At 39.8% G+C, this 72,089-nt stretch overlaps 1 protein-coding gene and 2 pseudogenes across 4 annotated transcripts; all 3 read right to left on the bottom strand.

The window, feature by feature from the left end:
* Nucleotides 1–6,205: 6,205 nt before the first annotated feature.
* Nucleotides 6,206–30,961, bottom strand: LOC114118302 (olfactory receptor 5G9). Of its 4 annotated transcripts, none has more exons than XM_060399590.1 (4): nucleotides 30,926–30,961; nucleotides 30,647–30,828; nucleotides 16,343–16,523; nucleotides 6,206–14,958 (listed from the first exon to the last, which is right to left on the bottom strand). In XM_060399590.1, exon 4 carries the CDS (start codon nucleotides 9,990–9,992, stop codon nucleotides 9,072–9,074), a length of 921 nt encoding a protein of 306 aa, XP_060255573.1. In that variant the 5' UTR covers nucleotides 9,993–14,958; nucleotides 16,343–16,523; nucleotides 30,647–30,828; nucleotides 30,926–30,961; the 3' UTR covers nucleotides 6,206–9,071. The 4 variants fall into 4 exon arrangements, with proteins under 4 accessions (XP_060255573.1, XP_060255572.1, XP_060255571.1 ...); XM_060399589.1 differs by adding an exon at nucleotides 21,892–22,051 and having other exon boundaries at nucleotides 8,337–18,898; XM_060399588.1 differs by lacking the exon at nucleotides 16,343–16,523 and having other exon boundaries at nucleotides 8,337–14,958.
* On the bottom strand, nucleotides 10,972–14,766 carry LOC132657842 (olfactory receptor-like protein HbA1; annotated as a pseudogene).
* A 4,756-nt stretch (nucleotides 30,962–35,717) lies between the features above and the next one.
* On the bottom strand, nucleotides 35,718–36,741 carry LOC114118528 (olfactory receptor 5G25-like; annotated as a pseudogene).
* Between the last annotated feature and the right edge of the window lie 35,348 nt (nucleotides 36,742–72,089).

Genomic DNA, 72,089 nt, shown 5'->3' on the forward strand with positions numbered 1-72,089 from the left:
TGAAAACATCTGTATAACATTTTATTTTTACTACATATTTAGCCAGAGAATGATATCTTTGCAATTTATAAACACTTGTTTAAGACTGGCAATAGCTGAAATATATTTTTATATATAAGACAATGCTACAGTTCTTTGGGTTTAAGTATTCAACAGAGAAAAATTATTATTTTAGTAGTTGATCATTCCATCTGTAGCCAGGTGCATCTGAGCCCAAAGCTTGTACTTTTAAGAATGAAATTCATAAAAGCCATTTTAAAATAATTTTGAGGTTCTCATTTTTAGTTTTTGTTTTTTTTAGAGAAAAGGTAGAGACCTGGCTACTTCTTTAAGGCAGAACATACACCCTTATTCTGTACAAATCCTGTCAATCAACTTTTTAAAAAAATCATAGTAAAAGAACATAAACATATATAAAATTATCATTTTAACGATTCAGTGTATAATTGACATTATACATAATTGACAGTGTAAGTGTTCTTCCCTGGAGAATCCCAGGGATGGGGGAACCTGGTGGGCTGCTGTCTATGGGGTCGCACAGAGTCGGACATGACTGAAGCAACTTAGCAGCAGCAGCAGCAGCAGCAAGTGACATTAAGTAAATAACACCGTCATACAACCATTGCTGCCATCCAACTCCAGAATTAGTTTTTCATCATTTGAAACTAAAACCTGTACCTATCAAACCATAACTCCATACTGTCCCCTCCCCTACCTGCTGCTGACCACTATTCTATTTTCCATCTCTGTGAATTTGACTACTGAGCTTCCCTGCTGCTGCTAAGTCGCTTCAGTCGTGTCCAACTCTGTGCGACCCCATAGACGGCAGCCCACCAGGCTCCCCTGTCCCTGGAATTCTCCAGGCAAGAACACGGAAGTGGGTTGCCATTTCCTTCTCCAATGCATGAAAGTGAAAAGTGAAAGGGAAGTCGCTCAGTCTTAGCTTCCCAGGTGGCGCTAATGGTGAAGAACTCTCCTGCCAATGCAGGAGATGTAAGAGACACAGGTTTGATTCCTGGGTTGGGAAGATCCCCTGGAGAAGGAAACGGCAACCCGCTCCAGTATTCTTGCCTGGAGGGTCCCATGTACAGAGGAGCCTGGCAGGCGACAGTCCATAGCGTCACACAGTCAGACAGAACTGAAGCGACTTAGCACAAGTACCTCACATAAGTCAAATTATACAATATTTGTCCATTTGTGTCTGGCTTATTTCACTAAACTGAATGTTTTAAATTTCATTCATGTGATAGCATGTATCAAAATCCCATTCCTTTATAAGGCTGAATAATATTCCACAATATGGATATCCACCTGCAACGCAGGAGACCCAAATTCTATTCCTGGGTTGGGAAGATCCGCTGGAGAAGGAATAGGCTACCCACTCCAGTATTCTTGGGCTTCCCTTGTTTCTCAGCTGGTAAAGAATCCACCTGCAATGTGGGAGACCTGGGTTCAATCCCTGGGTTGGGAAGATACACTGGAGAAGGGAAAATCTACCCACTTCAATATTCTGGCCTGGAGAATTCCATGGACTGTACCGTCCATTGGGTCGCAAAGAGTTGGACACAACTGAGCAAATTTCACTTTCATTTTTCACTATACAGAGCTATCACTTTGATTACCCATTTATTTGTCAATGGATATTTGGGGGGGGGTTCCACATTTTTGACTATGAGGAATACTCCAGCTATTGTCAGTAACCTTCTTAGCCATGCAAGGACAAAGCAAAGATTTTCTGCAGAAATTAGGATGAATATGATAATATAAAATATTGGCTAGTTTATGAATATTCATTTCACAAATACTACTAAGCACCAACTCTGTAGCAGGCATTCAACTAGGGGGACAGTGCTGAATGAAAACAGCTTTTTGATTAAAGTACAAAGTACAAGCATGCTTAGAAATATCGGGACAAAGACGGGGAGCTGGCCACACACACCTGGAAACCTCCTCAGGTACAATAAGGAAGGCAGTTTGCAAAGAGTGCTCTGATGGCCTTCCCCCCACAGGACCCCAAGGAGACTAACTCCGACATCCTCTGCTTCATTCTCTGCTTTGCCATCGTATGCTAATCTGGTTAATCCAGGCACCTGAAGAACTGTCTCCATGGCCCCATTGTGGATAAGGGCCATGGTACAGCAGGATAGGTCTGTGGAGAGGCAGTCAGGCAGGAAGGGGTAAATATTGTGTCTGGTGAAATTTCCTGGCAAATACAGGTCCACCTGGGCTCCCAAATCTGTCTTCACATTCATCAGAAACATGTGCACCTTTAGCTGACTTGTCATTTTACTGACATCTAAGTGAACTCCGGGAGTTGTTGATGGACCGGGAGGCCTGGAATGCTGCTATTCATGGGGTCACAAAGAGTCGGACACGACTGAGCGACTGAACTCACTCACTAACTAACTAAACTGACTAACTAAAGCTGCAACGTGACTATCTACCACCACGTGAACATTCCAGTTTAGACAGTCATCAGCTTTTGGAATGTGCTCTATGCGAACATAAGGCTGGGTTTGAAATTCATTTGCATTGTAACAGGAAGTCTCAACACTGTGTTGAGAAAATGAAGGGAGAAAATGAAGAAGAGCTTTAACATCATCTCGTTAAATTTAATATCAGGCCCTCTAAGTATTTGAATCAGGCAAAAGCTAAATTTCAAATTATTATTATGGATAAAATTGATAGGGCTTCTCTGGTGGCTCAGATGGTAAAGAATTTGCCTGCAGTGCAAGAGACCTGGGTTCGATACTTGGGTGGGAAGATCCCCTGGAGAAGGAAATGGCAACCCACTCCAGTATTCTTGCCTAGGAAGTCCCATGAACAGAGGACCCTGGGGGGCTACAGTCCATGGGATCACAAAGAGTCTGACATGACTTAGTGACTAAACAACACCCACAAATAAAACAGATAACTGATGAGAACTGGCTACATAGCCCAGGAAACTCGGCTCCATGCTCTGTGGTGAAATAACTGGGAAGAAAATCCAAAAAAGAGGAGATAATATGCATATGTAGAGCTGATTCATTTTGCTGCATAGCAGAAACTAGCAAAACAGTGAAAAGCAACTATACTCCAATAAAAAAATTAAATAATTTTTTTAATTTAAAACATTATTCTTCAGAAATTTTTCATTGTCATTTCAACTGAAAAAGCTGAGGTAAACTGTTGGAAGCAAACTCAAGTTTTCCATTCAATAATTTGGAAAAAAAATTATGATTTTTATACAAATTCAAATCACCTTTCTTATCATTTTGAATTGTATTTGTTTCATTAAAATATGATATTTGAAAATAATTTGAAAATAATATAATATCCCACTTGGATACCCCAGTCATTTCCCAGTGTCTTCAGGGTGCTGAACAGTTAACATGTTTCTTTATGTTACCATGACATGAAATCTATTCAGCTCTATGATGACTACTTATATGTGTCAATTTGGCTGGGTCACAATGCCCATCTGTGGCCAAACATTCTTCTAGATGATTCTGTGAGGTGTTTTGGGATAAGAATAACATTCAAATCAGTGAACTTTGAATCAGATTGCCCTCCAGCATGTGGATGGGCACCATCTAGTCAGTTGAAGGCTTGAATAAAATAAAATACTGATCTTTCCTGAACAAGAGAGAATCCTGTGGCAGACTCCTTTCAGATTTGAAATTTCAGCATTGGATTTTCCTGTGTCTTCAGCTTGATGGTTGGACTTGAATTACAACAACAACTCTTTCCTGAATCTCCACCCTATAGAATTTGTACTTGCCAGCCTCCATAATATCATGAGTTCATTACTTAAAATAAATGTCATTCTACTTATACACACACATGCTATTGGGTCTGTTTCTCTGGAGGACCCTGACTAATACAAACACAAATGACCACATCACACAGCTAGAGTTCCTTAGGTAACAAGACACTATTCTGGTTACCTCACAAAAATTAACTATGTAACTACTATTATTATCATTTTCACTCTATATATGTGTTTACAGAAGCTCAGAGATATTAAGTAACTTGCCCAGGTTTACACAGCTATTAAGTAGAAAAGTAAGAATATAAACCCAAGTTCTGTTTTAATGTATATGATCTTAATATGTATTAATAATATACTTCTTCTCTAGATCTGAATAAGAATAGTGTTTTTCAAACTTCAAGTTATATTAGTGGGAGTAAAATCACTGTGCATGGAGATTGCAGGCATCAAATTAAAAGAGACTTGCTTCTTGGAAGAAAAGCTATAACAAACCTAGATAGCATATTAAAAGGCAGAAACATCACTTTACCTACAAATGTTCATATAGTCAAGGCTATGGTTTTTCCAGTAGTCATGTACAGATGTGAGAATTGGACCATAAACATGGCTGAGCACTGAAGAATTGATCCTTTTGAACTGTGATGCTGGAGAAGACTCTTGAGAGTCCCTTAGACTGCAAGGAGATCAAACCAGTCAGTCCTAAAGGAAATCAACCCCAAATATTCGTTGGAAGGATTAATACTGAAGCTAAAGCTCCAATACTTTGGCCACCTGATGTGAAGAACTGACTTATTAGAAAAGACCCTGATGCCGGGAAAAATTGAGGGCAGGTGGATAAGGAGGCAACCGAGGATGAGATGGTTGGATGGCATCACCAACTCAATGGACATGAGTTTGAGTAAACTCCAGGAGTTGGTGATGGACAGGGAGGCGTGGCGTACTGCAGTCCCTGGAGTTCCAAAGAGCTGGACACGACTGAGTGACTGAACTGAACTGAACTATTCAATTTTATTTCTTTATTCTATTCTATTCCTTTAAACAATTCTATTCTATTCTGTCCTACAAAACTGATTTTACTAACATTCCCATTGTTGTTGTTCAGTCACTAAGTCGTGTCCAGCTCTTTGGAACCCCGTGGACTGCAGCCTGTCAAGCTTCCTGTCCTTCACTGTCTCCTGGAATTGGCTCAAACTCACGTCAATATATGGTCAAATCTATCAGGTTTTTTCTACAGTTATTTTAAGCTTAAAAATGCACCACTACCCCTATGCATCTTTACTGGTATTATGTTACACTTATGTTTACCCATCATGATTTTCAAACCGAGCCCCAGAAAATATCCATTAAATATACGTACCACATCTTTTTTACTCATTTATCCATTTATGAACAGTTAGGTTGCTTCCATATCTAGGCTATGCAGATAACGCTTCTATGAACATTAGGGTGCATAAGTCTTTTCAAATAAGTGTTTTTGTTTTCTTAGGATAGATGCCCAGGGATGGAATTGTCAGATTGTATGGTAGTCCTATTTTTAATCTTTTGAGGAAATTCTGCATTGTTTTTCATAGTGGTTGCTTTAATTTACAGCCCTATCCACATGCACAAAGCGTTCCCTTTCTTCACATTTCACCAACACTTGTTATTTCTTGTCTTTTTTAGTTTGCCATTCTAACAGGCGTGGGGTGATACCTCACTGTGGTTTTACGCAACCATAAAAAAAATGAAAATTTGCCATTTGTTACAACATGGATGGACCTGGAAGGTTTAATGTTTAGTGAGATAAATTAGATAGAAAAAGACAAATGCTGTACATTTTCTCACACACACACACATATAATTTTACTCCATTCCATCAGAAAGTCTTTCAAGCTTGAAATGCCTTAGAGATAAGCCCAAGGGTCTGTGTTACTCTAAACTGGCTCTGTGGACCATTCCATTTGTCACAGTTGAACACAAATAGATCTTTACTTCATGAGATACATATAACTCCTTGTATTAAGGCCATTCCCAAAACTGGTGTGTATAGCCAAGGCTTTCATTCCATTTATGAGGTTGAACATAAAACCCCACATCATTTATTTGACCGACTCCAATTGATCAGAGCTAAAGGTGCAAACAATGGCATTTTAAAAGTCCAATTCCAAGGAGTCAGCAGAGAAAGAAAATAGATATACAGAGTTTTTATGAAAAATAGTAGCTGATACTAAATAATAAACTTTTTCTGAAAATAATTGGATTATGAGGTGGCTGAGAGAAATCAAATTAAATGAGCTGTGGATTTGAACTATAACTTTGGCTTATTATACAGAAAAGATCACATACAAGGCTTAATGAATCCACACTGCTTGACAAGATGAATGAATAATTGGATGGATGAGTGGATAAAGGGGTACCACTGCATCCTGAAATGCTTGCTAGAGGCCTGGAACCTTAGGAATTCACAGTGTGTCATTTTATTTTATTTTATTATTTTTATTTTTTTATTTTTACTTTATTTTACTTTACAATACTGTATTGGTTTTGCCATACATTGACATGAATCCACCATGGGTGTATACAAGCTCCCAATCCTGAATCCCCCTCCCACCTCCCACCCCATATTATCACTCTGGATCATCCCCATGCCCCAGCCCTAAGCATCCTGTATCCTGTATCCAACATAGACTGGCACTTCGTTTCTTACATGATACTATACACGTTTCAATGCCATTCTCCCAAATCATCCCACCCTCTCCCTCTCCCACAGAGTCTGAAAGTCCGTTCTATATATCTGTGTCTCTTTCACTGTCTCCCATACAGGGTCATCATTACCATCTTTCTAAATTCCGTATATATGTGTCAGTATACTGTATTGGTGTTTTTCTTTCTGGCTTATTTCACTCTGTATAATCGGCTCCAGTTTCATCCATCCATCTCATTAGAACTAACTCAAATGTATTCTTTTTAATGGCTGAGTAATACTCCATTGTGTATATGTACCACAGCTTTCTTATCCATTCATCTGCTGATGGACATCTAGGTTGTCTCCATGTCCTGGCTATTATAAACAGTGCTGCAATGAACATTGGGGTACATGTGTCTCTTTCAATTCTGGTTTCCTTGGTGTGTATGCCCAGAAGTGGGATTGCTGGGTCATAAGACAGCTCTATTTGCAATTTTTTTAAGGAATCTCCACACTGTTTTCCATAGTGGCTGTAATAGTTTGCATTCCCACCAACAGTGTTAGAGGGTTCCCTTTGTCCACACCCTCTCCAGCATTGCTTGTAGACTTTTGGATCGTAGCCATTCTGACTGGTGTGAAATGGTACCTCATTGTGGTCTTGATTTGCATTTCTCTGATAATGAGTGATGTTGAGCATCTTTTCTTGTGTTTGTTAGCCATCCATATGTCTTCTTTGGAGAAATACCTATTCAGTTCTTTGGCCCATTTTTTGATTGGGTCGTTTATTTTTCTGGAGTTGAGCTGCATAAGTTGCTTGTATATTTTTGAGATTATTTGTTTGTCAGTTCCTTCATTTGCTATTGTTTTCTCCCATTCAGAAGGCTGTCTTTTCACCTTGCTTATAGTTTCCTTTGTTGTGCAGAAGCTTTTAATTTTAATTAGATCCCATTTGTTTATTTTTGCTTTTATTTCCAGTATTCTGGGAGGTGGATCATAGAGGATCCTGCTGTGATTTATGTCTGAGAGTGTTTTGCCTATGTTCTCTCTAGGAGTTTTATAGTTTCTGGTCTTGCATTCAGATCTTTAATCCATTTTGAGTTTATTTTTGTGTGTGGTGTTAGAAAGTGATCTAGTTTCACTCTTTTACAAGTGGTTGACCAGTTTTCCCAGCACCACTTGTTATAGAGATTGTTTTTACTCCATTGTATATTCTTGCCTCCTTTGTCGAAGATAAGGTGTCCATAGGTGTGTGGATTTATCTCTGGGCTTTCTATTTTGTTCCATTGATCTATATGTCTGTCTTTGCGCCAGTACCATACTGTCTTGATGACTGTGGCTTTGTAGTAGAGCCTGAAGTCAGGCAAGTTGATTCCTCCAGTTCCATTCTTCTTTCTCAAGATTGCTTTGGCTATTCGAGGTTGTTTTGTATTTCCATACAAATCTTGAAATTATTTGTTCTAGTTCTGTGAAAAAGATGGCTGGTAGCTTGATAGGGATTGCATTGAATCTGTAGATTGCTTTGGGTAGTATGTTCATTTTCACTATATTGATTCTTCCAATCCATGACCATGGTATATTTCTCCATCTATTAGTGTCCTCTTTGATTTCTTTCATCAGTGTTTTATAGTTTTTGATATATAGGTCTTTTGTTTCTTTAGGTAGGTATATTCCTAAGTATTTTATTCTTTTCATTGCAATGGTGAATGGAATTGTTTCCTTAATTTCTTTTTCTACTTTCTCATTATTAGTGTATAGGAATGCAAGGGATTTCTGTGTGTTGATTTTATATCCTGCAACTTTACTATATTCATTGATGAGCTCTAGTAATTTTCTGGTGGAGTCTTTAGCATTTTCTATGTAGAGGATCATGTCATCTGCAAACAGTGAGAGTTTTACTTCTTCTTTTCCAATTTGGATTCCTTTTATTTCTTTTTCTGCTCTGATTGCTGTGGCCAAAACTTCCAGAACTATGTTGAATAGTAGCGGTGAAAGTGGGCACCCTTGTCTTGTTCCTGACTTTAGGGAAATGCTTTCAATTTTTCACCATTGAGGATCATGTTTGCTGTGGGTTTGTCATAGATAGCTTTTATTATGTTGAGGTATGTTCCTTCTATTCCTGCTTTCTGGAGAGTTTTTATCATAAATGGATGTTGAATTTTGTCAAAGGCCTTCTCTGCATCTGAGATAATCATGCGGCTTATATTTTTCAATGTGTTAATGTGGTGAATTACATTGATTGATTTGCGGATATTGAAGAATCCTTGCATCCCTGGGATAAAGCCCACTTGGTCATGGTGTAAGATCTTTTTAATGTGTCGTTGGATTTTAATTGCTAGAATTTTTTTTGAGGATTGTTGCATCTATGTTCATCAGTGATATTGGCCTATAGTTTTCTTTCTTTGTGGCGTCTTTGTCAGGTTTTGGTATTAGGGTGATGGTGGCCTCATAGAATGAGTTTGGAAGTTGACCTTCCTCTGCAATTTTCTGGAAGAGTTTCAGTAGGATAGGTGTTAGCTCTTCTCGAAATTTTTGGTAGAATTCAGCTGTGAAGCCTTCTGGACCTGGGCTTTTGTTTGCTGGAAAATTTCTGATTACAGTTTCAATTTCCATGCTTGTGATGGGTCTGTTAAGATTTTCTATTTCTTCCTGGTTCGGTTATGGAAAGTTGTACCTTTCTAAGAATTTGTCCATTTCTTCCGCATTGTCCATTTTATTGGCGTATAATTGCTGATAGTAGTCTGTTATGATCCTTTGTATTTCTGTTGTCTGTTGTAATCTCTCCATTTTCATTTCTAATTTTATTGATTTGATTTTTCTCTGTTTCTTGATGAGTCTAGCTAATGGTTTGTCAATTTTATTTATCCTTTCAAAGAACCAGCTTTTGGATTTGTTGATTTTTGCTGTGGTCTCTTTTGTTTCCTTTGCATTTATTTCTGCCCTAATTTTTAAGATTTCTTTCCTTCTACTAAATCTGGGGTTCTCCATTTCTTCCTTTTCTAGTTGCTTTAGGTGTAGAGTTAGGTTATTTATTTGACTTGTTTCTTGTTTTTTGAGGTATGCCTGTATTGCTATGAACTTTCCTCTAAGCACTGCATTTATAGTGTCCCACAGGTTTGGGGTTGTTGTGTTTTCATTTTCATTCATTTCTATGCATAATTTGATTTCTTCTGTGATTTGTTGGTTATTCAGAAGCGTGTTGTTCAGCCTCCTTATGTTGGGATTTTTAGTAGTTTTTCTCCTGTAATTGAGATCTAATCTTAATGCATTATGGTCAGAAAAGATGCTTGGAATGATTTTTATTTTCTTGAATTTATCAAGGTTAGATTTATGGCCCAGGATGTGATCTATCCTGGAAAAGGTTCCGTGAGCACTTGAGAAAAAGTTGAAATTCATTGTTTTGGGGTGAAATGTCCTATAGATGTCAATTAGATCTAACTGGTCTAATGTATCATTTAAAGTTTGTGTTTCTTTGTTAATTTTCTGTTTAGTTGACCTGTCCATAGGTGTGAGTGGAGTATTAAAGTCTTCCACTATTATTGTGTTATTGTTAATTTCCCCTTTCATGCTTGTTAGCATTTGTCTTACATATTGTGGTGTCCTATGTTGGGTGCATATATATTTATAATTGTTATATCTTCTTCTTGGATTGATCCTTTTATCATTATGTAGTGGCCTTCTTTGTCTCTCTTCACAGCCTTTGTTTTAAAGTCTATTTTATTGGAGATGAGTATTGCTACTCCTGCTTTCTTTTGGTCTCTATTTGTGTGGAATATCTTTTCCAGCCCTTCACTTTCAGTCTGTTTGTGTCCCTTGTTTTGCGGTGGGTCTCTTGTAGGCAGCATATATAGGGATCTTGGTTTTGTATCCATTCAGCCAGTCTTTGCCTTTTGGTTGAGGCATTAAACCCATTTATGTTTAAGGTAATTATTGATAAGTGTGATCTCGTTGCCATTTACTTTATTGTTTTGGGTTCGGGTTTATATGCCCTTTTTGTGTTTCCTGTCTAGAGAATATCCTTTAGTATTTGTTGGAGAGCTGGTTTGGTGGTGCTGAATTCTCTCAGCTTTTGCTTGTCTGTAAAGCTTTTGATTTCTCCTTCATATTTGAATGAGATCCTTGCTGGGTACAGTAATCTGGGCTGTAGGTTATTGTCTTTCATCACTTTAAGTATGTCTTGCCATTCCCTCCTGGCCTGGAGAGTTTCTATTGAAAGTTCAGCTGTTATCCTTATGGGAATCCCCTTGTGTGTTATTTGTTGTTTTTCCCTTGCTGCTTTTAATATTTGTTCTTTGTGTTTGGTCTTTGTTAATTTGATTAATATATGTCTTGGGGTGTTCCGCCTTGGGTTTATCCTGTTTGGAACTCTCTGTGTTTCTTGGACTTGGGTGATCCTTTCCTTCCCCATTTTAGGGAAGTTTTCAACTATTATCTCCTCAAGAATTTTCTCATGGTCTTTCTTTTTGTCTTCTTTGTCTGGGATTCCTATAATTCGAACGTTGGAGTGTTTCAGATTGTCCTGGAGGTCTCTGAGGTTGTCCTCATTTCTTTTAATTCGTTTTTCTTGTTTCCTCTCTGATTCATTTATTTCTACCATTCTATCTTCTATTTCACTAATCCTATCTTATGCTTCTGTTACTCTATTATTTGTTGCCTCCAGGGTGTCTTTGATCTCATTTATTGCATTATTTATTATATATTGACTCTTTTTTATTTCTTCTAGGTTCTTGTCAAACCCTTCTTTCATCCTCTCAATCCTTGTCTCCAGGCTATTTTTCTGTGATTCCATTTTGATTTCAAGATTTTGGATCATTTTCACAATCAATATTCAGAATTCTTTCTCAGGTAGATTCCCTATCTCCTCCTCTTTGGTTTGGTTTGGTAGGCATTTCTCCTGTTCCTTTACCTGCTGGGTATTCCTCTGTCTCTTCATCTTGGTTATACTGCTGCATTTGAGGTGGCCTTTCTATATTCTGTGGAGTTCTCTTTATTATGGAGTTTCCTCACTGTGGGTGGGGTTGTATCAGTGGCTTGTCAAGGTTTCTTGGTTAGGGAGGCTTGTGTTGGAGTTCTGGTGGGTGGAGCTGGATTTCTTCTCTCTGGAGTGCTATGAATTGTCCAGTAATCAGTTGTGAGACGTCAATGGTTTTGGAGTAGTTTTGAGCTGCCTGTATATTGAAGCTCAGGGGTGTGTTCCTGTGTTGCTGGAGGATTTGCATGGTATGTCTTGCTCTGAAACTTGTTGGCCCTTGGGTGGTGCTTGGTTTCAGTGTAGGTATGGAGGCGTTTGATGAGCTCCTGTTGATTAATGTTCTCTGGATTCAGGATTTCTCTGATGTTCTTAGGATTTGGACTCAAGCCTCCTGTTTCTGGTTTTCAGTTTTATTTTTACCCTAGCCTCAGGACTTCTCCATCTATAGAGCACTGATGATAAAGCATCTAGGTTAAAGATGAAAGGTTTCTCCACATTGAGGGTCACCCATAGAAGTTCACTGAGTTACATGGAGAAGAGAAGAGGGAGAGGGTAGTTAGAGGTGACTGGAATGAGATAAGGTGGGATCAAAAGAGGAGAGAGCAAGCTAGCCAGTAATCACGTCCTTATGTACGCTCCACAATCCGGACCACTCAGAGGTGTTCACGGAGTTATACAGGGAAGAGGAGAGGGAGGAAGTAGACAGAGGTGGCCAGGAGGATAAAAGAGGGAAATGAAAGGGAGAGAGAGAGATCTGGCCAGTAACCAGTTCCCTGAGTGTTCTCCATCGTCTGGAACACACAGAGATTCACATGGTTGGGTAGAGAAGAGAAGGGGGAGGGAGGAGACAGAGAACATCTGGTGGAGAAAAAGGAGAGTCCAAAGGAGGGGAGAGTGGTCAAGCCAGTAATCTCACTCTCAGGTAAAATTGGGTACTGAAGATTGGGTTTTTACATGTACAAAATTGACAACAAATACCAAAAGCAAAGATTAAAAGTCTGGAGTAGAGATTGGATTTTCAAAAATACAATATTAAAGAAAAGAAGAAGAAGAGGAAAAAAAGAAAGAAAAAAAACAAACAAAAAACAAAGCCACAAGAATTATTTAAAATAATAATTAGAGAAATAGAGTACTTAAAATTTTAAGAAAGTTAAAAAAAAAAAAAGAAAAAACAATCACGCAACCCCATCAACTCAAAAAAAAAAAAAGATTGTAAAAGTAGTAAAGGTATACTGGCCCTTTCTCTGGTGTTGTGGGCTGTGTGGGGTCACTTCCAAGGCGGTTCCCTCTGTTTAACTTCCTCTGTTTCCTGGTCTCTTCAGTGTCTGATTTCCATCTTGACACAGGGAGGGCGGTGGTGGACAACTAGGTTCACTATTCAGTCACGCTGTGGGGAGGGAGGGATGCTGCAAACAAATATTACTGGCGTGTGCTTGCAGTGTCTCATTCACTCTGGGCTTGCCCCTGCTCGCGGTGCACACTGCTCAGGCTCTATGTAGCTCCGCGGGGGAACCATCTGAGGCCAGCCCTAGGCTTCATGCACCTCCCCAGTCTAAGCCGCTCAGGCTCAGCGCTCAGGAAGCCCGCAGAGGCACAGATTTGGTTGGGCCTGCATTTTGTGCCCTTCCCAGGTCCGGGTATCTCAGGAGTTCGGTGAGCGCAATCGCTGTGACTATGGCCTTTCCCTGTTGCTCAGTTTTCTGGATGTACCGCTGGCATTCCTTCTCAGGTGGGTGATGACTGTCCAGAACCCCCAGAAGTCTTAGTTAACAAAGAAGCCTGCTTGCATTTTGGTAAGTAATGTCTCTCTTGGGCTACGATTGCCCCCTTCCAGCCCTTAGGGCTCTGGCTGCCTGTCACCAGAGGGGGATGGTCTTCAGCCGGCTATTTCTGATCCATCCTTTGTTCTGTGCGAGGTCCTGGTGGTGTCTTATGTTCGAGCGTTTCGCCTGGTAGCTATCCCACAGTCGGGTTTGCTAGCCCAAGTGAGTTTGCTCTGTCCACGCACAGGGCGTTCCGGCAGATTCTCAAAAAAGCACTGCAGCCCGCACCTTCCGCAGCCCAATTCTTAAAAAGCACTGCCGGCTGTGCCTCCCGCTCCTCCCTGCCCAGCCCCCACTTGCTACTGGCGGATGCAGGCATCTGCGCTGCTTTTCCGCTGGGGGAGTTACTGTTGGGCTCATAATCGGTTGGTTTTAATTATTTATTTATTTTTCCTTCCTGTTACATTGCCCTCTGTGCTTCCAAAGCTTGCCACAGACTCGACTGCAAGACTGTTTCCTGGTGTTTGGAAACTTCTCTTTTTAAGAGTCTCTTCCCGGGACGGGATTCCCTTCCCGGGACGGCGCTCCCTCCCTACCTCCTTTGTCTCTTTTTTCATCTTATTATATTTTTTCCTACCTGTTTTTGAAGCCAATGATCTGCTTTGCTGGGTGCCTGATGTCCTCTGCCAGCATTCAGAAGTTGTTTTGTGGAATTTACTCAGCATTGAAATGTTCTTTTGATGAATTTTTGAGGGAGAAAGTGGTCTCCCTGTCCTATTCCTCCGCCATCTTAGGACTGCCCCTGCACAGTCTGTCATTTTAGCTTTCTCCTCCAATTTCCTCTCTAGATAAGAATTTATGCCCTACAAAACGTCCTTTTCAACACGGCCCTATGGATGGCATCTTTGACCTTATTCCTCAAGCAATAGGTAAGTGGGTTCAACATGGGGATGCCTGCAGTGTAAACCACGGACACCACTCTGTCGAGACCCAGGGAGACCCAGGCACTAGGCCGGACATAAATAAAGAGAAGAGGGCCATACAGGATAGACACGGCTGTCCCGCATGCAGAGCAGGTAGAGGAGGCTTCGCCTCTCCCATCAGCAGAGCGGATCTTCAGGATGGGGATGAGGATGTCAGTGGAGGAGCCCAGGACAGTCAGGTCACTGTAGACGCCCTCAGCTCCAGCCACGACAAAAACCACCCACTTATTGAGACTGGTGTCAGCACACACAAGGGAAAGCAGAGGGGGCAAGTCACAGAAGAAGTGGTGAATGACATCGGGGCTGCAGAATGGAAGGCAAAAAGCATCACATGTGCATTGTGGGGTTCAGGAACCCGGTGACATAGGGACCCACCACCAGCTGGACTCAGAGTCTCTGGGATATGGCGACGGAATACAACAGTGGGTTTCGGGTGTAGCCACAGCAGCCATAGGCCACAGACACCAGAGAAAACACTCTGCTATGACAAAGAACTCAAAGCGCCCCTATTGCCAAGCACAGCCCCGGAAAGAGATGGCTTTCCGCCTCACAAAGAAGTCGGAGAGCATCTTGGGGCTCACGACAGAAGAGAAGCTCATGTCCATGGAAGACAAATGACTGTGGAAAAAGTACATGGGGCATGAAGGCGGGAATCCATCTGTATCAGAACAAGCGTACCCAAGTTTCCTGTTAGGTTGATGAGGTAGAAACTCAGAAGGAGCAGGAAAAGGCAGACCTGCAATTGAGGGCTGAAATTCAAACCTCTGAAGATGAACTCTGTGACCCTCGTGTCGCTTTCGTTAGCCAGGGACAGACTCTGGATTCCGCTGGAGAAGAGAAGAGAAATTTGGTAAGCATGTCTTCAAAAAGGGAACCCAGAAAAAATAAACTAGTCCCTAGGAGAGCATGCCAAAGCCTTTGACTGTGTGGATCACAATAAACTGTGGAAAATTCTGAAAGAGATGGGATTACCAGACCACCTAACCTGCCTCTTGAGAGACCTATATGCAGGTCAGGAAGCAACAGTTAGAAGTGGACATGGAACAACAGACTGGTTCCAAATAGGAAAAGGAGTACGTCAAGGCTGTATATTGTCACCCTGCTTATTTAACGTATATGCAGAGTGCATCATGAGAAATGCTGGGCTGAAAGAAGCACAAGCTGGAATCAAGATTGCCAGGAGAAATATCAAAACCTCAGATATGCAGATGACCCCACCCTTAGGCAGAAAGTGAAGAGGAACTAAAGAGCCTCTTGATGAAAATGAAAGAGGAGAGCGAAAAAGTTGGCTTAAAGCTCAACATTCAGAAAAAAAAAAGATCATGGCATCTGGTCCCATCACTTCATGGGAAATAGATGGGGAAATGGTGGAAGCAGTGTCAGACTTTATTTTTTGGGGCTCCAAAATCACTGCAGATGGTGACTGCAGCCATGAAATTAAAAGATGCTTACTCCTTGGAAGAAAAGTTATGACCAACCTAGATAGTATATTCAAAAGCAGAGACGTTACTTTGCTGACTAAGGTCCGTCTAGTCAAGGCTATGGCTTTCCCAGTGGTCATGTATGGATGTGAGAGTTGGACTGTGAAGAAGGCTGAGTGCTGAAGAATTGATTCGTTTGAACTGTGGTGTTGGAGAAGACTCTTGAGAGTCCCTTGGACTGCAAGGAGATCCAACCAGTCCATTCTGAAGGAGATCAGTCCTGGGTGTTCTTTGGAAGGAATGATGCTAAAGCTGAAACTCCAGTACTTTGGCCACCTCATGCGAAGAGTTGACTCATTGGAAAAGACTCTGATGCTGGGAGGGATTGGGGGCAGGAGGAGAAGGGGACGACAGAGCATGAGATGGCTGGATGGCATCATGGACTCGATGGGCATGAGTCTGAGTGAACTCCGGGAGTTGGTGGTGGACAGGGAGGCCTGGCGTGCTGCGATTCATGGGGTTGCAAAGAGTCGGACACGACTGAGCGACTGAACTGAATGGAACTGAGGAGAGCATATGACTTTTAGTTGCATGCTGTGGCTAAGGAAACAGAAGTGAAATGAGGCCAGGGCAAAGGATCAGATTTGAAGCTATAATATTACAAGGTTCCATAGGAATCCATCAATATATGGGTGAGAAAACCACAGCTTAGAAACTCAAATTCCCATAACCAATAGCAGAGAAAATGCCAGAGTAAGTATCCGGTAATTCCAACTTCAGTGATGTTTACCTGAGCTCACCAGGTGGGTATGCGCCTGGTGAAGTGATGTAGGACAGTGCAATGAAACAAGCCGAGAAGAATGAGCAGCTGCTCCGTGTTAGGCCATGTGCTGCGCACTTCGGGATTACAGCTTAAGCCTAAGTGCATGTTCTGCAGGTGCTCTGACCCTAGGAAAGTTACTTTTCTTCACCTGTGAAATAGGAGTAATAATAGTAATACCACCTTGTAAATTGCTGTGAGGATTAGATGAGTTAATGCATGCAAACATCTCACCGAGTCTTATTCAGTTTCCAGTAAGTGCAGACTGATTATTGGCATTTGTGCCTTACATGTTGTCTTTAACAAACCTGCAGGCTAAACATCATATTTCCTTTTACAGAGGAGCAAAATAAAAGTTTAATCCTTTTCCCTATACTAGTGACCGGCAGAAGTGGGCGCCGAGTATTACCTGTCAAAGCAGACTGTAATCTTTCTTTTTTCACACTGTAACAATGTCTCCTGTGTCTTCAAAAATCCTTTCATCTTAAAGAGGTTAAACATGTACATTGCAATAGGAGTACACAAAACGCATTTTGGCTTCCTATTTTTTTGAGGTTACAGCCGATGGTCATTAGTGGGAAGCCCATAGGATACTAGAAAGCTGAGTTTAAGCATCACTTTATGAAAACAGTACATGGGAGAAACCATGAGAAGAGCCTGAATTAGCCCAACTCTATACCCTCTATGTATTCTTTTTTTCACGCACTGTAAGTACGGCCTTGGTTAGGTCAGCTGATCTCTTTGAACCTGAGTTGCTTCATTCATTCAATGTGGCTGAAACCCCTGTAACTTGACCTCTCAGAGCTCTTACTCACTTAGAATGAGAGGGTTGATGTGTAAGTGCTCAGAAAACTGCACATACTTTAAATTTTTATTTGCCCAGGAATATTGGAGTTCAACATCACACTTATGCTAAGCACTTTTCCTTCACTTTTTATTTTGAAATTTATTATTCAACTTTAGCAAGGCTATACCTCTGAGGCCCAATAATATAGCTTGCATGATATTCTTCACTTTAGGGAAATTAAAGAGAAAGGTAGGATGGGCCGTCAAGCTGTCCACCTGTCACACCCACCACTTGTTTACACATTCTCCAGGATCACTCAGGCACCTCATCTCAGTCTTCCGTTTGCCCTTTGCCGAAAGCTCATCAACTCCTGTCGTCAGTCTTTGTTGCTAAGCCTTCTTTACTTTTTTTGAGGTTACAGCCAATGGTCATTAGTGGGAAGCCCATAGGATACTAGAATGCTGAGTTTAAGCATCACTTTATGGAAACGGTACATGGAAGAAACCATGAGAAGAGTCTGAATTAGCCCAACTCGATACCCTCTATGTATTCTTTTTTCATGCACTGTGAGAATGGCCTTGGTTAAGTCAGCTGGTCTCCTTGAACCTGAGTTGCTCAAGCGCTTATTCAGGCGGTGCTGGGACTTCACAGCTGAGCGGCTTTTTCCCTGGGTGCGGCGGGCGGAGGCTCCTCTCTAGCCACGGTGCTCAGGCTTCTCACTGGTCCTTCTCCTGTTGCTAAGCACAGGCTCTAGGGTGCTCGGGCCTCAGTGACTGCAGCCCATAGGCGCGACAGTTGCAGTGTGCAGACTCCACCACGGGCTCAATAGCTGTGCAGCACCCACGAAGCTGATCCACAGCATGTTAGATCTCCCCAGGTCAGAGGTCAGACCGTGTCTCCTGCACTGGCAGGCGGAGTCTTTACCATTAAACAACCAAGGAAGCCCCTGCCCAAGCCTTCTGCATGACATTTTAATTTCTCAGTTTTTCGATGTGGCTTGATGCCTAGAATAGACTACAGTGTTCCAACAGGTGAGACCACACAGGATGAGGAACTCAAGTCACTCTGGGGTTCAGAGCGCTTAGGATAACACCACCACAGCCCACAATAACCTTCTTTCAGCAAGGAGAAAGGAAGTCACCCAGATGGCTCAGACTGGAATGTGAATTGAATTCAGGGCTTTTCTTTTCCCCTGTTCCTGCTGCTAAGGCATCTCTGATCTGTTTTATACTCGTGTTATAATATTTTGATCCAACTGCAGAACCTGAACTTTTCTCTACCTAGGTTATCTCTTCTTAGACCTTCCTCAACCATCCGTCAAAGACAAGGGTCATGCCATCGTGGCCATGAGTCAAATATAAAATTTGCTTTCGATTTACTTCATTTATGTTCTCCTGAACTTGCTACAAATCAGGTAGGAAAAGGAACAGATAATGATTTAGAAGTTCTTAACATATGTTTCAGTGGGGTCCCTCTTCTTTAAAGATGGCAAGAAGAACTAAAGTAAAAACAAATCAAGCATGTTAGCTTTCATCTCTTCCCTTAGCTTCACACATAGAATGGGTCCAAATTTTCAACAGTCATTTGATTTTGCTTTTTGCTTTCCTCCAGAAAGAAGGTGTGGAAGACTCCACTGTAACACATACAGAGTCAGCCAACTAGCTGTAAGTCCCCTGAATTCGTTGCGTCATTTTCTCTTTGTTCTTACTGAAGATGTCCTGTCCCAAAGTGGACTGTATCTTGGGAAAGAACAGTTAAGGGAAAGTGCAATTAAAATTCTGCTCCATAACCTCAGTCAGTCCAGTGAGATCTATTTTCTGATAATTTTATATTTGTTTCTAACTGGATATAGGCTCTCCATTTTCTCTAGTTCCAAGCTACACAAGGAAACTCTATGCAATCCTTTGTAAATTAAATTAGTAGATGGGACTCCTCTGGTATCCAGTGGTATCCAGTCCCATGCAGGAGGTGCAGGTTCAATCCCTGGTCAGGGAGCTAAGATCCCTTGTGCTTTGTGACCAAAAAACCAAAATAACATAAAATAGAAGCAGTATTGTAACAAAGTCAATAAAGACTTTCAAAATGATCCACATCCAAAAAAAAAAAAAAAAAAAAAAAACCTTAAAAAATAATGAAGGAAATGTGAACACGCTTTTATTGTGATTGATAAGCTGATGGTGCCACCTCGTGGCAACGTTTAACACCACCTTGCAAAGGAACTACAACAATGTTACTTCACTAAGAACCTTGCCTACAGTTTATTTGAACACACTCTGAATTCAGTATGGGGGCAATACAGCAGAAAGTGGGCTTCCCAGGTGGCTCAGACTGTAAAGAATCTGCCTGCAATGCCTGAGATGCGGATTCAGTGTCTGGGTCAGAAAGTTCCTCTGGAGAAGGGAATGACTATCCACCTCAGTACTCTTGCCTGGAGAATTCCATGGACAGAGGAGCCTGGGGGACTACAGTCCATGGGTCACAAAGAGTCAGACACAGTTGAGTGACTAACACTTTCTATATGCACTGAAGCTTCCCTGGTGGCTCAATGACAAAAAGTCTGCGGGCAATGCAGGAGACACAGGTCCCATCCCTGGGTTGGAAGGATCCCCTGGAGAAGGGAATGGCAGCCCACTCCAGTATTTTTGCCTGGAGAATTCCATGGACAGAGGAGCCTGGTGGGCTACAGTCCATGGGGTCACAGAGTCAGACACGACTGAGTGATTATCACTTACAGTTCACTGTATTCACTGAGATCCTGTTAAATTGGAGATGAATAAAAAGGTGGAGGGGAATCTTTCTTTGTAATACTAAATATTTAAAATCGGGTTTATAATAGTTTAGAAAATAAGGTCATTTTGAGGGAATCTTTATTAACATGATGCTGGAGCAGGACTAGTATGAGTCTTGGAAGCTAATGTTTTGTCACATTTCTTTCTAAATACCCTAGGATAGATTTGCTGTTGTTTAGTCACTAAGTCGTGTCAGACTCTTTGCGACTCCATGGACTGTAGCCTGCCGGGCTCCTCTGTCCGTGGGATTTCCCAGGCAAGGATTCTGGAGTGGGTTGCCATTTCCTTCTTCCAGGGATCCTCCCGATTCCTGGATCGAATCCATGTCTCCTGCATTGCCAGGTGGGTTCTTTACTGCTGAGCCACTGGGGAACCCTAAGATAGAGCTCACAAATTTCTAGTGAATAAACTGCTTCAGAGTCATATATTTCCCTAGACTAAAGAAGTAGTGTTTCCCCAGGACATTCGATCAATAAGAATTCCTCTTTTCCTGGGCTACTAAAACTTTATAAAGTTTAATTAAGAACTGATTTTGTCTTATGCCTATAAAGATGATAATATGGAATTTTTATTAACTTGGAGAATATTGTACACCCATGGCTGATTCATGTGAATGTATGGCAAAAACCACTACAATACTATAAAGTAATTAGCCTTCAATTAAAATAAATTAACTTGCAAAAATAAAAAATTTTTAAATTATCTTACTGAAGTCTAAAAAAAGAAAGCTATTGCATTTACTTTGCAAATTAAATTTAAAAATCAATAAAACCTGCAGTCAATACTGCTATAAATGTTTTTATGTAAAAAAATAATATTGATAATAAAAATAGTAAAATATTGCTTACAATCTTCTGAGCATTTTTTCATGATCTCTTACTTATCTTTATATTCATCCAGTGCCTCACATAATGTTGTCCCCATTTCACAGATGAGCAAAATAAATCTTTTGTTTAAATTATCTGTGATACTAAATACTGCTTCTTATTTTAAATTTTTCATCATGTAGTCTCACTTGGATATCCTGAAATTCACTGGGACATTCCCATTGAACTTCTCTCTTTCTGCCTCTGTCTCTGTCTCTCTGCCTCTCGCACACACAAAAATCTAAGCACATTAAAAATGAGTTTTGGTTGTTTTTTTTTTCAGAGTGTTTCTCACATTGCTCTGGCATAGGAAATTGTGAAAATGGTGTCTTTCTCTCACCAAAATATCTTCTTTAAACCTTCCTCTCTCTTGCCTCAAAGTTTCATTTCAGATGTGTTTATCTGTCTGACCAGATCTCCCTTTTTCCTTCTTTGGCAACAGAATTATTCTTTTATTATAAATAACTTGTCCATCCTAGACCTGATAGGGCTGTCAATCATGACACCCTGCCTCTCCCAAATTAATCACTGATGTAAGCACTTGCTCCAGCAGAGGAAACCAGTGAGGCAACCCCAACACTCTGGACACAGCCACCAGATTACTAAGTTGGGTTGGGTCAAAATCAACATTTGTTTCTCTTGAAGTGTGTCAATTGGAGAGAGAGACAGTAAATAGAAACTATTTCTTTACTATCTTCTCTGAATATTACTCTATTTTAATGTACTAAACCTAAAAACCAAGTCAACAGTCAACCAAAGTATGGTACAGATAAGCTGTTGCCACCTCTGCCTCCAAAATAGGCATCTGGGTTAATTTGAATCAGGATTGCCTAGTCCTGTGATATAAAACTCAAAATAAGTGACTTTCAAAAAGTATTTAAAGGAATTTATTTTTACCACAATATAGGACTAATACGATTGTACAAAGCATCAGGGATACGAATGCTTCCTCGTGGTCCAAAATGATTGCTCAAGTTCCAACCATTAAAGCCGCACAAGGGAGCTAGCTGAGAAGAAAGGCACTCTCTGAAAGTATAAGAAGACTTCCTATAGGTACCTCACAAATCTTCCACTTACCCGTCAGGACTTAGTAACATGTCAACACCCAATTACAAAGGACGATGAGAAACGCACCCTTTCATACTGGCTTCCAACATAGCGCTAGTGGTAAAGATCCCACTTGTCAGTGCAGGAGACATAAGATAGGCGGGTTCAATCCTTGGGCCGAGAAGATCCCCTGGAGAAGGAAATAGTAACCCACTCCAGCGATCTTGCCTGGAGAATCCCACGGACAGAGAAGAGTCAGACACAATGAAAGCAACTTGGCCCACATGCACACAGGCTTCAATGTACCAACCAAACATAGGTCATCCGTTAAAGATGGGCAGAATGAAATATGGGATGTTTCTTCAGTAGTTTCTGCCGCAGAAGTAGATGGGGTCCATTTGACTTCTCATCTATTGCTTTTCCTCAGTGATCTGAGTATGATGATGGCATTAATACAATAGCTAGAAGTATAAGCTTTACTGTCTGAGGATCTGAGTTGGAACCCCCAGCCCCACTACAAACCAGCTGCATGACCCTGCCTCCACTGCAAGACACACTCCACCTCTTTATGCTTTTCTTTCACAGTAGTACTGGTCACAGTTTGATTTGTCTTTATTTGCAAGCCTCTCTCCTCTCAATGCATTACTCCCCTGATGGCTCAGAGGTTAAAGCGTCTGCCTGCAATGCAGGAGACCTGGGTTAGATCCCTGGGTCGGGAAGATCCCCTGGAGAAGGAAACGGCAACCCACCCCAGTATTCTTGCCTGGAGAATCCTGTGGACAGAGGAGCCTGGTGGGCTACAGTCCATGGGGTCACAGAGTCAGATACGACTGAGCGACTTCACTTTCTTTCTTTCCTTCTCCTCTCAGTGGAATGTAAGCTCCATGTAGGAAGGGTCTTTGCTTGTGTGGCTCACAGATAAATCCTCAGAACCTGGGATACTGCCTACCTAGCATCATATTATTATAAGTCATCACAAGCGTATTTGTTAATCATATGAATTATTTTGGCAATTAAAACTCCTACTGAGAATAGTTAATAACAATAGTCCAATTAAAAGTATTTAGGATTTATGATTCAAGAATATTCCATAAGAATATTCCAAAAGAATATTCCATAAGAAATCTTTCCATATAGTACATGTACATACACAGAAAGATACTGGAAGAATATAAACAAAGGCTTTAACACAAATGTTCTGTACAGACCAACCATATTATATAAGGACTTTTGTCTTTTAATATCCCATTAGCTCATAAAATGAATTGCATACATCGATATATTTCTGAGTTCTACATATACTATACAAATACATATAAACAAGAAATAACTGAAGTAAACATATGAAAATATGATTATGTGACTACTACAACTACATGTGATTTTATCTCTTTCATGTTCTATTTTCCAAATATTTTAGAGTGATTTTAAGTACCAGCTCCAGAAGTGTCTTTTATTATTCTTCTTAGGCAACAAAAAAAATATATATTTTTTTAAACTTTAGTCACAAATATTTTATATTCTTATTAGTTTTTTGTTGGATTTTTACACTAAATTGTATAATAACCCAAGCAAGTTGAAATAGCCTCTCAATTTTTTAAAAAAACTCCCCATCATTTTTAAAGAGTGATAAAAACCATGGTCCAAGAAAGTAATTTATGGAATCTCCAGGATGGCTGAAAACTTGTCACACTCAACGGGATCTTTTGTGAAGGATACAGACAAATCTACTCTCCATCGGCATCAGGATATCTGACTTCAACCCCATTATGTTTGGCTTTGAAATGGTTCAAGTGAGATTTGGGGAGGGTGCAGTCACTGACCCATCACCCTGAGTTCAGATGGGAGCCACTTCCAGCCAGGTGGAAGGTCCACTGTTTGAATGAGCTCCACTTAAAGCCTCCACAGCCTTGACAAAGTAGAATGTCTACTCGGATAATCCCTGTGTTTCAGGGAATTTTCAAACACCTGAAGAAGACCCAAGAGCCCTAATCCTTTCTAAAGGTTGGGTTCTGCATCAAGAGATATCTCAGATGCTCAGGGACTTACAGTAAACACTGTGTCCTCTTTCCTGACAAATTATTCTTTCTTAAATTGTTTATAAATCTTTCTTTCTTTGATTGAAACATAAAATGAGGTATAGTTTGTCCTGATGGAGTCTTCAGACATGAGATGAACAAATTCTAAGCCTATAAGACCTACACTGTTTCTAGCATCACTTTAGCTTCCCAGAGATGCAAGAGTCAGTCTTTCTAGAGGAGGAGGATGAACTGTGGTTTGCATCAATTACTGCTGAGACTCAGAGTAGTCACTGGATGACCGTGAATGAATTCCCTGGCTTTTTTCTTATGTAGCTATCCTCCCAGATTGCTTCAGAGGGGCCCAGAGTCATCTCACTTGGCCTAGGGAACACATGAGTCATGAAGGTCCCTGTAGCCTTAGGCTCACCCAGAACTACCTGGACCCAAATAACTCAGGCGTAGTAGGTTTTTGTATTCTTGCCACCTCTTCTTAATATCTTCTGCTTCTGTTAGGTCTATAGCATGTCTGTCCTTTGTTGAGCCCATCTTTGCATTAAATGTTCCCTTGGTATCTCTAATCTTCTTGAAGAGGTCTCTAGTCTTTCCCATTCTGTTCTTTTCCTGTATTTCTTTCAACTGATCACTGAGGAAGGCTTTCTTATCTCTCCTTGCTATTCTTTGGAACTCAGCATTCAAATGGGTATATCTTTCCTTTTCTCCTTTGCTTTTCACTTCTCTTCTTTTCACACCTGTTTGTAAGGCCTCTTCAGACAGCCATTTTGCTTTTTTGCATTTCTTTTCCATGGAGATGGTCTTGCTCCCTTCTCCTGTACAATGTCATGAACCTCTATCCATAGTTCATCAGCCACTCTGTCTATCAGATCTAGTCCCTTAAGTCTATTTCTCATTTCCACTGTAGAGTCATAAGGGATTTAATTTAGGTCATACCTGAATGATCTAGTGGTTTTCCCTACTTTCTTCAATTTAATTCTGAATTTGGCAAGAAGGAGCTCATGATCTGAGCCACAATGAGCTCCTGGTCTTGTTTTTGCTGACTGTATAGAGCTTCTCCATCTTTGGCTGCAAAGAATATAATCACTCTGATTTCAGTGTTGACCATCTGGTGATGTCCATGTGTAGAGTCTTCTCTTGTGTTGTTGGAAGAGGGTGTTTGCTATGACCAGTGTGTTTTCTTGGCAGAACTCTATTAGCCTTTGTCCTGCTTCATTCTGTACTCCAAGGCCAAATTTGCCTGTTACTCCAGGTGTTTCTTGACTTCCTACTTTTGCATTCCAGTCCCCTATAATGAAAAGGACATCCTTTTGGGGTGTTAGTTCTAAAAGGTCTGGTAGGTCTTCATAGAACCATTCAACTTCAGCTTCTTCAGTGTTACTAGTCAGGGCATAGACTTGGATTACCGTGATATTGAATGGTTTGCCTTGGAAACAGAGATCATTCTGTCATTTTTGAGATCGCATTCAAGTACTGCATTTCGGACTCTTTTGTTGACTATGATGGCTACTCCATTTCTTCTAAGGGATTCCTGCCCGCATTAGTAGATATAATGGTCATCTGAGTGAAATTCACCCATTCCAGTCCATTTTAGTTCGCTCATTCCTAGAATGTCAACGTTCTGTCTTGCCATCTCCTGTTTGACCACTTCCAATTTGCCTTGATTCATGGACCTGACATTCCAGGTTCCCATGCAATATGGCTCTTTACAGCGTCAGACCTTGCTTCTATCACCAGTCACATCCACAACTGGGCATTGTTTTTGCTTTGGCTCCATCCCTTCATTCGTTCTGAAGTTATTTCTCCACTGATCTCCAGTAGCATATTGGGCACCTACCGACCTGGGGAGTTCCTCTTTCAGTATCCTATCTTTTTGCCTTTTCATACTGATCATGGGGTTCTCAAGGCAGCAATTGAAGTGGTTTGCAATTCCCTTCTCCAGTGGACCCCATTCTGTCAGACCTCTCCACCATGACCCATCCATCTTGGGTGGCCCCACATGGCATGGCTTAGTTTCACTGAGTTAGACAAGGTTGTGGTCCATGTGATCAGATTGGCTAGTTGTCTGTGATTATGGTTTCAGTCTGTCTGCCCTCTGATGCCCTCTCACAACATCTACTGTCTTACTTGGGTTTCTCTTACCTTGGATGCAATTTTTCGTTTCTGGGTGACTTTTTTAATGTTGCCATATATGTCTTCTAGTCCAAAATCATAGATTAATTAGATCAGTTTTGTGACAGTATGTTATAACATCAAAATTAGTATTAGAAATTCAACTGTGAAAAAGCTCATTAGAGATTGGGACAGGAAAAAACACAGGAATGCTCCAGAAATTTTCTTTGCTGCAGAGATCTAATAAAGGTATTTTAAGGAATTGCGTGTGGTTCAAAGGGCTTCCCAGATGGTGCTATTGGTAAAGAACCCATCTGCTAATGCAGGAGACATAAAAGATATGGGTTCTTCCCCTGGGTGTGGAAGATCCCCTGGAGCGGAGCCTGGAAACCCACTCCAGTATTTATGCCTGGAGAATCCCATAGACAGAGGAGCCTGGTGGGCTATAGTACATAGGGTCACAAAGAGTCAGACAAGATTGAAGCAATATAGCACTCTTGCTTGTGGTTCAAAGTCAGGATTAACAGCAATCTCTTGGCAGCAGGATTTGATGCATGGGGTTTGAACTTTATTCTTTTCCTGGGAAAGTGAGAAGCAATCATGGTATCCAAATGACAGGAACATAAATTCTGATCAAGCAGCCTCTCCTTTTCCCTTTCATTCAGAATCCTTGCTAAATGGTATAGAATCATAGGAACATTCCCAGTTCACTTGATTCTCATGGAAGCTCTTTTTTCCCCCATATCCTGTATTGGATATGAATTTAGGTCTTAGGGGGAAAAAAATCTTCTTTTTTCTAAATATTCCTTTTGTTGATGAGACCTTAGTGTTAAAGGCTTCACTCCTTTAGAGAAAGTCAGGAATCCTTGGAAGACTAAGTCACAGAGAAAGAAGCAGTTCTCATCCAGTGTAGAGATCACGCAAGGTAAAAGCAAGGGTTAAAGTCTGTGCCCTCCAGCAGCTGAGTGAATTCTCACAGTGGCCATAAGGAGGTAAACAGAGAGTACATGGACTGCAGCCCAGCAAGCTCCTCTGTCCATGGGATTCTCCAGGCAAGAATACTGGAATGGGTTGCTATTCCTTTCCCCAGGCTATCTTCAGGACTCAGGGTTGGAACCAGGGGCTCCTGCATTGCAGGCAGATTCTTTACCATCTGAGCCACCAGGGAAGCCCCCTTTTAACTTTCTTTCCCATGCAGGTAGCTAGACCATACCTATAAATCCAGACACAAACAGTAACAACCTGGATATTGGGAACAGAGGATCTCATTGTGTTATATTATTCTATAAATATAAACATTCCATAATAAAAATATTTTTGAGTAAAAATACGTTGGATGGAGTGTTAGAGCATTCAATGGCAAATAGTAGGGCAATATCTTAGAAATGACCTGGAGAATAATTGGAAATCAGCAGTTGTCATGAGCTATAATGGTGTTCACAAAACCAAGAGCAGAAACCCCTCTCCACCACCATAACACACCATCTGTGTGACTCAGCAAATAAATAGAGCTCTGGTTTCCAGAAGATATTTAGATGCCATAGATGTTTAGAGGAACGACTTACCATCTGCAAGAACCCCAAGAACCTCTGCTCTAAGGCACAGATCAGAACAGTGATAATTTTCTTTCCATCAAGAGAAAGAAAAGTCACCTCATTACACTATTAGCAGCAAACACATACACATCTGAAATGGTTCATCCCAGCCTCCATCTAATTAAATGTTTCTACGATAAATAAATAATGGAAATTAAATGGAGGAAGTTTCTGAGCTAACATCCTGACCCTTTTAGTAGCGTCCTGCTAGCACTATTTCTGTCTCTCTGACTATTTAGCACATGCCTCATTCCTGCAGAGACAACAGCTCCATTGAATGCAGGCCATTATTCCTAGCCTGTACACTGGCTCCGCATCTTGGTATCCAGTTGATTCCATAGTCTGCTCACTTCCCTTGAACCCAAGTCACTCCATGCCCAGTCCAGTCCCTGTAATGTGCTATTCTTAGTAGAGTTGCAATGTTCAAAGCAGATACAACAACTTCTGGTGTGAGGAAGAAGGATTGTGACCCTATCCTTTCATCCATACTGCCTGAGAAATCATTTGCTTATCCAACAACCCCATCAAGATATTTATCTGGGCAGGGGTTTGAGTTAGATTCTACACCCTACTTCTTTCCTATATCACTTCTCAAGCATGTCTGTTTTTTGTTTTGTTTTGTTTCCCCTACTCATATGTGGATCTCTGTATAGCCTAGAGATAAATTTTACATTTTTAAATCACCAATAGCTATCAGGGCTAAAAATAGATGTTGTTAGAATTTAGTTTATACCAAATGGATACTTTTCAAAAAGCACTTAAATTTTATGAAAATGATTGCAATTCATATAATTCCTCTTTGGATTCTTCTGAGGTTGAGGGGAGCAGAAAGGTGTTGAAATAATTTTTATCTCCATTCTATTGTATTTTTTTAGTTTGAAAAGAATAACAGGAAAATACTAACAAGACAATAAGAAATAAATTTTCTGCATTTTAGTTACCAATAGCTTCTCAGCACATTGTTCCTGATTTTTTAGTTTTCTCATTTTTTTCATTCACTTCTTTATGATTTATTTCTGCTTTCTGTAGTAAGCTATCTCTATCTTTATTTGAAAGAACTAGGGAAAACTGAATATTAATACTAACGTAATAGTTGGAAAACTGAAGAGTTCTTGTTGTTGTTTTGCTTTTGTTTTTTGGTTGACGTTTTTCTTCACTTGCTTAGCTGCATTTCCTTTTTATTTTCAGTGATCATGATATTGTATTTTTGGAAGGTAAGAATTAAGAAAATAAACATAATATATACTAAATATAATGTGTGGAGCATTATTTACTTTGTAAAGGCATATGTAAGGGAAGTAAATGTTCTGTTTGATATTTTCACCTCTACATGTAAGGATAGGGGTAATGTGTGCTGTTCCAAAGAATCTCACCTCTTCTGGACATTTCTGTTGGTCCAACTAGTGTGAGAGCATTAGTAACTAGGTTTCCTCAACAGTTATTAGATTCCATCATATTCTCAGCAATGAAGATATTTGAGGAGAAAGAATCGCTCTGAGTCTGGGTGATTGGGGATTTTTATCACTAATAGGGACATGGTGAAATGGAGCTTTTAAAAAAAGGTACTAAAATAAAAATCATGTAGAAGAATGGAAGGATAGCACCCCCAAATTCTGCACATTTTTTAGCATCTTTGGATGATGGTCAGATAGTCTAACCATGTCTGGAAGCTTTACTTCTTAATCTATTTTCTGTTTTAGATGGAAATTTAACTTTTGAGGCAAAACTTTCTCCTGGCGATGATCCTGCACATAGCAGCTTTCACTTCTTTATTTCTCAAGCTGTAGATGAGAGGATTCAACATGGGAATCACTGCTGTGTAGAACACTGCCACCACTTTATTGAGATCCAGAGAAAAAACTGCGCCTGGCCTCACGTAGATAAAGAAGAGAGTCCCATACAAGATGGAGACAGCTGTGAGATGGGAAGAGCAGGTGGAAAAGGCCCTGTGCCTCCCATGAGCAGAGCAGATGCTCAGGATAGAGATGAGGATGTAAAAATAGGAGGTTAATATAGTCAGGCTGCTGACGACAAGTACAGATCCAGCCACGATGAAAACTAGCAATTTATTGATCCGCGTGTCAGCACATACCAGAGAGAGAAGCGGGGACATGTCACAGAAGAAGTGATTGATAATGTTGGAACCACAAAAAGGAAGTCGAAAAGCAGCTGTTGTGTGGGTCATGGTGTTCAGAAATCCAACAGCGTAGGGGCCGACCACCAGCTGTATGCAGAGCCTGTGGGACATGACAACTGAATACAGCAGTGGGTTACAGATGGCCACGTAGCGGTCATAAGCCATGGATGCCAGGAGAAGGCACTCGATGGCCACAAAGAACCCAAAGAACCACTGCTGCAAGGCGCAGCCCAGGAAAGAAATGGCTTTCCTCTCAGCGAAGAAGTCTCTGAGCATCTTGGGGCCAACCACGGATGAAAAGCAGACATCCACAAAGGACAGGTGACTGAGAAAGAAGTACATCGGTGTGTGCAGGCGGGAATCCATCCGGATGAGGGTAACCATGCCCAGGTTTCCCGTCATGGTAACAAGGTAAAAAAGAAGGAGGAGCAAGAAGAGGAAGCCTTGCGCATGCGGATGGCACTTTAAGCCTGTGAAAATAAACTCCGTGACCCTGGTATAGTTTTCACCAGCCATTGGTTAGTTCAGTCACTAGAGTGAGGGGGGGGAAAAAAAAAGAAAAAAAAAAAAAAAAACAAGAAATTGATAGTGTACAAAGCTTTAAATTCCTTAAAAGCATAACATTATCCATATGAAAAGAAATTGCAGGTTTTCAGTTTAGGAACGTTGGCATAAAAAAGCTAGAATAAAACGCCAGCAAATCAAATACAGTTCTAAAGAGCAATACGGCTTAAATGCTTTAGAGAGAAAATTAGGGTTTAACTAAGAGTTTGTTCGACATTAGAAAACCTATAAAATATTTTAAATGTTGGTCAGTCTTATTTTCCCATAAATCCATTTAACTCATCTTGAACATTCGAAGATAAATAGAGAAGCAGAAATAGGTTTAAAAAGTGAGTTAAACTTACATGTCGGTGAGTTCCTTTCTTCTTTAGAGAATTAATACTGGAGTACAAACTGTGCTCTTTTTTCAGCATGCATTTCATCTTCCCACCCACACCTATGCCTTTGCACAGAGAGGAAGTCCAACTGTTTAGTAGTCACTTGGTTGTATTCTTAGTTTTTCCTCCAAGGAAGTAGGAAGATCACTCTGAAAAAAAAAAAATTTCCACATGAATTAACGTTTTCAGAAGTAGTTACATCATTTTTTGTTCTGGGAGAATTTGTTTCCCTAAAGTATGCCGTACCTTGGGAATTTTATTAAGAGGAGAGGAAATTAAAATGTTCTTGCTGCCTCTAAATGCTTTTAAAAATCCTCTGGGATCAAAATATTTGTTTTCGGTGTTTGACTCCTTTGCTTACCTCCTTCTTTAGCTATTTACAGAGTAAACTTCAGTGTAATGATGACTCAATTTCTGGAACTGTTTATCTAAAGTTCATTATAGTAGAGAATTTTCCACAGGATACCTTATTTGACATTGTGATCATTTTAGTTAGTGTCTTTTTCCAATACGGACAAAAAAAAAAATCACTGAGAATCAAAATGTGTGAAGAATCTCTATTATATTTATCCAGGGTTTTCCATGAGAAATTGAGAGCTGTTTCACTGACAAAGGCAAATCTCATGCTGCATTGGAGCTTTACCAATCATTTTGCCAGTTTCTAGTGAGATTGAGCAACTTTGCAATATTTACAGGACATTTACATAACCAGTGGTTGGTTACTCAAGTGTTTGTCCACATTTTTTCACCAGATTTCCTGATTTGTTAAATATATATATATATATATACATATATATATATATATATATAATTCATGTATTTCAGGTATACCAGCTATATTCACTGTAAATACATCTTTCCTTGGTGTGTCTTACATGTTTATGCTCTTAAAGGCAAGCCTATGGTCCCAATTTTAATATGGTTTAGCAAATCAATATTTTCCTTTATGTTTAGTATTTTTGTAGCTTTTTTTTACATTTGTAACCACATATCACAGAGATCCTGTCCCATGTTTTTTCTAAATGTTTTAATTCCTTGCCTTTCACATCTTGATTTCCAAATCATCTTGAGATGACCTTAGTATGTGTTGTGAGGTAAGGGTAAATGATCACTTTTTTCCCATGCAGACATTCAATGGATCCAATACCATGTTTTCAGATCTTTTCTCTCCTCAGTATCAGTCAATTCAGTTCAGTTGCTCAGTCGTCTCCGACTCTTTGCGACCCCATGAATTGCAGCATGCCAGGCCTCCCTGTCCATCACCAACTCCCAGAGTTCACTCAGATTCACGTCCGTCAAATCAGTGATGCCATCCAGCCATCTCATCCTCTGTGGTCCCCTTCTTCTCCTGCCCCCAATCCCTCCCAGCATCAGAGTCTTTTCCAATGAGTCAACACTTCACATGAAGTGGCCAAAGTACTGGAGTTTCAGCTTTAGCATCATTCCTTTCAAAGAACACCCAGGACTGATCTCCTTCAGAATGGACTGGTTGGATCTCCTTGCAGTCCAAGGGACTCTCAAGAGTCTTCTCCAACACCACAGTGCAAAAGCATCAATTCTTTGGTGCTCAGCTTTCCTCACAATCCAACCTTCATATCCATACATGACCACAGGAAAAACCATAGCCTTGACAAGACCTTTGTTGGCAAAGTAATGTCTCTGCTTTTGAATATGCTGTCTAGGTTGGTCATAACTTTCCTTCCAGGGAGTAAGCATCTTTTAATTTCATGGCTGCAATCACCATCTGCAGTGATTATGGAGCCCCTCAAAATAAAGTCTGGCACTGTTTCCACTGTTTCCCCATCTATTTCCCATGAAGTGATGGGACCAGATGCCATGATCTTCGTTTTCTGAATCTTGAGCTTTAAGCCAACTTTTTCACTCTCCTCTTTCACTTTCATCAAGAGGCTTTTAGTTCCTCTTCACTTTCTGCCATATGGGTGGTGTCATCTGCATATCTGAGGTTATTGATACTGTGCTTCTTCCAGCCCAGCGTTTCTCATGATGTACTGTGCATATAAGTTAAATAAGCAGGTTGACAATATACAGCCTTGACATACTCCTTTTCCTATTTAGAACCAGTCTGTTGTTCTATGTCCAGTTCTAACATATACTGCAGTGTAATTAACCAACATAGTCACGAGAACTGGCTGAAAGCATAACAAAAAATACATAAAACAAAAATTCTTGGATATTACTAACTACTTTTATCCTTCAAAGTTACTGAACTAAAATTAAATGCATTTTTTGTTGTTATTTATTTTTTAATTGAAATTTAAATAGTTTTTTAAAATATAAATTTATTTATTTTAATTGGAGGTTAATTACTTTACAATATTGTATTGGTTTTGCCATACATCAACATGAATCCGCCACAGGTATACACGTGTTCCCCTCCTGAATCCCCCGCCCTCCTCCCTCCCCATCTCATCCCATCCCATCCCTCTGGTACATCTCAGTGTACCAGCTCCAAGCATCCAGTATCATGTATAGAATCTGGACTGGCGATTCACTTCATATATGATATTATACATGTTTCGATGCCATTCTCCCAAATCATCCCACCTCGCCCTCATAAATACATATTAAAGAAAGTCTTTAAGGATGACAAAGTGTAGATCTCAATAAGTCTTATACTAGTACAAAACATCATTTATTCCCCCATTTTTTGATTTGTTGCCATGTTCCAGAAAATAGAACACAAAAATATGGCTGAAGGAATATTGTAACTGGAGAAAATAAAACCATGAGACCAAATTATGGAGTCACATGTAATGCATTGACTCTTCATGGCTGTTGGTGCATTATCTGTAAATATAGAACTAATATCCTGCCTATGTCACAAAGATCAATACATTATAACAATAATAGCTAATACTTTATTAAAGAACATGGAGGCATTCTGTACTTCATATGCACCAAGCATATCATTACAGCAGCAAAATCCCAATAAGTTATTACTATGACTAAAGAGTATAGAGGATATAAAAGGCCTTGGGAATAAATCTACGCCAAACATGAAGGTAATATTAGAGAGTGCTATGGTTGCATACTTCCTCAATATCTCACTTTTTCAGGTTTACTGATATATAATTAACGTATTTTATTAGCCCAAGGTATACAGCATAATGATTCAATATTTGTGTATATTGCCAAATGATTGCCCCATTTAGCTTATCATCACCTAACAGAGTTCTGAATTTTATTTCTCATCATGAGAATGATTAAAATTTCCTTTCTCAGCAACTTACAAATATAAACTACAGTATTGTTAGCTATAGAAACTATGCTATATTTTACAGCCCCAGAACATATTTATCTTATAATTGAAACCTTTAAACTTTGACCTTAATACATTTTTTTTAATTTTTTTTATTTTAAAATCTTTAATTCTTACATGCGTTCCCAAACATGAACCCCCCTCCCACCTCCCCTCCCCATAACATCTCTCTGGGTCATCCCCATGCAACAGCCCCAAGCATGCTGTATCCTGCGTCAGACATAGACTGGCGATTCAATTCTTACATGATAGTATACATGTTAGAATGCCATTCTCCCAAATCATCCCACCCTCTCCCTCTCCCTCTGAGTCCAAAAGTCCGTTATACACATCTGTGTCTTTTTTCCTGTCTTGCATACAGGGTTGTCATTGCCATCTTCCTAAATTCCATATATATGTGTTAGTACACTGTATTGGTGTTTTTCTTTCTGGCTTACTTCACTCTGTATAACAGTCTATGTTTAAAGAGTCAAGGTCAAGATTACAGACAACGAGAGATCTCAACACACTGTAAGAAAAACGAAAGTACTGCTAAGTCACTGCTATGATTACATTTACTCAGGACTTAACAAAGAACTTCTGATGTCCTAGTCATAAAATTTTTTATATGAATAAGAATATTTTTAAGTCTTAGGATTCAATGATATGCTCTTTTGAGTTTAAAGTTCTAAAATCCATCCCTACTGAATCAGAAATGAGAAAAACAAAGTGAGAAAATTATAAAGATGTAAAAACCTCTGCCAAGACAACTGGAGGGACATTATAAACACCAAGAAAGTAAAAGTAGAAGTTAATACATACTTTTTTTCTGTTTTGTACCAGAAGTACTCCTTTAGTAAAAGCTTATTCTGAACATGCATGAATCTTCAGCATTTATAGAGGGTATTAATTCAGAAGACTTTTTTATTTGTGATGAAAATATATTTTATACAAAGAAATTTTCATCTTTTCTAAAGATTTAGATGAACTAACAATTTTTAATGCCAAGTAGCTAGGGTAATGTGATGCTGTATAACAAAGAAAGTATAATCTTGTCTTAGTTTGAAATGCAAATCAAACTAAAATTAATTTTCCCTTCATAGATTTTTGTTACTAATACTGTGAATATTTTCAACATCACTTATGTTCCTTGTTTGAATGTGAGGTATTAATGACAGTTGTATCTTAAATAATGATAGAAACTTTTAAAAGCCAGAGAAAATTTACTGTTATTAGAATTTGAACATTCTTATATTAATAAGTATGAATTTTAAATATTAGTATATGTTTGATAAATTTAAGTATTTTATCAATAGAAAACATTTTCTATTATTGTGTTCCTTAAATGCATATTTCCAATTTAAAAACAACCCCAGTGTAATTTCTATACTTACAGGACTTATAATACTTTGAATCTAGTAAATGAAACTTTTTAAAATTAAAAACAAAGTTATTAACTCTAATTAAAGTTATATTGTTAATAAGTAAAAATAAATAATCTTATGTTTTTGACTCTGAAAAAAAAAAAAAAGAAAATTATAACCCAAGACATTGTATGACTTGTCAATGACCCAAAATCTCAACATAAAATAAAGATCCAGTACTCTTGCCTGGAAAATCTCATGGATGGAGGAGCCTGGTAGGCTGCAGTCCATGGGGTTGCTAGGAGTCAGACAGGACTGAGCAACTTCACTTTCGCTTCTCACTTTCATGCACTGGAGAAGGAAATGGCAACCCACTCTAGTGTTCTTGCCTGGAGAATCCCACGACTGAAGCGACTTAGCAGCAGAAGCAGCATACCCAGCCCATGTGGTTATGTCTTGCATACTGATTACTCTCGATCCGTAGTATAAATGGTGTTCCAGTTAGTTTACCCATAAGAAACTTCTTCCTTTCATATGTCCTTCTGAATGATTCTTTTACTTCCCTGTTTCTCAGGCTGTAGATAAATGGGTTCAACATGGGGATCAGGGCTGTGTAGAACACAAAAACCACTTTATTACTATCCAAGGAGAAACTGGAGCTTGGACGTACATAGATGAAGAAGAGTACCCCATAAAGGTTGGAGACAGCAGTCAGGTGTGAAGAGCAGGTGGAGAAGGCCTTCCATCTCCTGTCAGCAGACGGATCCTCAGGACAGTGACAACAACTAAACGTAGGAGGCCAAGGTGATCCGGCCACTGAGTACTCCTGGAGCTCCAGCCAAGAGAAAAGTGAAACTTCATGGACCCGTGTGTCTGCACATGCCAGGGAGAGACAGGAAGAAGGTCACAGAAGAAGGGACTGATGATTTTTGGACCACAGTAAGGCAGGCAAAAGGTGAAAGTTGTGTGGATCATGGTGCTTATAAGGCCCTTGATAAAAGGAGCTTCCACCAGCTGCCCACAGACTCACTGAGATATAATGAGTGTGTAAAATAGGGGTTTACAGATGGCCATATGCCAGTCATATGCCACGGAAGTCAGGAGGAAATACTCAATCACTACACACTGACCAAAAATAAACAGATCTGGGCAGCACAATCAAAGAAAGAGATGACTTTTTTCTCTACAAAGATGTCAGTTAACATCTTGGGACCAATGACAGAAGAGGAATAGACATCCACAAAGGACAAGGGGCTGAGAAAAAAGTTCACAGGGCTGTGCAGTCGAGAATCCATCCAAATGAGAGTGATCATCCCGAAGTTTCCCAGAAAAGTGGCCACATAGACCAAGAGAAACATCACAAAAAGAACAACCTGGAGCTGGAGGCGATTTGTCGAGCCCACGGAAACAAACTCAGTCACCAGAGTTTCATTTTCCATAATCCATTTCTCTGATCTAATCTGTAATGAGAATGAGAGAGATCTTTCTTTGGAGTCCGTTCATAATTGGGTTTCCTCATTTTAAAAATGAATGAATCTTTCATCTTTTTTACATTTACAGGGTAGATCGACAGACAACACTCCTGACTTCTGCCTCTGAGTGGTCATCATCCGCTTATTGTTTGCATGATATTAAGTCACTAAACCTCAGTTTCTTCTTGATTAAAACAGATTTTTAGGTGTAGAAGTAGCTTTTGGAGATTCTCTAAAGCAATTCCTCTAACTGTGCCAGATAACATTTCTAAAAATCCCTGCAGTTGAACCAAGGATATTTTAAGACATGTTTCACAGATAAGGTATCATGTGCATTTAATGAATTCAGGCTGATAGTTCTCACTCTCACCCTAGATAAAGGCTGTAAGAAATATAACTTGCTTGCTAACTGCTTCAGATTCTGGGGGAAAAAAAGTCAGTGTGTTGTCTAAAAGATAACTTCTGAAGTCTAAGAAGGAATGCAAGCTCAGACAAATGAAGTTGGCTTTCGAACAGAGTTCAAAGTCCTTAGCAGTATCTACTCTGTGATGCCTTCTCCAAAACCCCTATATCCCTCATATTATTAACACACATGCTGATTACTTTATCAAACTCCATTCTTTTTTCAGCCTATTAGAGAGACGAGTTCTTAAACATTCAATAGGTGCTGTAATCAATTGTGACATCAGAATCTGGGAGAGAAGAATGATACCTTAGGCAAGAAAATGACACACCTGGGCATTTATCCCCCTAAAAACCTACGTTGACAGAAAAACCTGGACAACTGTATTCATAGAAGCAGTATTCATGATGATCAAACACTTGAAATAACAAAAATAATTGAGCAAACTGTGGTATATCCATACCACAGAATACTTTTCAGTAATAAAGAGGAGCAAAGAATGGCACAGGCAACAATCTGGCTGAATGTCAAGAGCGGAGCTGATAAAAAGGAAAACAATCTGAAAAGGTCACGCACTCTATGAGTCCATTTATACAACACACTCAGATGGCAGAATTTTAGAGATGGTGAAGAGGTTGCCTGGGATTAAGAATGTTGGGAAGGAGGATGGTGGTGTTACTATAAAAGGATAACACACAGGAGATCTTTGTGGGGATGGAATAGTTTTGTATCCTGATTGTGCTGGTGATTAAACAAATCTACATGAGTGCCAAAACAACACAAAACTATACGCATAACGTAGCGGTGTTACTTTCCTGGGTTTTTGTATTGCACTATAGTAGTAAACTGGGGTAAAACTGACAGAAAGGTACATGAGACCTCTCTGTACTATCTTTGAAGCTTCCTGTGAATATTTATTTCAAAATAAAAAGGTTTTAGAAAACAATGAATAGAAAGTTAGAGGAAGGGGAAGTGAGTATAGCACTATAGACAAAGAAAAACTTAAGAAGGGAGATGCACATTTTGGACACGGAAATAATCACGGTGATTCCAGCCACACAATCACCCAGAAATATTGAGTGTGTGCAGATGTGTTGACAGAAAATGAATGCCAGCGTTCCCTGGTAAGTCGCCTTGAAAAGGATTTTACTTAACAGGAAATTAATAAAATAAAGACAACAGACCTCCTGTGGTCTCAGAGGCAATGGAGCTCAGAAAAGAAAAGACCTGGAGGGGTGGAATTTCACATTAGTCAAAAATATCATACCTAAGTAGTGAAATGTTTCTTTGTAAACACAGAAATCATTTCAGGTCATTTATACTTCTGTTCAATTTCACTCAAAGATGGAAACAGAGCATTTTAAGTGTCAAAATAAAGGTGATTAAAAAAAAATCTGTGACGATGAAACTAGAATATGCTCATCTGTGATCTCAACCAACCCAAAGCATTATGTGAAAACAACAGTTTCTGACTGGAAAAACACATATCACTTTATTTTTCCCAGCCTTGCCCAAACAAAATATTCCAGTTCAGAAAACTCATGATCTTGGACATGAGTAGCATAAGATTTAAGTTAGCTGATTCAGAGGTTTGTTTTCTACATATAATATTCCAGTATATGTAATGTGAAGAAATTAAGACCCAGAGAAACCAACCGAGGTCTCATCATTTTAACATTCTATGAGCCCATATGTCTTAAAGCACATTCAGCATCTCTATGCCAAATACAAAATTCAAACAAAATGTACATTCAAGTTAGGTCATTTAAACCAAAAGACAAAGATGAAACATTCTATTTCTACCAAATTATCCCTCATAATAAGCTTAAAGATAATGCTTTCCTAAGCTTCTAAACTCACCTTCCACGTCTGGCTTCCTGATGGCAATTTGGGAAATTTCCTAAAAAGGAAAAGAAAAAATGCCCTACTGTGACAACCTAGAGGGCAGGGATGGGGTGGGAGGTGGGAGGAAGGTTCAAAAGGGAGGGGACATATGTATACCTATGACTCATGTTGATGTATGACAGAAACCAACAGAACATTGTAAAGCAATTATCTTTCAATTAAAAATGAATAAATTAAAAACAGACATGACCAAAACTAATTCGTTATGTCAAAACTAATTATGAAATTAACATTCCCTCATATGAATTACTCTACAAACGTAGACATGCCATTTTTCTCTTGGCTTCTTCATGTTGACTAGGAGGATAGATAATATTCTGATACCATCTTGAAACTTGGATCTTCTTAATAGTACTTTAGTGAACTCTGCACAACCCTCACCAGAGGATTTTCTAAAGAGCTGTTGTGTAAATTACCAATAACTCCTACAAGGTCATGGAAGCTCAGGAGATCAGGCTTATAGAGAAGAAATTAAAGTTATTTTATGAGAAAATAATTTTGGGACTTTGAATCAAATGTACTTGCACCAATTAAAACTACACCTCCATTTGTAACCATCTGCCTCTGAAATTCCAACTCTGAACCTTCAGCTACAACATAATTACCACCAGTCCTTGACACAGTGCAGTTTGAGAATGTAAGATAAAGTCCTTCTTCAGAGAGGTTACAATCAGAAGGGGAGTCTGAGTCCACAGCAGCACTAAGGACCCCAAAACTGCTTCACAAGCTAAACTACAAGGGTGGGATCATTGTAACAGAAGTTTTGGAAATAGTCTCTTGGACATAAGCAATCTCAAAAGGTGATTAAGATATTCAGTTCAGTTTAGTTCAGGCATTCAGTCATCTCTGAATCTTTGTGACCCCATGAATCACAGCATGCCAACTCCTGGAGTTCACTCAAACTCATGTCCATCAAGTCGGTGATGCCATCCAGCCATCTCATCCTCTGTCGTCCCCTTCTCCTCCTGCCCCCAATCCCTCTCAGCATCAGGGTCTTTTCCAATGAGTCAATTCTTCACATCAGGTGGCCAAACTATTGGAGTTTCAGCTTTATTTTTTTAATATAAATTTATTTATTTTAATTTGAGGTTAATTACTTCACAATACTGTATTGATTCTGCCATACATCAACACTGAAACATGTATAATATCATCTATGGAGTTTCAGCTTTAGCATCAGTCCTTCCAATGAACACTCAGGACTGATATCCTTTAGGATGGACCGGTTGGATCTTCTTGCAGTCCAAGGGACGCTCAGGAGTCTTCTTCAACACCACAGTTCAAAAGCATCAATTCTTCGGTGCTCAGCTTTCTTCACAGTCTAACTCTCACATCCATACATGACCACTGGAAAAACCATAGCCTTGACTAGACGGACGTTTGTTGGCAAAGTAATGTCTCCGCTTTTCAATATGCTATCTAGGTTGACCATAACTTTCCTTCCAAGGAGTAAGCGTCTTTTAATTTCATGGCTGGAGTCACGATCTGCAGTGATTTTGGAGCCCCCCAAAAACAAGGTCTGACACTGTTTCCACTGTTTCCTCATCTATTTCCCATGAAGTGATAGGACCAGATGCCATGTTCCTTGTTTTCTGAATGCTGAGCTTTAAGCCAACTTTTCCACTCTCCTCTTTCACTTTCATCAAGAGGCTTTTAGTTCCTCTTCACTTTCACCCATAAGGGTGGTATCATCTGCATATCTGAGGTTATTGATATTTCTTCTGGCAATCTTGATTCCAGCTTGTGCTTCTTTCAGCCCAGTGTTTCTCATGATGTACTCTGCATATAAGTTAAATAAGCAGGGTGACAATACACAGCCTTGACGTACTCCTTTTCCTATTTGGAACCAGTCTGTTGTTCCATGTCCAGTTCTAACTGTTGCTTTCTGACCTGCATATAGGTTTCTCACCATCATGATTATTTGTTGTGGCGGCCAAAAGGAGCTACTCCACGTCCGAGGACGGGGGTGGCGGACGAGAGGAACCACCCCATGTCCAAGGAGCTGCGGCTGCACGGGTGCAGGAGGGCCGAGAGGAGCTACTCCACGTTCAAAGTCAGGAGGGGTGACTCGCCCAAGGTAAGGACCAGTAGCTGTGCTTTGCTGACGCAGCCATGAAGAGATACCCCACATCCAAGGTAGGAGAAACCCAAGTAAGATGGTAGGTATTGTGAGTGGGCATCAGAAGGCAGACACATTGAGACCATAATCACAGACAACTAGCCAATCTGATCACACAGACCACAGCCTTGTCTAACTCAATGAAACTAAGCCATGCCCGAGGGGCAACCCAAGACGGGCGGGTCATGGTGGAGAGGTCTGACAGAATGTGGTCCACTGGACAAGGGAATGGCAAACCACTTCAGTATTCTTGCCTTGAGAACCCCATGAACAGTATGATTAAGGTATAGGTAAGTAAAAATAAGGTGGACTGATGGTATCTAAGCAGCAGAGGAGTGCTAAAATTTGGACAACATCTTTGAAAGACAAAATCAGTACACACTGTATATATGGAAATTTCAAAAATAAAAATAGGATTGGACTCAAACTTCAAAGCATTTTAACATTTAGAGTAAAAATTCTTACTCTAAGCAATGAAGAATCTTTCAAGGTATTACAGAAAACAGATAATATCTATTTGCATAGGCGTTGCCCCAGGACATTCATCCTGTCATTAGAGATGCATAATAGGCATCCTTCAAGAGGATGCACTGGTCACAGCAAACACCCTCTTCCAACAACAAAAGAGGAGACCCTACACACGGACATCACCAGATGCTCAATACCAAAATCAGACTGATTATATTCTTTGCAGCCAAAGATGGAGACGTTCTATACAGTCAGCAAAAAACAAGACCGGAAGCTGACTCTGGCTCAGATCATGAACTCATTATTGTCAAATCCAGACTTAAATTGAAGAAAGTAGAGAAAACCACTAGACCATTCAGGTATGACCTAAATCAAATCCCTTATGAGTATACAGTGGAAGTGAGAAATAGATTTAAAGGATTATATCCGATAGACAGAGTGCCTGAAGAACTGTGGATGGAACTTCATGGCTTTGTATAGGAGGCAGGGATCAAGAACATCCTCAAGAAAAAGAAATGCAAAAAGGCAAGATGGTTGTCTGAGGAGGCCTTACAAACAGCTATGAAAAGAGAAAGTGAAAGTGAAGTCACTAAGTCATGTCCAACTCTTTGTGACCCCATGGACTGTAGCCTACCAGGCTCCTCTGTCCATGGGATTTTCCAGGCAATAGTACTGGAGTAGATTGCCGTTTCCTTCTCCAGGGGATCTTCCAAATCCAGGGATTGAACCCGGGTCTCCCGCACTGTAGACAGATGCTTTACCGTCTGAGCCACCACTGTGAAAAGAGAAGTGAAAGGCAAAGGAGAAAAGGAAAGATACACCCATTTGAATGCAGAGTTCCAAAGAATTGAAAAGAGAAATAAGAAAGCTTTCTTCAGTGATCAATGCAAATAAATAGAGGAAAACAACAAAATGGGAAGACTAGAGATCCTTCATGGAGAAGGCAATGGCAACCCACTCCAGTACTCTTGCCTGGCAAATCTCATGGACAGGAGCGCCTGGTAGGCTGCAATCCATGGGGTCACTAGGAGTCAGACAGGATTGAGCGACTTCACTTTCACTTTTCACTTCCCTGCATTGGAGAAGGAAATGGCAACCCACTCCAGTGTTCTTGCCTGGAGAATCCCAGGAACTGGGGAGCCTGGTAGGCTGCCATCTATGTGGTCGCACAGAGTCGGACACGACTGAAGCGACTTAGCAGCAGCAGCAGCAGCAGCAGCAGAGATCTCTTCAAGAAAATTAAATATACCAAAGGAACATTTCATGCAAAGATGGGCACAATAGAGGACCGAAATGGTATGGACCTAACAGAAGCAGAAGATATTAAGAAGGGGTGGCAAGAATACACAGAAGAGCTGTACAAAAAAAAATCTTCATGACTCAGATAATCATGATGGTGTGATCACTCACTTAGAGCAAGACATCCTGGAATGCGAAGTTAAGTGGGCCTTAGGAAGCATCACTGTGAACAAAGCTAGTGGCAGTGATGGATTTCTAGTTGAGCTATTTCAAATCCTAAAAGATGATGCTGTGAAAGTGCTACACTCAATATGCCAGCAAATGTGGAAAACTCAGCAGTGGCCACAGGAGTCAAAAAGGTCAGTTTTCATTCCAACCCCAAAGAATGCTCAAACTACTGCACAATTGCACTCATCTCACATGCTAATAAAGTAATGCTCAAGATTCTCCAAGCCAGGCTTCAACAATACGTGAACTGTGAACTTCCAGATGCTCAAGCTGGATTTAGAAAAGGCAGGGGGATGAGAGATCAAATTGCCAACATTTCTTGGCTCATCGAAAAAGCATAGAATTCCAGAAAAACATCTACTTCAGCTTTGTTGACTATGCCAAAGCCTTTGACTTTGTGGATCACAACAAACTGTGGAAAATTCTTAAAGAGATGGGAATACCGGACCGCCTGACCTGCCTTCTGAGAAACTGGTATGCATGTCAGGAAGCAACAGTTAGAACTGGACATGGAACAACAGACTGGTTCCAAATCAGGAAAGAGTCTATCAAGGCTATAAATTCTTACCCTGTTTATTTAATTTATATGCAAAGTAAATCATGAGAAATGCTGGGCTGGATGAAGCACAGCTGGAATCAAGATTGCTGGGAGAAATATCAATAACTTAAGAAATGCAAATGACACCACCCTTATGGCAGAAAGTGAAGAACTAAAGAGCCTCTCGGTGAAAGTAAAAGAAGAGAGTGAAAAAGTTGGCTTGAAACTCAACATTCAGAAAACTAAGATCATGGCATCTTGTCCCATCACTTCATGGGAAATAGATGGGGAAACAATAGAAACAATGATAGACTTTCTTTTTGAGGTCTCCAAAATGACTGCAGATGGTGACTGCAGCCATGAAATTAAAAGATGATTGCTCCTTGGGAGAAAAGTCTTGACCAACCTAGACAACATATTAAAAAGCAGAGACATTACTTTGCCAACAAAGGTCCATCTAGTCAAAGCTATGGTTTTTCCAGCGGTCATGTATGGATGTGAGAGTTGGACTATAAAGAAAGCTGAGCACCGAAGAATGTATGCTTTTGAACTGTGGTGTTGGAGAAGACATTTGAGTCCTTTGGACAGCAAGGAGATCCAACCAGCCCATCCTAAAGGAAATCAGTCCTGAGTGTTCATTGGAAGCACTGATGCTGAAGCTGAAACTCCAATACGTTGGCCACCTGATGTGAAGAGCTGACTGATTGGGAAAGACCCTGATGCTTGGAAAGATTGAGGGCAGGAGGAGAAGGAGATGACAGAGGATGAGATGGTTGGATGGCATCACCGACGTAATGGACACGAGTTTGAGTAAACCCCAGGAGTTGGTGATGGACAGGGAGGCCTGGCGTGCTACAGTCTTTGGGGTTGCAAAGAGCTGGATAAAACTGAGTGACTGAACTGAACTAGGCATCCTTCAAAGAGATTAAGGTAATTAACTCATCTATAATCTCATAAGAGCCCAATGAAGTCGATTACTACAAAGTCCAAGATTCTCCTTACTGCCACCAGTACCCTCAGATACTTTCCACTCTGGCAACAAGTAAAGCAAGATGCTCGCTCACAAACTTACTCTCTCTTCCTTCTGTTTACAGTGTATCTCTAACGTATATCTGCACAGTTTTCTCCTTCACTTCATTCAGGTGTCTGCTATAGTATCCCCTCATCATGGACCCCACTCAGTGGAAATAAAATGACAGGAAAAAAAAAAAAACCTCCCCTATAAGAAAATGCTAGATAGTTAAACATTAAGGAAGGAAATAGAGTTAATGTTTTCATCTATTTGAGGAGGATTCAACTTCGATGTAATACATTTCCTCTAAAATCAAGGGCAGTCTCCAAAATTTCTCATACAAGATCTCATGAGAAAGAAACGTACGGAAAGGGAAGGGAGAGGAGCAGGAAGGAGCAAAGGAAAGGGAGTACAGGAAATGGAGAAAAGAATAAAATGTTACTTGGGGAGGGCTATGGCCATGCTGGTATTTTGAAAAGGAAAAGAAAATATTCTTGTTTTCAAAATTCTCATGTAACAACAGAGTAAGCCATTTATAACAACCTTAGTCCCTTATGGCTCAGCTGGTAAAGAATCTACCTGAAATGCGGGAGACCTGAGTTCAATCCCTGGGTTGGGAAGATCCCCTGGAGAAGGGAAAGGCTTCCCAGTTCAGTGTTCAGGCCTGGAGAATTCCATGGACTGTATAGTCCATGAGGACACAACTGAGCGACCTTCATTTTCATAGCTAAAGGAGTAGAATAAAGAACTGTCAGGAGTATATGTAGTGAAAGTGAAGTCGCTCAGTCCTGTCAGACTCTTTGCAACCCCATGGACTGTAGCCTGCCAGGCTCCTCCACCTGTGGGATTTTCCAGGCAAGAATACGGGAGTCAGTTGCTGTTTCCTTCTGCAAGGGATATTCTTGACCCAGGGATCGAACCTGCGTCTCCTACGTTGCACGCAGACTCTTTACCATCTGAGCCACCAGGGAAGCTAGACTGGAAGCTAAAAAGCAAACGGAGAGACTAAAAATCAATAATCTTAGACGGTGAGTGAACATTCCAATGACGAGTGATGTGAATCTTAAATCAGCTTGTGGTGAAAAGACATCAATGAGCAGAATGATAAAAGAAACTGATCCAGGGAGAACCGGAATAGAAGTATTTCTCTAAACCAACTCTCTTTCTAGTTGGTTAAGAAGAGATTATAATTATGGCGTAAAGTAACTGTTGGAGAAGGTGATGGCACCCCACTCCAGTATTCTTGCCTGGAAAATCTCATGGGCAGAGGAGCCTGGTGGGCTGCAGTCCTTGGGGACGCGAAGAGTCGGACACGACTGAGTGACTTCACTTTCACTTTTCACTTTCATGCATTGGAGAAGGAAATGGCAAGCCACTCCAGTGTTCTTGCCTGGAGAATCCCAGGAACTGGGGAGCCTGGTGCGCTGCCGTCTATGGGGTCGCATGGAGTCGGACACGACTGAAGCGACTTAGCAGCAGCAGCAACAGCAGTGTGTATCGGACAATTCCAAATTCCCAAGTTATTCCTTCCCCCACCCAGCTTTCCCCTTTGGAAACCATAAGTTTGTTTTCTAAAACTGTGAGCATGTTTTTGTTTTGTAATTAAGTTTATTTGTATCATTTTTTTACATTGTGCATATAAGTGATATCCTATGGTATTTGTCTTTCCCTCTTTGACTGACTACACTTACTATGATAATGTCCAGGGTTAGTAAAATGATGTTGGAAATTTTTACAAGACTGACAATTAGTGATGGTAGTTCCATATCTGGATAAATTTAAGATAATATTTTGTATACCATTCAAATTTCATATTTGCATTGTCACGTGTTCAACACTTGTTGACTCACTTTCCATTGCTCAGCTTTTACCAAGGTCCATGAAACCTTTATTAATGAACTCTGGTGAACTTTCCCTTATACCGTTTGATTTTCTGGGGAAGATTAAAATGTTTTCCCACATATAAGAATTTTTCCATGATGTGTTTATTTTGCAACTGGAACTTTTTGAATCCCACAGTTCATTGTATTTGACTGTTTCAATCTCTTGTTAATAAAAAATATGCTTGCAAAACACACACCCACAAAAAAAAAGAATGCATAAATGTTCTTCTGGATTATGTTACATATATATAAAATATTTTGTATTCTCTATTATTTTCCAAAGAAGAAGACTGAAGAAAAAACAATATAAACAGTAGTTTCAATATATACAACTGCCAGACCTAGGGATTAAAAAGAGTCTATTTCTCAGTCCAGTATTCTCTTTACCACACATAATCAAATCAACATCTTTGATGCAGCACAATTAGAATTCTATTTTATCCACCTTTAAAAATAGTTTTCCTTTCAAACTTCCTACTGAATGAATTCTTCACTCTTTGTTCCTCAAGCTGTAGATAAGAGGGTTCGACATGGGAGTTAATACCGTGTAAAAGAGGGAAAGCAGAGACATTACTTTGTCAACAAAGGTCTGTCTTGTCAAGGCTGTTCTTTCCAGTGGTCATGTATGGATATGAGAGTTGGGCTATAAAGAAAGGTGAGCACCAAAGAATTGATGCTGTTGAACTGTGGCATTGGAGAAGACTCTTGAGAGTCCCTTGGACTGCAAGGAGATCCAACCAGTCCATCCTAAAGGAGATCACCATTCCTTCTTTAGAAGGAATGATGCTAAAGCTGAAGCTCCAATACTTTGGCCACCTCATGCGAAGAGTTGACTCATTGGAAAAGACTCTGATGCTGGGAGGGATTGGGAGCAGGAGGAGAAGGGGACGACAGAAGATGAGATGGCTGGATGGCATCACTGACTCAATGGACATGAGTCTGAGTGAACTCTGGGAGTTAGTGATGGACAGGGAGGCCTGGCATGCTGCGATTCATGGGGTCTCAAAGAGTCAGACTTGACTGAGCGACTGAACTGAACTGAACTGAAAGCAAGATCATCAATACCAAAACTCCTAAGAAAAACCTACTTCAAATATGAAAACACTAACAGGTCATTAAAGAATATACTATACCAAACATTTAGAGATGAGTTAACACTTATCCTTCTGAAACTATTCCAAAAAAATTGCAAAAGAAGGTCACTTCCAAACTTATTCTATGAGGCCGCATCACCTTGACACCAAAACTAGACAAATATGTCACACACAAAAAAGAAAATTAGAGGCCAATATCACTGATGAACATAGATGCAAAATTTCTTAATAAAATACTGGCAAATGGAATCCAACAATACAGTAAAGAGATCATACATCATGATCAAGTGGGATTTACCCCAGGGATGTGAGAATGGTTCAATATCCATAAATCAATCAATGTGATATACCATATTAACAAATTGAAGAATAAAACCTATATGATCATTTCAATTGATGCAGAAAAAGCTTTTGATAAAATTCAACATCCATTTACAATAAAAACTTTCCAGAATGCAGGCATATAGGGGATATACCTCAACATAATATGATAAACTCACAGCAAACATTATATTCAATGGTGAAAGCCTGTATTTGTAATGAAACAGTACATTAAAAATATCATACATCATGGTCAAGTGGGATTTATTCCAGGTAGGCAAGGATGGTTTAACATCCACAAATCAATCAATGTGACACCCCACATCAACAAATTGAAGAATAAAACTTATGAGTAATGAAATAAAGAAAATGTTTCTTTAATAAAATTCAGCATCTTTTTATGATTAAAAACTCTCAACAAAGTGGATACAGAAGGAACATACCACAACATAACAAAGACCCTTTATGAAAACCCCACAGTTAACATTATGAATGATGAAGATTTCCTCTAAGACCACTAACAAGTCAAGAATGCCCATCTCATATCTTTTATTGAATAAAATCTTGGAAGTTGCAACCACAGAAATTAGACAAGAAAAAGAAATAAAGGCATTCAAATTGGAAAGGAAAAAGTAAAACTGTCTTGTTTACAGATAAAATGGTGCTATATATAGAAAATCCTAAAGATGCCACACACAAAAAAAAACTATTAAAACTATTAAATGGATTCAGTAAAGTTGCAGACTACAAAATTGATATACAGAAATCTGTTGTGTTTTTTAATAAAAACTATCAGAAACAGAAATTAAGGAAGCAATCCCACTTACAATTCACCAAAAGAAAATAATTAGGAATAAATATTACCAAGCAGATAAAAGTCTTATACTTGGAACGCTATAAGGCACTGGTGAAAGAAGCTGGAGACGACACAAACAAATGGAAAGCAACTGGGTTAGAATAGTTAATATTGTTAAAATGATCATACTACCCAAACCATTCTACAGATTTAGGGCTATCCCTATCAAAATACCAATGACATTCTTCACAGAACTAGAATAAATGATTCTAAAATTTGTATGGAAATACAAAAGACCCCAAATAGTCAAATCAATTTTGAGAAGGAAGAACAAAGCGACAAATATCACACTTCTTGATTTCAACGTATTCTACAGAGCTACTGTAGTCAATATAATATGGTGCTGGCACAAAAACAGACATATAAATCAATGGAACAAAAGAGAAAGCTCAGAAATAGGCACACTTATATAGGCAATTAATCTACAACAAAGGAGGCAAGAATATACAGTGAGGAAAAGACATTCTCTTCAGTGAATTGTGTTGGGAAAACTGGACAGCTATATGCCAAAGAATCATGGGCTACTTTCTTACACCACATTCAAAAATAAACACTAAGTGGAGAAAAGATTTATATTTAAGACCAGAAACAAAAAATTTGCTAGTAGAAAGCATAGGCAGTGCCATCTTTGACATTGGTCTTCACAATATTCTTTTGGATATGTCTCAGACCAGAAAAAAAGAAGCAAAAATACACAGATAGGACTATCAAAATGCTTTTCACAATGAGGGGAACTCTCATTAAAAAAAAATGGCAGTGTACTGAGTTGGAGAAGAAATGCAAATGAGAGTTTGATATTTAAAGAACTCATATAACTCAACAACAAACACAAAATCTCATTTAAAAAGGGAAGATTAAAAAATAGATATTTTCCAATGAAGACACACAGATGGCCGACACACACATGAAAAGATGCTCGACATTACTAATCAACAAGGAAAATCAAATGAGATACCACCTCACACTTTTCAGAATAACTATCAAGAAAAAGATAAAAAATAACAAGTATTGGTGAAGATACAGAGAAAATGAACACTTATGAACTGTTGGTGGGATTATAGATCGATGTAGCCATATGGAAAACAATATAGACGTTGCTCTAAAAATTAAAAAATAAAGCTGCCCTTTGATCTGAATCTTCTGGATACTTACCCAAAGGAAAACAAAAACTAATTCATAATACATATACAGGAAGGTGGAGTGGAGGTTCAGGAGGGTGGGGACATATGGATACCTATGGCTGATTCATGGCAGAAAACAACTCAACAATGTAAATCAATTAGCTTCCAAATAAAAATTAATTTAAATATAAAAAATACATATACACCCAACATCATTGAAGCATTATTTACATTAGCCAAGATAGGGAGACAACTTAAGTGTTTACAGCTTGGCATATATACAGACATATATATATAGAAATATGTGTATATATACCAAGACACACAAACAATGCAATATTATTCAGCCACAGGAAGGCATGAAATCTTGATATTTGTGACAACCCAAATGGAGCTAGGGGATATTACGCTAAATTAAATAAGACAGACCAAAACGAATAGAGCGTAATTTCACTTATATACGAAATTTAACCAAAACAAACCAAAATTAAAATAATCTCATAGAGAACAGGATGATTTCCAGAATGGAGGAGGGTGAAGTTGATGTGGGTGAAACAGGTGAGAGGGATTAAGAGGTATAAGCTTCCACTTAGATAATAAATAAACCACAGTTCAGTCAAGTTCAGTTGCTCACTCATGTCAGACTTTGTGATCCCATAGACTGTAGCACACCAGGATTCCTGATCCATCACCAGCTTCTGGAGCTTGTTCAAACTCATGTCCCTCATGTCGGTGATGCCATTCAATCATTTTGTCCTCTTGTCATCCCCTTCTCTTGCCTTCAGTCTTTCCCAGCATGAGGGTCTTTTACGGTGAATCAGTGCTTCCCATCAGGTGGCCAAAGTATTGGAGCTTCAGCTTCAGCATCAGTCATTTCAATGAATATTCAGGATTCATTTCCTTTAGGATGGACTGGCTTGATCTCCTTGCAGTTCAAGGGATTCTCAGAGTCTTCTCCAACACCACTGTTCAAGAACATCACTACTTCGGCACTGAGCCTTCTTAATAGTCCAACTCTCACATCCATACATGACTACTGGAAAAACAATAGCTTTGACTAGATGGACATTTGTTGGCAAACTAATGTCTCTGCTTTTTAATACATTATCTAGGTTGGTCATAGGTTTTCTTCCAAGGAGCAAGTGTCTTTTAATTTCGTGACTGCAGTCATCACCTGCAGTGATTTGGAGACGAAAAAAACAAAGCCTCTCACTGTTTCCATTGTTTCCCCAACTATTTGCCATAAAATGTTGGGACTAGATGTGATGATCTTAGTCTCTTGAATGCTGAGTTTTAAGCCAGCTTTTTCATTCTCCTCTTTCACTTTCATCAAGAGGCTCTTCACTTCCTCTTTGCTTTCTGCCATAAAGGTAGTGTCATCTGCATATCTGAGGTATTGATATTTCTCTCAGAATCTTGACTCCAGATTGTGCTTCATCCAGTCTGGCATTTCGCATGATGTACTCTGCATGTAAGTTAAATAAGCAGGGTGACAATATACAGCCTTGTTGTACTCCTTTCCCAATTTGCAACCAGTCTGTTGTTCCATGTTCGGTTCTAACTGTTGCTTCTTGACCTGCACACAGGTTTCTCAGGAGGCAGGTAAGACAGTCTGGTATTCCCATCTCTTGAAGAATTTTATACAGTTTGTTGTGATCCACACAGCCAAAGTCTTTGGCATAGTCAAAAAACAGAAGTTGATGTTTCCCTAAGAACTCTCGCTTTTTTGATGATCCAGCGGATGTTGGCAATTTGATCTCTCGTTCATCTGTCTTTTCTAAATACAACTTGAACATCTGGAAGTTCTTGGTTCATATACTGTTGAAGCCTGGCTTGGAGATTTTTGAGAATAATTTGCTAGTGTGTGAGATGAGTGCAATAGTGCAATAGTTTGAACATTCTTTGGCATCACAAGATGAAATATACAGCATAAGCAATATGGTCAATAATACTGTAATATCTGAGTATGGGGCAGATATTAGACTATCATGGTGATCATTTAATAAGCATGCAAATGTTAAATCATTAGTACGTCTGAAATTAGCATAATATTGTATATCAACTATTTTTCAATAAAAATAAAATATTTAATAAATGTCATTTTGTAAACACAATGAAAATTTGATTCCCATGATCAATCTTTTGGCTAATTTTCAAATGGTAAAATAACCATAAAAAACCACTGGAATTTGTCCAGGATCATGGAGCAAATTAGTACCATTGTTGGAACTAGAATCCATGTCTCCTGATTCTCACCCAGTGCAAAAAAGACATCGAAGAGAATGTTAAGATCTCTGGACAAAAAGTGATAACTGGAGTGAATCTAAATCTGCACCTCAATGTTCATCGCAGCATTGTTTACTACAGCCAAGATATAGAAGCAACCTAAATGTGCATCAGTAGAAAAATGGATACAGAAGACATGGTATATATACACACAATAGAATATTACTTAGTCATAAAAAACAATGCAATCTTGCCATTTTCAACATCATGGATGGATCGAGTAGGTTTTTTCCTAAACTAAATAAGTCAGAGAAAGACAAATACCATAAAATTTCACTTATATGTGGAATCTAAAAAGAAAAACATCATAAAAGCCAAAGCAGTCTCATATATAGAGAGAACAAACTTACAGACAAGAGGAGTGTGGTCAACTGAGCAAAATAAGTACAGGGTATTAAGAGGTGCAAGTGTTAGTCGCTCAATCACGTCTGACTCTGTGATCCCATGAACAGTAGACCAGCAGGCTCCTCTGCCCACGGAATTCTCCAGGCAAGAATATAGGAGTGGGCTGCCAATCACTTCTCCAGAACATCTTCCTGACCCAGGGATCGAACCCGGATCTCCTGCATTGCAGGCAGATTCTTTACCAACTGAGCCATGAGGGTAAACTTCTAGTTATAAAATAAATAAATCATGGTGCTATATGATGACTATACTCAATATAATATTGTAATAACGTTGTATGGCAATAGATCATGATTAGACTGAGTATGATGGTCATTTAGTAATAAAATCACTATGTTGTATACCTGAAATAATATAATACTCTGGGTCAATTATATTTAAACACACAAAAAAAGCCACTGAAACAGGAGCCTTCAAAACCTGATCAATGACAAGAAAAGACCAAGAGATGGCAGTATATCCACATACAAAGTGGTCAGCTGTATTTCCTTTCTTCAAATGTTTTTCCTCTCCCTTCTCAAAAAAAAAAAAAAAAAAAAGCACACAACAGACTGTCCAAACTCAGCCATTGATATCCTGACCACACCACAGTTTCTCCTTTGCCTGATTAACCTTCAGCTCAGTTCAGTCCAGTTTCTCAGCCGTATCCAACTCTTCAAGACCCCGTGGACTGCAGCACAGCAGGATTCCCTGTCCATCACCAACTCCCGGAGTTCACTCAAACTTGTGTCCATCAAGTCAGTGATGCCATCCAACCATCTCATTATCTGTCACCCCTTCTCCTCCAGCCTTCGATCTTTCCCAGCATCGGGGTCTTTTCCAAGAGTCAGTTCTTCGCATCAGGTGGCCAAAGTATTGGAGCGTCAGCATCAATACTTCCAATGAATATTCAGGACTGATTTCTTTTAGGATTGAATAGTTTGATCTCCTTACAATCCAAGAAACTCCCAAGAGTCTTCTCCATCAGAACAGTTCAAAAGAATCAATTCTTTGGTGCTCAGCTTTCTTTATAGTCCAGTCTAACATATATACATGACTACTGGAGAAACCATAGCATTGACTAAAGGGACCTTGTTGGCAAAGTAATGTCTCTGCTTTTAATATGCTGTCTAGGTTGGTCATAGCTTTTCTTCCAAGGAGCAAACATCTTTTACTTTCATGGCTGCAGGCAGCATCAGCAGTGATTTTGGAGCCCAGAAAAATAAAGTCTGTCACTGTTTCCATTGTTTCCCCAACTATATGCTTTGAATTGATGGACCAGATTCCATAATCTTAATATTCTGAACGTTGAGATTTAAGCCAACTTTTTCATTCTTTTTTTTTTTTTTTTTTTTTTGCATTTAGCACCCATTTGGGATTGTCTTTATTTTTTTAATATAAATTTATTTATTTTAATTAGAGGCTAATTACTTTACAATACTGTATTGGTTTTGCCATAGATCAACATGAATCCACCATGGGTGTACACGTGTTCCCCATCCTGAAACCCCCTCCCACCTCCCTCCCCATACCATCCCTCTGGGTCATCTCAGTGCACCAGCCCTAAGCATCCTGTATCCTGCATTGAACCTGGACTGGCGATTCCTTTCATATATGTTATTATACATGTTTCAATGCCATCCTCCCAAATAATCCCACCCTCGCCCTCTCCCACAGAGTCCAAAAGACTGTTCTAAACATCTGTGTCTCTTTTGCTGTCTCACATACAAGGTTATCATTAACATCATTCTAAATTCCATATATATGTGTTAGTATACTATATTGGTGTTTTTCTTTCTGGCTTACTTCACTATGTATAATAGGCTCCAGTTTCATCCATCTCATTAGAATGGATTCAAATGTATTATTTTTAATGGCTGAGTAATACTCCATTGTGTATATGTACCACTGCTTTCTATCCATTCATCTGCTGATGGACATCTAGGTTGCTTCCATGTCCTGGCTATTATAAACAGTGCTGCAATGAACATTGGGGTACATGTGTCTCTTTCAATTCTGGTTTCCTCAGTGTGTACGCCCAGCAGTGGGATTGAGGGGTCATAAGGCAGTTCTATTTGCAGTTTTTTAAAATGTCTCCAGACTGTTCTCCATACTGGTTGTACTAGTTTGCATTCCCACCAACAGTGTAAGGGGTTCCCTTTCCTCCACACCCTCTCCAGCATTTATTGCTTGTAGACTTTTGGATTGCAGCCATTCTGACTGGTGTGAAATGGTACCTCATTGTGGTCTTGATTTGCATTTCTCTGATAATGAGTGATGTTGAGCATCTTTTCATGTGTTTGTTAGCCATCTGTATGTCTTCTTTGGAGAAATGTCTATTTAGTTCTTTGGCCCATTTTTTGATTGGGTCGTTTATTTTTCTGGAAATGAGTTGCATAAGTTGCTTGTATATTTTTGAGATTAGTTGTTTGTCAGTTGCTTCATTTGCTATTATTTTCTCCCATTCAGAAGGCTGTCTTTTCACCTTGCTTATAGTTTCCCTTGTAGTGCAGAAGCTTTTAATTTTAATAGGTCCCATTTGTTTATTTTTATTTTTATTTCCAGAATTCTGGGAGGTGGATCATAGAGGATCCTGCTGTGATTTATGTCAGAGAGTGTTTTGCCTATGTTCTCTTCTAGGAGTCTTATAGTTTCTGGCCTTATGTTTAGATCTTTAATCCATTTTGAGTTTATTTTTGTGTATGGTGTTAGAAAGTGTTCTGGTTTCATTCTTTTACAAGTGGTTGACCGGTTTTCCCAGCACCATTTGTTAAAGACATTGTTTTTTCTCCATTGTATATTCTTGCCTCCTTTGTCAAAGATAAGGTGTCCATAGGTGCATGGATTTATATCTGGGCTTTCTATTTTTTTCCATTGAGCTATATTTCTGTCTTTGTGCCAGTAACATACTGTCTTGATGACTGTGGCTTTGTAGTAGAGCCTGAAGTCAGGCAGGTTGATTCCTTCAGTTCCATTCTTCTTTTTCAAGATTGCTTCAGCTATTCATGGTTTTTTGTATTTCCATACAAATTCTGAAATTATTTGTTCTAGCTCTGTGAAAAATACTGTTGGTAGCTTGATAGGGATTGCATTGAATCTATAGATTGCTTTGGGTAGTATACTCATTTTCACTATATTGATTCTTCCAATCCATGCATAGAAACGGATGAAAATGAAAACCCAAACACAAAACCTGTTCAGTTCAGTTCAGTTCAGTCACTCAGTCGTGTCCAACTCTTTGTGACCCCATGAATCGCAGCACACCAGTGGGACCCTGTAAAAGCAGTGCTAAGGGGAAGGTTCATAGCAATACAGGCATACCTCAAGAAACAAGACAAAAGTCAAATAAATAACCTAACTCTACACCTAAAGCAACTAATAAAGGAAGAAATTAAGAACCCCAGGGTTAGTAGAAGGAAAGAAATCTTAAAAGTTAGGGCAGAAATAAATGCAAAAGAAACAAAAGAGACCATAGCAAAAATCAACAAAGCCAAAAGCTGGTTCTTTGAGAGGATAAATAAAATTGACAAACCATTAGCCAGACTCATCAAGAAACAAAGGGAGAAAAATCAAATTAATAAAATTAGAAATGAAAATGGAGAGATCACAACAGACAACACAGAAATACAAAGGATCATAAGAGGCTATTATCAACAATTATATGCCAATAAAATGGACAACGTGGAAGCAATGAAAGAAAGGCACAACTTTCCAAAACTGAACCAGGAAGAAATAGAAAATCTTAACAGATCCATCACAAGCACAGAAATTGAAACTGTAATCAGAAATCTTCCAGCAAATAAAAGCCCAGGTCTAGACAGCTTCACAGCTGAATTCTACCAAAAATTTAGAGAACAGCTAGCACCTATCCTACTCAAACTCTTCCATAAAATTGCAGAGGAAGGTAAACTTCCAAATTCATTCTATGAGGCCACCATCACCCTAATACCAAAACCTGACAAAGATGCCACAAAAAAAGAAAACTTACAGGCCAATATCACTGATGAACATAGATGTAAAAATCCTCAACAAAATTCTAGCAATCAGAATCCAACAGCACATTAAAAAGATCATACACCATGACCAAGTGGGCTTTATCCCAGGGATGCAAGGATTCTTCAATATCTGCAAATCAATCAATGTAATACACCACATTAACACACTGAAAAATAAAAGCCATATGATCATCTCAATAGATGCAGAAAAAGCCTTTGACAAAATTCAACATCCATTTATGATTAAAAAAAAACTCTCCAGAGAGCAGGAATAGAAGGAACATACCTCAACATAATAAAAGCTGTATATGACAAACCCACAGCAAACATTATCCTAAATGGTGAAAAATTGATAGCATTTCCCCTAAAGTCAGGAAAAAGACAAGGGTGCCCACTTTCACCACTACTATTCAACATAGTTCTGGAAGTTTTGGCCACAGCAATCAGAGCAGAAAAAGAAATAAAAGGAATCCAAATTGGAAAAGAAGTAAAACTCTCACTGTTTGCAAATGACATGATCCTCTACATAGAAAACCCTAGAGACTCCACCAGAAAATTACTAGAGCTAATCAATGAATATAGTAAAGTTGCAGGATATAAAATCAACACACAGAAATCCCTTGCATTCTTATACACTAATAATGAGAAAATAGAAAGAGAAATTAAGGGAACAATTCCATTCACCATTGCAACAAAAAGAATAAAATACTTAGGAATATATCTGTCTACCTAAAGAAAGGCAATGGCAACCCACTCCAGTACTCTTGCCTGGAAAATCCCATGGATGGAGGAGCCTGGTAGGCTGTAGTCCATAGGGTCGTGAAGAGTCGGACTGAGCGACTTCACTTTTACTTTTCTGTTGGACCCCTTTCCTCGTGCTGGCTCCCGGCACTTTTCACTTTCATGCATTGGAGAAGGAAATGGCAACCCACTCCAGTATTCTTGCCTGGAGAATCCTTGGGACGGGGGAGCCTGATGGGCTGCCATCTATGGGGTCGCACAGAGTCGGACACGACTGAAGCGACTTAGCAGCAGCAGCAGCAGCAGCAAAGAAACTAAAGAGCTATATATAGAAAACTATAAAACACTGGCGAAAGAAATCAAAGAGGACACTAATAGATGGAGAAATAAGCCAACTTTTTCACTCTCCTCTTTCACTTTCATCAAGAGGTTCTATAGTTCTTTACTTTATGCCATAGGGGTGTTGTCATCTGTGTATCTGAGGTCATTGATATTTCTCCCAGCAATCTTGATTCCGGCTTGTGCTTTATCCAGTCTGGTACTTTGAATGATGTGCTCTGCACATAAGTTAAATTAGCAAGGAGACAGTATACAGCCGTGATGTACTCCTTTACCAATTTGGAACCAGTCTGTTGTTCCATATCCAGTTCTAAATGTTGCTTCTTCACATGCATACAGATTTCTCAGGAGAAAGATCAGGTGGCCTGGCATGCCCATCTCTTTGATCCACAAAGTCAAAGGCTTTGGCATAGTGAATAAAGCAAAAGTAGATGTTTTTCTGGAACTCCTTTGCTTTTTTGATGATACAACGATGTTGGCAATTTGATCTCTAATTCCTCTGCCTTTTCTAAATCCAGCTTGAACAGTTGGAAGTTCATGGTTCGAATAATACTGAAGCCTGGCTTGGGGAATTTTGAGCATTACTTTGCTAGAGTGTGACAAGAGTACAATTGTGTGATAGTTTGAACATTCTTTGGCATTGCCTTTCCTTGGAATTGGAATGTCCTTGGAATTCCAGAACTGTGGCCATTGCTGAGTTTTCCAGATTTGTGGCATATTGAATGCAGCACTATCACAGCATCCTCTTTTAGGATTTGAAATAGCTCAACTGGAATTTCATCATCTCCACCAGCTTTGTTCCTAGCGATGCTTCCTAAGGCCCACTTGGCTTTACATTCCAGGATGTCTGGCTCTAGGTGAGTGATCACACAGTCGTGATTATCTGGTTTATGAAGTTTTTTGTTTTTTGTTTTTTAGTTCTTCTGTATATTCCTGCCACCTTTTCCTGACATCTTTTCCTTCTGTTAGAAGCATTTCTGTCCATTGTGCCCATCTTTGCATGAGATATTCCTTTGGTATCTCTAATTTTCTTGAAGAAGTCACTAATCTTTCCCATTCTATTTTCTCTATTTCTTTGCACTGATCACTGAGAAGACTCTCTTATCTCTCTTTGTTGTTCTTTGGAACTCTGCATTCAAATGGGTGTATCATTCCTTTTCTCCTTTGCTTTTTGTTTCTCTCCTTTTCTCAGCTATTGGTAAGGCATCCTCAGACAAAAATTGTGCCTTTTTGCATTTCTTTTTCCTGGGGATGGTCTTGACCCTGTCTGCTGTACAATGTCATGAACCTCTGTCCATAGTTTTTCAGGCACTCTATCTATCATATCTAGTCCCTTGGATCTATTTGTCACTTCCACTGTATAATCGTAGGGATTTGATTTAGGTCATACATGAATGGTCTAGTGGTTTTCCCCATTTTCTTTAATTTAAGTCTGAACTTGGCAATAAGGTGTGCATCATCTGAGCCACAGTCTGCTCCCAGTATTGTTTTTGCCGACAGTATAGAGCTTCCCCATTTTTGTCTGAAAGGATGTAATCAGTTTGACTTCAGTATTGACTATCTAGTGATGTCCATGCGTAGAGTCTTCTCTTGTGTTGTTGGAAGAAGATGCTTGATATGAACACTGTGTTCTCTTGGGAAAACTCTATTGGCCTTTGCCCTGGTTCATTTCATACTCCAAAGCCAAATTTGCTTGTTATTCCAGGTATCTCTTGATTTTTCCTTTTGTATTCCAGTCCCCTATGATGAAAAGGACGTCTTTTTTGGTGTTAGGTCTAGAAGGTATTGTAGGTCTTCATAGAGCCACTCGGCTCCTTTGGCATTAGTGGTTGAGGTATAGACTTGGATTGCTGTTATATTGAATGGTTTACATTGAAAATGAACAGAGATCATTCTGTCCTTTTTGAGACTGCACACAAGTACTGCATTTCAGACTCTTTTGTTGACTATGAGGGCCCCGTTCAGTTCAGTTCACTTCAGTCGCTCAGTCCTGTCCAACTCTTGCTGACCCCATGGACTGCAGCATGCCAGACTTTCTTGTCTATCACCACCTCCCGGAGTTTACCCAAACTCATGTCCATTGAGTTCGTGATGCCACTCCAACATCTCATCCTCTTTCGTCCCCTTCTCCTCCTTCAATCTTTCCCAGAATCAGGGTCTTTTCAAATGAGTCAGCTCTTCGCATCAGGTGACCAAAGTATTGGAGTTTCAGCTTCAACATTAGTCCTTTCAATGAACACCCAGGATTGATCTCCTTTAGGATGGACTAGTTGGATCTCCTTGCAGTCCAAGGGACCCTCAAGAGTCTTCTCTAACACCACAGTTCAAAAGCATCAAATCTTCAGTACTCACCTTTCTTTATACTCCAACTCTCACATCCATACATAACTAATGGAAAAACCATAGCCTTCACTAGATGGAACTTTATTGACAAAGTAATGTAACTGCTTTTTAATATGCTATCTAGGTTGGTCATAACTTTTCTTCCAAGGAGTGTCTTTTAACTTCATGGCTGCAATCACAATCTGCAGTGATTTTGGAGCCCGGAAAAATTAAGTCAGCCACTGTTTCCACTGTTTCTCCATATATTTCCCATGAAGTGACCAGACAGATGCCATGACCTTAGTTTCCTGAATGTTAAGCTTTAAGCCAACTTTTTCACTCTCCTCTTTAAATTTCAACAAGAGGCTCTTTAGTTCTTCTTCACTTTCTGCCATAAGGGTGTTGTCATCTGCATATGCGAGGTTTTGATATTTCTCTTGGCAATCTTGATCCAGCTTGTGCTTCTTTCAGCCCAGCGTTTCTCATGATGTACTCTGCATAGAAGTTAAATAAGCAGGGTGGCAATATACAGCCTTGATGTACTCCTTTACCTATTTGGAACCAGTCTGTTGTTCCAGGTCCACTTCTAACTGCTGCTTCCTGACCTGAATACAGGTTTCTCAAGAGGCAGGTCAGGTGGTCTGGTATTTCCATCTCTTTCAGAATTTTCCACAGTTTATTGTGATCCACACACTCAAAGGCTTTGGCATAGTCAATAAGACAGAAATCGATGTTTTTCTGGAACTCTCTTGCTTTTTTGATGATCCAGCGGATGTTGGCAATTTGCTCTCTGGTTCTTCTGCCTTTTCTAAAACTAGCTTGAACATCTGGAAGTTCACGGTTCACATTTCACTGAAGCCTGGCTTGGAGAATTTTGAGCTTTACTTATCTAGCATGTGAGATGAGTGCAATCGTGTGGTAGTTTGAGCAACTTTGGCATTGCCTTTCTTTGGGATTGGAATGAAAACTGACCTTTTCCAATCCTGTGGCCATTGTTTAATTTTCCAAACTGCTCACATATTGTATGCAGCACTTTCACAGCATCGTCTTTTAGAATTTGAAATAGTTTAACCGGAATTCCATCACCTCCACTAGCTTTGTTCATCATGATGCTTCCTAAGGCCCACTTGATTTCACATTCCAGGATATCTGGGTCTAAGTGAGTATGAGTGATCTCACCATCGTGATTATCTGGGTTGTGAAGATCTTTTTGGTACAGTTCTTCTGTGTATTCTTGCCATCTCTTCTTATTTTCTTCTGCTTCTGTTAGGTCCATACCATTTCTGTCCTTTATTGAGCCCATCTTTGCATGAAATTTTCCCTTGGTATCTCTAATTTTCTTGAAGAGATCTCTATAGTCTTTCCCATTCTGTTATTTTTCTCTATTTCTTTGCACTGATCACTGAGGAAGGCTTTCTTATCTCTCCTTGCTATTCTTTGGAACTCTGCATTCAGATGCTTATATCTTTCCTTTTCTCCTTTGCCTTTCACTTCTCTTCTTTTCACAGCTATTTGTAAGGCCTCCTCAGACAGCCATTTTGCTTTTTCACCTTTCTTTTCCATGGGGATGATCTTGATCCCTGTCTCATATACAATGTCACGAACCTCCTTCCATAGTTCATCAGGCACTCTATCTATCAGATCTAGGCCCTTAAATCTATTTCTCACTTTCACTGCATAATCATAAGGTATTTTATTTAGGGCATACCTTAATGGTTTAGTGGTTTTCCCCCACTTTCTTCAATTTAAGTCTGAATTTGGCAAGAAGGTGTTCATGTTCTGAGCCAGTCAGCTCTCAGTCTTGTTTTTGCTGACTATATAGAGCTTCTCTATCTTTGACTGCAAAGAATATAATCAATCTGATTTCAGTGTTGGCCAGCTCGTGATGTCCATGTGTAGAGTTTTCTCTTGTGTTGTTGGAAGAGGGTGTTTGCTATGACGAGTGCATTTTCTTGGCAAAACTCTATTAGTCTTTGCCCTGCTTCATTCCACATTCCAAGGCCAAATTTGCCCATTACTCCAGGTGTTTCTTGACTTCCTACTTTTGCATTCCAATCCCCGATAATGAAAAGGACAGTTTTGGGGTGTTAGTTCTAAAAGGTCTGGTAGGTCTTCATAGAACCATTCAACTTCAGCTTCTTCAACGTTACTGGTCTGAGCATAGACTTGGATTACTGTGATATTGAATGGGTTGCCTTGGAAATGAACTGAGATCATTCTGTCGTTTTTGAGATTGCATCCAAGTACTGCATTTCGGACTCTTGTCTTGACTATGATGGCTACTCCATTTCTCCTAAGAGATTCCTTCCCACAATAGTAGATATAACAGTCATCTGAGTTAAATTCATCCATTCCAGTCCGTTTTAGTTCACTGACTCCTAGAATGTTGACGTCCACTCTTGCCATCTCCTGTTTGACCACTTCCAATTTGCCTTGATTCATGGAACTAATATTCTAGGTTCCTATCAATATTGCTCTTTACAGCATTGTACCTTGCTTCTATCACCAGTCATATCCCCAACTTTGTGTTGTATTCCCTTTGGCTCCATCCCTTAATCTTTCTGGAGTTATTTCTCCACTGATCTCCAGTAGCATATTTGGCACCTAATGACCTGGGGAGTTCATCTTTCAGTGTCTTATCCTTTTGCCTTTTCATACTGTTCATGGGGTTCTCAAGGCAAGCATACTGAAGTGGTTTACCATTCCCTTCTCCATTGGACTACATTCTTTCAGACCCCCTCCACCATGACCCGTTCATGTTGGTGGCCCCACATGGCATGGCTTAGTTTCATTGAGTTAGACAAGGCTGTGGTCCATGTGGTCAGATTGGTTAGTTTTCTGTGATTTTGGTTTCACTCTGTCTGCCCTCTGATGCCCTCTCTTAGAGCCTACTGTCTTACTTGGGTTTCTCTTACCTTGGACGTGGGGTATCTCTTCATGGCTGCTCCAGCAAAACGCAGCCTCTGCTCCTTACCTTGGAAGTAGGGTAGCTCCTAACAGCCACTGCTCCTGACATTGGATGTGGGGTATCTCCTCTCAGCCGCTCCTGTGCCATGCAGCCACAGCCCCTGCACCATGCAGCTGCCACTCTTGTATAATGATGTAATGGTCATCTGAGTTAAAGTCACCCATTCCAGCCCATTTTAGTTTACTAATTCCTAAAATGTCAATGTTCACTCTTGCCATCTCCTGTTTGACCACTTCAAATTTACCTTGATTCATGGATCTAATATTCCAGGCTTCTATGCAATATTGTTCTCACAGCATTGACCTTTGCTTCCATCACCCATCACATCCACAACTGGGTGTTGTTTTTGTTTTGTCTCTGTCTCTTCATTCTTTCTGTGGTTACTTCTCCAGTAGCATATTCGCCACCTACTGACCTGGGGAGTTTATCTTTCAGGTCGTATCCTTCTGCCTTTTCATACTGTTCAAAATTTGTCTTTGGAAGGCAGTGGGATTTGATTACAGAACTTACCCAAAACTAGGGAAACAGACTCTTGGAGGGCACACACAAAAAAAATCTTGTGTGCACCAGGACCCAAGAGAAAAGAGCAGTGATCCCACAGCCTTGACGTATTCGTTTCCCCATTTGGAACCAGTCTGTTGTTCCATGTCCAGTTCTAACTTTTGCTTCTTGACCTGCATACAGATTTCTCAGGAGGCAGGTAAGGTGGTGTGGTATTCCCATTTCTTGAAGAATTTTACATAGTTTGTTGTGATCCACACAGTTAAAGGCTTTGGCATAGTCAATAAAGCAAAAGTAGATGGTTTTCTGTAACTCTCTTGCTTTTTCTATTATCCAACGGATGTTGGCAAATTGATCTCTGGTTCCTCTGCGTTTTCTAAATCCAGCTTGAACATCTGGGAAGTTCACAGTTCATGTACTGTTGAAGCCTCACTTGGAGAATTTTGAGGTGCATATGAAAGGAATGAATTCAATGAGCCCAAAAACTTGCATCTTTCCATATATAGAATGCTAAATTTTTTTACCTTGATACCTGATCTGTGATTTTCAGACTGCCTGCTCCCTTTGTTGCAAAATTCTATATAGCCTGACTTCTCCTCCTGCCTCCTTGGAGCAGTTTTCTCAGAGTTGCTGAGGTGTTGTCTCCTGGGCTCAGAGACCTAAACATTCCCACCAAATAAAATAACTCTACTTTCAGGTTGTGACCATATTTTTAGATAACAGAATTTTTCAGGCAAGAATACTGAGTGGATTGCCATTTCCTACTCCAGGGTACTTCCCTACCCATGGATAGAACTCCCATCTCTTGTATCTCTTGCAATGGCAGATGGATTTTTTTTTTACCACTTCACCACCTGGAAAGCCACAATGGAAGGATCATGATGCCACGATCTTCGTTTTCTGAATGTTGAGCTTTAAGCCAACTTTTTCACTCTCCTCTTTCACTTTCATCAGGAGGCTCTTTAGTTCTTTGGTAAGGCTTTTTCCCATCTGTAAAACAAGTCAGGAAAAGCCCATCTGATACCGTTATCTATACAATAGACACTTCTGGAGAGATGCTAAAGCACATAATATGGGGGAAGGCTGGTCCCTGGAGGGCACATAGGTCCTCTTTGAGTACAACTACAGAAACTGGGTGCAAATCATCTATCAGTATCATAGTTTTTTTTTAATAATTTCATTTCTTTTTGGCTGTGAGTCTTCATTGCTATGTGGGCTTTTCTCTAGTTGCAGCAAGTGGGAGCTACTCTCTAGTTGTGGAAAGTGGGCTTCTCATTGTGGTGGCTTCTCTATTTGTGACTCCCAGGCTCTAAAGCAGAGGCTCAAAAGTTGAGGTTCATGGGCTTAGTTGCCCCATGGGATGTGGTATCTTCCCGAATCAGGGATTGAACCCATGTGTCCTGCACTGGCAGGTGGATTCTGAACCTCTGAGCCACCAGGGAAGCCAGTGCTTTTTCTTGATTGTTCTTATGACCAGCATTAATAAACTAGCACAGACTGCCCACCATGTCTCTCTCAGACCGTGGCACAGGAATATCTATCACTAGCTGGTTGACTTTATCCTGGGTTAACCAGGAGCATCACCTTGGCTCCAGGTGTCCCTGAAATAAGCAGACTTCTAACAGGTCAGCTGAGATTAATTCTGTACTCACATATGTAACCTGCACTTTCTCAAGCTATGGGGTGCCGGGGTCCAGCCCCAGTGGATCCAGGGTAATTCGAAGGGGAGACAGAGTAGGCGTCCTACGAAAAAACTTATTTAATTACAGATATAGAGAGAGATTAAAAAACAGATAGTGTAGTAGGAAAATTAGTGGAGAAAAGGAGGCTGAATAACTTGGTCTACGTGGAATACCAATCACCACCTACGTAAGCCACAGGCGTCTTTCCGTTCTCCTGAAGGAAAGGAGGCACTGAGGCCTCCCCAGTCCGATCTTAGAAGCCCAGGCAAAATTAGCAGGCTTGGTGAGTACCCACGTTCCAGATGGGAATTCAGCCAGAAAAATGGGGACCAAGAAAGAAACGACACGGGGGAATCAGTCTTTCCAGAAACGGATCCGATTTCTCTATTTTTCAGGTTTGCTTATATACTTTTTGTTATACATAGGGATGAATACAGAGTCACGCAGGGGTCAGCAGACCTGACCCTTGTCAAAATCAGGTGCTTCATATAAAATTATACAAAGGTCTTATGGGTTTTACATCATCTTCTGGCCATGAGGCCTGCTGACATTTTATGGCCCTTTCTGATAACGGTCAGTCAACCAGAAAACTTGTTTTTTCTAGGGGTGAATTTTCTTAAACCAAGCGCCACCCTCCAAATAAAGTTTCATTCCTATAGGGTGAGGGTGTAGTGGGTTACAATCAAGGAAGGAATTTACTTAGCCTAAGGTTTAACATGATTAATCTTAAAGGTTAATACTTATTTTTCCTGTATGCTAGTTATATTCATTATAAGGGCAGGGAATATGGAGATTTAGCAGCAAATATTGGCTCAACAAATGAAAAACCCTTCACCAATATAATTTCTAATCAACCCGCTATACTATACTAATAATTTTGTAACTTCTCAAAAGAATCTGTATATAGAAAGTTTAAAGCATCTCGTGGCTCTCACGGTTGGGAGGCTGTAAACAATCACATGTGGCCGGACGAACCTGATCAGGCAGGCTAGAGAACCTTCAGAGGAGTTTGTAAGTTGAAACACTCTTGTTATGCCCAGGAATTTTTATTAACTGGAGCTGCAAGTTAACTCCTTCTCCGAGAGAAATGGTGATGGGGGAACAGTCCCCCGTAAAGTCAGAGGTATAGGTGAGAGCATAAAACAGACTCTGGTTTTGGGGGTAGATGCTCGGGAACAGGGGATTTCCTGAGGCTCGATCCCATCTTTGCATATGCCGAAGCCTCCTTCCTCGTGACCTTTGCCATGGACGGAGTTCCTCATGCTGGCTCCCAGCAATGGGAGGACAATTAAAAATGAAGCGCTAAAACAATGATGGAGAATGTCTTTTGGCTCCATCTCTATAACTCATCCCTACCTATCCCTATTCAAATATTTCCCTTTCAGCTCTGGCTAGCATTCTGAAGATCCCTGAAATCTTCTTGGCCACTGACTGCAACTGAGCCTGGGACCTGCTTTTCTTCCTGGGACCAGACTTGGTTGCCACTAAGTACATCCCAACAGTAGTAATACATCCAACTGATGGATGACTACTCTTGTCTCTGTCGCTGGAGATAGAAGATTCTCTTTCCAGTCTCAATGATGATGTTCTCATACACAAAAGGGAGAGTTACTGTTTTATTCCTGCCAGTTAAGAATGGACACTCTGGACCTTGGCTGCTAATGTGGGACTGGCCACACATAAGCTCAGCACCACTGCTGTAAGTGGTTCTCTGCTCAGATTAAAGGACTTCACTTGGTGAACTTGCCAGCAGCTGAAATGAAAAGGATTTTGAGTCAAGTTAGAACATAAAGAAAGCAGTGCCTATAATGTCTCTGTGAAGGCTTGCTTGCAAGGTCTTCTCCTATGTCGCTGCTGATGAACTCAAATCCACTAAAACTGCTGCTTCTCTGAAAGACTGACTTCTCTCTTTGAGACAGAAAAGCCACTGTAATAAGCTCTTCTCCATCCACAATAGAATAATACTGAGAAGCTCATAAGCAAGCAACCTGGCTTTTTGATTGAGCAATATATTGTCAGGATTAACTAAGCAATGTTGAGAATTATTCTTATACCAAGAACAAATTGTTTTTTCCAGGTCAATTGAGAAACAATTGGCATTGTATAAGTTCAAGATGTACAACTTGATTATTCGATTTCCACATATTGTGAAATAAAGATCGCAATTGTTTCAACTAATAGCCGTCATCTCATATAGATACAAGGGAATTAAAAGAAAGAAGACAGGGAAAAAGAAAAAATTTCTTCCTATGATGAGAACTTTCAGGATGTACTCTCTTAACATTTTTCCTATATATCATAGAGCAGTGTGAACTATAGCCATCGTATTGTCAAGAGCCAACTATTAACTGGATCAGGATGTGGGAACACAGGGGAGCAAATCTCATGCACAATAGGACAGAGAACAGAGGGATGAAATTTAAGGAGGGCCCAAGTGAGTGAGATGAGTAAACACCATCCCCACCCCACAGCCAGCCTGGGTGAAGGCTGGAGTCTGCATGCCACTGGCTCCCTGCCTGTGGAACACAAGAGGTCATAAGGGGGATGGTCAGAATCACACTGATTGAGACTCAGCCTCTGAGTAACTGGGGACCCAGAGGACATGGACTCGATCCCGATACATTAGAGATGGAGAGGGCTGTCTAGTGTCTGCTTTCCTCCTAGACCCCTTCCCTACTCACAGCAGAAAGCCTGGTCTTGAAAAGGGAAACTGAATTCTAATTCCGATGAATTTGCTCCTGGACAAAATTATTCCCAGTCTCAAGGCTTTTCCAGGGGGGACTGTCTTCAGCCAAGCTCCCCTGAGCAGCAATTTCAGATCATCGAAGATGAATTGATCCTTTTTGATAAAAGGCTAGAGAATTGAGCTAGTTATTAGACATTGCTCCACAGGAATATACAAAGATGGGTCAGGGTGACAGTTGGACAGATAAAAACAGTCATATAGAAAAAACAGAGCCATAGAGACAAAAACCTCGTTGTATGTAGGTTTGCAACCTTCTCTCCTCAGCTCCCCAGCCCAAATAGAGCATTTAGTCATAGGCTATGTGCAAATATAAAAGAAAGATCAGTAGTGGTGTAAGTAGATCCGGGGGGGAGGGGGTGGTTTCGGGGAAGATAGTGGGGGATGAATTACCCTTTCCAGAGAGCTGTGACCCTGTGAGCGGGTCATCATGAAGAATGCAGGGATCTGATGGGAGAACAGAGGAGAAAAGAGAACAGAGATGGGATGGCATGAATGAAAAGGAAAATTCAGGGATTTCCCTGGTTGTCCAGTGGTTGGGACTTCCAATGTGGGGAGTGCAGGTTCCATCCCTGAGCAGGTAGTTATCCTACATGCCTCACGGCCAAAAAAGCCAAAACATAAAACAAAAATAATATAACAAGTTCAATAAAGATGTTAAAAATAATCCACATCATAAAAATATTCTTTTAAAAGAAAATGTTAAGTCTTCTTAAGTGAAAAACTCAGTGACTCCTAGAAGTTGTAAGTGCTAGAAAATGAGAGAGATGACGGAGGAGAATATTGATCTTGAATTTAAATTTGGTAGGCCTTTGGTAAATGTGAAAGCCATAGTTCCTTCCTTTGAAGAGCTAAAGATTTCTTTCAAAAAAAGGAAAATCAAGCTGTTCACAGAAGAGGTATGAATGCCTATTAATACATGAAAAAATGTGTTAAAACAAAACTGCATTAAACTAAAAAGACTTCACTGACCTATGGAAATGGCAAACTGAAGCAGGAATCTAATGAAACAGCCACCCCTGTGGATCTCAGCCTTAAGAGGTTCATTACTCCAACTAAAACTTTCTGCTGTGTGAATTTGTGGTTCATTTGCAGCTTCTACACTCCCGTTTAGAAATGTCCTGGCAGGGATGCTCCTGATACAAGTGTAGCCCCTAAATGATTCACATGAAGCTCATCTTTGTATCAGTACGATAATGATGGAAGTTTAATTACAGAAATAAAAGGCCCGTTGGCATTTGGAGGTTTGTGCGGATGAAAGCATCATATTTGGAGTTTTATGGCCAGCCCTACTCTATGCAGCCACTTTTATGTTACAAGTTTTTATCATGGTGTAAGAGAGTTCTCACAAGGCAGTCTAGCCATGATGAACCTCCTTTTAGGCAGAAGCAGATGTGATAGCCCAAATGGTAAAGAATCCACTGCAATGCAGGAGACCTGGGTTTGATCCCCTGGAGGAGGGAATGGCAACCCACTCCACTATTCTTGCCTGGAGAATCCCATGGACAGAAGAGCTTGGCAGGCTACAGTTCACGGGGCCACAAAGAATAGGACACAACTGAGAGACTAACAAAAACAAAAAGAGAGAGTGAGAGAAAAATCCAGCTTCTAGTACTGGAGATGGAAGTGAAGAATCTGAGAAAAAGGAGTTCTCAGACTGAAAGCAAAAGGTTTGCTTGAATGTAAAAGCAGAATATCAAATTTAGTAATAATTCACATCTCCAAGGTGAATATTCGAGTCCATGTACTCTCTAGACAGAAATACAAGAATTTAACAGAGCTATCAGTTAAGTGTTGTCACCAGGGAAAAAACTTCTCATCAAGTGAGAGAAATGATTGTAGTGGAAGCTGAAAAGGTGGTCGACTTGTCATGAGAAGATAAATACAGGAAACAAATGCCTCTCAGTAGGAATGTACTTCAGGACAAAGTTGGGAACCTGTAAATACTCATTCTTAAACTATAAGTGATGAAGGTACTAATGCATCTGCTGAAACAAAGTTTACAACTGAGTAAAGGTTGGTGGAAAATTTTTGAGATTCGTTTTAGCTTGCTTAATGAAAATTCAATCTAAGACGAAACATTATTTTTATTTTTTATTTTTTCTAAATTGAAAAGCTGAAAAGGTTCATTGTGGGAAAAGTGTGGACAAGGATATATATATCAACATATATATATCTCACATATATCTAATATATCATCTAATCTAATATCATCTAATACAAGACAAAATATACTTGTATTAGATGAAAAATGCTTTGGCACACAAAGATATCAAAGGAAAAATGAGCTCCTGAGGTTAGCAAGTTAGAGCCGACTAACTCGGTTTTGGAGGGTGATGCTACAGTCTTTATTATTAAGCTGGATTTGTCCCACCACCAAGAAAGAAAACTCTCCAGCACTGATGAATAATACTAAGAACTTATGCAGGCATGTTGGCTGTAAAAAAGGAAAGGGCGGAAAAGAAAAGGGAAAGAAAGGAAAAGAAAAATAAGCTTGGATGGAGCCATATCGAATAAATTTTAAGAACATTTATCTTAGTAACTTTATATACCACTTTGGTCATGTATTTGTACAATTTATTAGTATGCAAAGGAACCAAATCCCAATTGGAAAGTAGAGAACAGAAAGTTTTTGGAAAATGAAATATAAATGCACCCCAAAACATATAAAAGGTTCTCATCCCTCTCATAAAATAAAACTGCAAATTGAGACTATGTTTAAATGACATTTCTCACCTACTTGACTGGCAAAAATTCTAAAGTTTAACACTATACCAGCTTCTGCGGAAGCTGTGGAGAAATAGCCATTTACTTAGATTACACTGCTGGTGAAAATGCAAAATGTTTTAGTATCTACGGTGTGCAATTTTATAATATCTATTAAAATTGTAAATAAACTTACTCTTTGGCTCTGATACTCTACTTCTGGGACTTTATCTGATAGATATTCCTACAAGTGTATCAACTCATATTACTGGGTATTTGCTGAACTACTGTTTGTAGGGGAAAATATTAGAAATTACCCGTGTCTGTCAGTGTGGGACTAATGGACTATATTGCAATAAAAAAAATTAATGAAGACGCTTTCTATATTAACTTTGAATATGCCCAGGATATAGAAATAAAAGCAAACCAAAGAACTAATGGAAACTATATCAAGGCTGTATATTGTCACCCTGCTTATTTAACATATATGCAGAGTACATCATGAGAAATGCTGGGCTGGAGGAAGCACAAGCTGGAATCAAGATTGCCGGGAAAAATGTCAAGAACCTCAGATATGCAGATGACACCACCCTTACAGCAGAAAGTGAAGAGGAACTAAAGAGCCTCTTATGAAAGTGAAAGAGGAGAGTGAAAAAGTCGGCGTAAAGCTCAAAATACAGAAAACAAAGATCACGGCATCCAGTCCCATCACTTCATGGCAAATAGATGGGAAAACAGTGGAAACAGTGGCTGACTTTATTTTTTGGGGCTCCAAAATCACTGCATATGGTGACTGCAGCCATGAAATTAAAAGACGCTTACTCCCTAGAAGGAAAGTTATGACCAACTTAGACAGCATATTCAAAAGCAGAGACATTACTTTGTCAACAAAGGTCCGTACAGTCGAGTCTATGGTTTTTCCAGTGGTCATCTATGGATGTGAGAGTTGGACTATAAAGAAAGCTGAGCACCGATAAATTGATGCTTTTGAACTGTGGTATTGGAGAAGACTCTTGAGAGTCCCTTGGACTGCAAGGAGATACAACCAGTACATTGTGAAGGAGATCAGTCCTGAATATTCATAGGTAGGACTGATGTTGAAGCTGAAAATTCAATACTTTGGCCACGTGATGTGAAGAGCTGACTCATTTGCAAAGACCATAATGCTGGGAAAGATTGAAGGTGGGAGGAGATGAGAGATGAGATGGTTGGATGGCATCACCAACTCAATGGACATGGGTTTGGGCGGACTCCAGGAGTTGGTGATAGACAGGGAGGCCTGGCCTGCTGCAGTCCATCGGATCACAAAGAGTTGGAAATGATTGAGTGACTGAACTGAACTGAAACACAACCAAAATCTACTTGCACGATAATGGTCTTACCTTCCTTTTTATCTCTCTAATCTCATTTTCAATGTTATTCTCTTGACTCATTACTTTTGAGCCCCACTGACCTTTCAAG

The sequence above is a fragment of the Ovis aries genome, chromosome 15 (genome assembly GCF_016772045.2).
Source record: "Ovis aries strain OAR_USU_Benz2616 breed Rambouillet chromosome 15, ARS-UI_Ramb_v3.0, whole genome shotgun sequence".
Lineage (NCBI taxonomy): Eukaryota > Metazoa > Chordata > Mammalia > Artiodactyla > Bovidae > Ovis > Ovis aries.

Coding starts and splice junctions, on each gene's coding strand:
- LOC114118302 (XM_027979050.3), bottom strand. CDS start 30,254: ATGGCTGGTGAAAACTATACCAGGGTCACGGAGTTTATTTTCACAGGC.